This window comes from Pan paniscus, chromosome 2 (genome assembly GCF_029289425.2).
Source record: "Pan paniscus chromosome 2, NHGRI_mPanPan1-v2.0_pri, whole genome shotgun sequence".
In the NCBI taxonomy this organism is placed as follows: domain Eukaryota; kingdom Metazoa; phylum Chordata; class Mammalia; order Primates; family Hominidae; genus Pan; species Pan paniscus.
The window spans coordinates 25,791,135-25,863,223 of NC_085926.1; the positions used below are offsets into that span (position 1 = coordinate 25,791,135).

At 38.2% G+C, this 72,089-nt stretch overlaps 1 long non-coding RNA gene across 1 annotated transcript; it reads left to right on the forward strand.

Moving 5' to 3' along the window:
* The first annotated feature begins 754 nt into the window (after positions 1-754).
* On the forward strand, positions 755-18,062 carry LOC117979611 (uncharacterized). The gene is made up of 4 exons (XR_004670479.3): positions 755-2,567; positions 15,300-15,456; positions 16,065-16,235; positions 17,679-18,062. It is a non-coding gene; the product is annotated as an uncharacterized LOC117979611 (long non-coding RNA).
* The last annotated feature ends 54,027 nt before the right edge of the window (positions 18,063-72,089 follow it).

Genomic DNA, 72,089 nt, shown 5'->3' on the forward strand with positions numbered 1-72,089 from the left:
CGATTTTGTAAAAAACGTTAGTTTCCAAATATGTGTAATTTTATGATTCCCTTTTCCCTTTTCCCAGGTGTTTAGCAATAAAATTCCACTGAACTACAGTTGTATTTAACAGCTCTTCTCCAGGAATACCAAAGCAAACATAAAAAATAGAACGGGTAGGTACAGCTATCAAACTACTAGAAACAATAACATAATTTATTAAGGTGCCCAATTATAAGTTAATATACAAAATCAGAAGATTTCTTACATGAAGAGTAAGAGGTTTTATATAAGCTATACAGAAATTTATGTAGTGAATTTAATGGAAGAAAATCTTCCATTCATATTGGCATCACAAAATAAAATACCCAGAAACAAACTTGACCAAAAATGTAAAGGGCCTTTTGGAAGAAAACTGTAAACTCCACTGTGGGGGCCATTAAAGAAGTCTTGAATACATAGATTAAATCCCTTGGTTTGAGATAATAAAACTCTCAATATTTACCATGCTTTTGTCATTTAAATACAAATTGTGGACATTTTTACCAGGGCAACAGATGAGTTACAACCATCCTTTTATCAGTTGCACAGAATCTTATTGAATCGGTATATCCTACTTATGTCAGTTCTTAGTAGTGAATATTAGGTTGTTTCTAATTTTTCCATATTAGAAACAATGTTAAAAGAACTTGCTCTTATTTGTGTTTCTTATGTCCACACTAGTATTCAATACCTTTCTAGGAGTGGAAATTCCTGGCTCAAACAAACTGCCTTCCAAGAAGATTTACTAATATACATTCCTACTAATGCTGTTTTAGAATGCCTTTTTCTCCATATTCCTATGAACACTGAGTGTTCTCTTTTTAACACTTTTTTTCTCAATCTACTAGACTCCTTCTAAAACATATACTTTTCAAAACGCCTGCTTACCCTTCAATATATTGTCTTTTAAAAGATTATTTGTAGGTACTGTTTATGTGTTAGGTTGGTGGAAAATTAATTGTGATTTTGCAAAAACTGCAATTACTTTTGCACCAACCTAATATTATACATGTAGACCTTGTGTTACCCATATTGCAGATATTTCCTTCGAGTTTTCTTGTTATCTTTTTTTTTTATTATACTTTAAGTTTTAGGGTACATGTGCAGAGTGTGCAGGTTTGTTACATATGTATACATGTGCCATGTTGCTGTGCTGCACCCATTAGCTTGTTGTTTACATTAGGTATATCTCCTAATGCTATCCTTCCCCACTTCCCCCACCCCACAACAGGCCCTGGTGTGTGATGTTCCCCACCCTGTGTCCAAGTGTTCTCATTGTTCAATTCCCACCTATGAGTGAGAACATGCGGTGTTTGGTTTCTTGTCCTTGTGATAGTTTGCTGAGAATGATGGTTTCCAGCTTCATCCATGTCCCTACAAAGGACATGAACTCATCCTCTTTTATGACTGCATAGTATTCCATGGTGTATATGCAACACATTTTCTTAATCCAGTCTATCATTGTTGGACATTTGGGTCGGTTCCAAGTCTTTGCTATTGTGAATAGTGCCGCAATAAACATATGTGTGCATGTGTCTTTATAGCAGCATGATTTATAATCCTTTGGGTATATACCCAGTAATGGGACGGCTGGGTCAAATGGTATTTCTAGTTCTAGATCCTTGAGGAATCGCCACACTGTCTTCCACAATGGTTGAACTGGTTTACAGTCCCACCAACAGTGTAAAAGTGTTCCTATTTCTCCACATCCTCTCCAGCGCCTGTTGTTTCCTGACTTTTTAATGATCGCCATTCTAACTGGTGTGAGATGGTATCTCATTGTGGTTTTGATTTGCATTTCTCTGATGGCCAGTGATGATGAGCATTTTTTCATGTGTCTTTTGGCTGCATAAATGTCTTCTTTTGAGATGTGTCTATTCATATCCTTTGCCCACTTTTTGATGGGGTTGTTTTTTTTTTCTTGCAAATTTGTTTGAGTTCTTTGTAGTTTCTGGATATTAGCCCTTTGTCAGATGAGTAGATTGCAAACATTTTCTCCCATTCTGTAGGTTGCCTGTTTGAGACGGAGTCTCGCTCTGGGGCCCAGGCTGGAGTGCAGTGGCGTGATCTTGGCTCACTGCAACCCCCGTCTCCTGGGTTCAAGTGATTCTCCTGCCTCAGCCTCCTGGGTAGCTGGGACTACAGGCGCGTGCCACCACGCCCGGCTAATTTTTTATATTTTTAGTAGAGACAGAGTTTCACTGTGTTAGTCAGGATGGTCTCAATCTCCTGACCTTGTGATCCACCCGCCTCAGCCTCCCAAAGTGCTGGGATTACAGGCATGAGCCACCACACCTGGCCTCTTGTTATCTTTGAACATTTTCTTTTCTTTTGTTACACAGATGTTCTTCATTTTTATGTAGTCACAGTTTTTTTTTTTCTTCTTTAGGTTTCATGGCTTGTGTAAAATGTTTTACTTCTGGGTTTCATTTCTTAAAAAAGCCTTCCACATCTGCCAGGTGCTGACAAATCAAATCCTCCATCTAACTATAGCCACCATGTGGAACCTGTGGCTATGTTTATGACCCCAGCAGCTTCTGCTCCAGGTAAGCAGATCTTGGCTATGAGTCTCTGGATGTACTTGTCTCTCTAGATTTCAGGGCAGTTATTTGCCCTGCTACCTCAGCCTCTGAAGGGTCCAATTAAAGTCATGGATTTTCAGTTTGTTCAGCTTTTCTTATTGTAAGATGGGAGATAGGACTTCCAATCTTTCTATATAGCAGAGGTGAAACTAGAAGCTTTTTACTGTAAATTATTTTTATTTAGGTGCTGAATGGTTTTATATAAATGCAAACAGGTCATGAGGGGTGGCATATCAGTAATTAATTTTGGATATGTAAAGTTTGAAAAAGCTTTTGGATAAACTAAGGAAAGATATCAAGTAAGTGATTAAAGTGATTTAATATACATATGTGTGTGTGTGTGTCTGTGTGTATATATCTACACGTGGGTGCATGTGTGTGTGACAAAGAGTCAGGGAAGGGGTTTGGGCTGGAGATAAAATTTTCTTTTCTTGTTTTTGATGTATTTTTTTTTAACCTGGCAAGAATGAGAATTTGAAAAAATTTCTGAGTTCACATAAGTATGGTATTTATTATCTCGGGCAGTTTCCTAACATACTCAGCCAAAGTCCTTAGCACAGCCTGTAAGAGTCTAAATGATTTGGTAGATACTATTACCCTGACCTCCACTTCTACCCTTATCCCCTTGTTCACTGAGTTTAAGTCACACTGACCTCTTTGCACTTTCATCAGTAAACAAGGTTTGCTCCTGCCCTTATAGCTTTTGCCCTTACTTTTTCCTCTGTCTGTAACAGTTTCCCTCTGCCTGTAACAATTTTCCCATAACAATCTTTCTTTACTTTCTTTAGGACTCAAAAATCATCTACTCAATGATACCTTACTGAAAATCGATACCTAAAATGCAACCACCTGTCTTGACACCTCATATTCCTCTTCTCCTTAGCATGTGTCACTATGTTGCATTCTCTGTCTGAAATATATTGCTTATCTCCTATTTCTTCCATGAGATTGTAAGCTCCATAGGGAAGGAAACTTTTCCTGTTTGCTTCACCATATACTCAGTTTTAGGTCTATATTATAAAGGTAAAAAGAAATAAGCAAAAGTAATTTTAATCATATACTGTATTTAACCAATTATAATGTCATTATTTCAACATGTAATCACTACAAAATTATTAATGAGATAATTTACATTAATTTTTATGTCTTAAGTCTTCAAAGTCTGTGGTGCATTTACATTACCAGCACATCTTCATTTGGATAAGGCACATTTCAAGTGCTCAATAACACAAGTGGCTTGTATAGTAGAGGCTACTGTATTAGACAGGGCTATGTACCATGTTAGGATTGGGAAACTTTTCTTAGGAGAAGTGGGATATTACTGAAGGATTTTAATTGGAGTTTAGGAGTGACATGATTACTTTTGCACAAACACAAATCACTGTGGCAGTGGAGTGGAGAACGAATTGGAGGGAATGAAGAGTTTATTTTATTTAGAGAAATTAGGAGGTTAAGAGACAGATTTGCTGAAAGACAAATATAGGCACTTGAACTAGGGTGCTGGCAGTAGGGAAAGATAGAAAAGAGAAGTATCAGACATTTAGCCAGTAAATTCCAGGAGGCTTGACAATAATTGGATTCAAAATAGGCAAATCAACTTTATAAGTCAGCTAATAATTTGATTGTAATAATCATTTGTCCCTGAAAAGTCAGAGAACAGGTTTTATTGAAATATTATTTTGAAGAATGTCACCTTTATTTCCAGAGAGGTGGAAATTGTGGAGTTTTGGGAATATGTTGGCTATGGAGAACTTTAGTTTCTAACGGCCAAATGTAAATGGCTGCAGTTGCCAGCACATGCAGAATAAGAAGTCCCCACCTCATGTTCCCCAACACAAACAATGGTTTGGCAGCTGTTCATGAACAAAACTGCCTTTGTGGGAGCTTTGGGATCCAGATAAGAGGTCACAAAACCCTGGCAAAGCTCAAGACTGAGGAGAGGTGCTCTGAGAAGGCAGGTACATGCCCCAGTGGCAGGCTCACTGAGCATGATTCCAGCTATAGACCCAAAGCAGCCCCGTCCCCCCATGGATGTGCCTCTAGCCCTGCTTGGCTGCAGTGCTGTAACTAGCCCTATCCAGCAAGAGACCTGGGAGGAGCCACACCAATCTATGCCTCTGGTAACAGGCCTACTGGCCACAGACCGGACTGTGGACCCTGAAATGGCCCTGTGACTTGGCTTCAACCCTGCTCTACCACCAGTCTGGAGTCAGTGCTGCATTCAAAGGGATCTTGTGAAACACACATTGTCATGCCCCAGGTTATAGATCCACCAACCTTGGTCCCTACTGTGGCTCTTGAAGAGTCCCTGTGACCCAGCTCCTGTCCTGCTCTCAGTCCTGCCCACCCAAAGACCAAGTAATGTCTGTCCATGCCCCTGGTAGCAGGCCTGCTGCCCTCAGTCCCTGCTGTGGACCCTAAGTCAGTCCTGGCTATAGACCCTGAAGCAGCCATGAGACTCAGTTCCAGCCTCCTTCTGTCATGGTTTCAGAGTAATCTTGCCTGCTTGAAGAATTGGTGGCATACATGCCCCTCATGGTAGGCCCACTGACCTTGAGCCTGACTGTAAACCTTGTTGCAGTCCTGTGAGCTGGCTCCAGCACTGTTCTACCACAGTACTGGGGGAAGTCCTTCCTGCCTAGAGACCTAAACAGGGCCCTGACAGGAGTCTGTTCTGTTAGGGACCTGGTGGAGCCACACGCTTCGCAGGTATTCTCTGGCTGCAGACCCACTGTCTGCAGACTCAACTGCACAAACAGAAGCAGCCCCATGACCAGGCTCTAGCCTTGTTCAACTGTGGTTCTGGAGGTGGTTCCATCAATCTGGGGATCTGGCAGGAATCATGCTTGCCCACACCCCTGGTAACAGGACTCAACTGTGGAACCAACTACAGACCAGGCCACAGCCATGTGACCTAGCTCTAGCCCCACTTGACTCTGACCCAAGAAGCAGTTCTGTCAGTCTGAGAATGAGGCAGGAGAAGGTCTTTACCTGCTGAAAGCAGTCTATAAAAACAGGAAGAGGTGTTTGCTCCTCAAGTGAGCAGATACCAATACGAAGCTATATGAATCATGAAGAACCAGGCAAACATGACACTATTGAAGGAAATTAATAAAGCTCTAGTAACCAAGTACCAAAAAGTACAGATCTATGAATTTCTTGACAACAAATTGAAAATAATTGTCTTACGGAAGCACAGTGAGCTACAAGCTCAATAGACAGCTAAATCAATATCTCAGGAAAACAGTACATGAACAAAATGAGAGGTTTAACAAAGGTGTAGAAATCATACCTCTCATTTTGTTCATGTACAGGGCCCAGAGGCAGGCCATTTGAAATTATCCAGCCACAGGAGAAAAAAGACAAAAAATAAATAAATAAATAAATAAGAATGAGAAAGGCTACAGAATTGATGAGGCACCTTCAAGCTAGTCTGCATGTACATTACGTAAGTCTCCAAAGGAAAAGTGAAAGAGAAAGGAGCAAAAAGCTTATCTAAAGAAGAAATGACTGAAAACTCCCCAAATTTGGGGAAGAAAATAAACATCCCGATTTAAGAAATTATGAACTTCATATAGGTTGAAAATAAAAAGGCCTATGCTGAAACACATCATATTATAATTAAATTGTCATAAGTCAAAAATAGAGAATTTTGAGAGCAGCAAGAGCAAAATGACATGGCAGGAACCATGCTTGCCCATACTCCTGGTAACAGGACTGCAGACTGTGGAACCAACTGCAGACCAGGCCATAGCCATGTGACCCACTTCTAGCCCCACTTGACTATGATCCAAGAGGCAGTCCCATCAGTCTGAGAATGAGGCAAGAGAAGGTCTTTACCTGCTGAAAGCAGTCCATAAAAATAAGAAGAGGTTTTATACACATAAATAGAAACTTCTATAGGACTATCAGCAGATTTCTCAGCAAAAACCTTGCAGGCCAGGAGAAAGTGGGATAGATAACATATTGAAAATACCGGAAAAAAAAAACCCTGCTAATCAAGAATACTATACTCAGCAAAACTATCCTTTCAAAATGAAGGAGAAAGTCTTTTACAGACAAAGAAAAACTGAGGGAGTTCATCACCATCAGAACTGCCTTACAAGAAATGCTCAGGGGGTTCTTCAAATTGAAATAAAAACATACTAAAGAGCAATGTGAAAGCATAAATGTGACTAGTAAAGGTTAATATATATACAAATGCAGAACAATGCAACAATGTAATGGTGGAACATAAATTACTTTTAACATAAACATAAAAGTTACAAGACAAAAATATTAGGAATAACTATGGCCACAAAAATTTGTTAATGGATACACACTATATAAAGAGTCAAACTGACTTTAAGAACACCAAAAGTGTGGAGTAAAAATGTAAAGCCTTTTTTTTTTTTTTTGAGACTGAGTCTCGCTCTGTCGACCAGGCTGGAGTGCAGTGGCACGAACTTGGCTCACTGCAAGCTCCGCCTTCTGGGTTCACGCCATTCTCCTGCCTCAACCTCCCTAGCTGGGACTACAGGCACCTGCCACCATGCCCAGCTAATTTTTTATATTTTTTAGTAGAGATGGGATTTCACTGTGTTAGCCAGGATGGTCTTGATCTCCTGACCTCGTGATCCACCCGCCTCAGCCTCCCAAAAGTACTGGAATTACAGGCGTGAGCCACTGCGCCCTGCCAAAAATGTAAAGCCTTTGTATGCAATTCAAGTTAAATTACCAACTTAAGATAAAAAGTCATAATTACAAGATACTTTATACAAGTCTCATGGTAGCCACAAAAACCCTGATATGTATCTATATATATATCTGATATATATACCTGATATCTATCTATCTATATCTGATATATATATATATACCTGATATATATCTATCTATATATAGATATATATCAGGGTTTTTGTGGCTACCATGAGACTTGTATAAAGTATCTTGTAATTATTACTTTTTATCTTAAGTTGGTAATTTAATTTGTATTGCATACAAAGGCTTTACATATATGTAAATATATATGATATATAATCTCTATATGATATATATGATATATATATAATACAGAGACAAGAATCAAAGAAATTACTACAGATAGTCATCAAATAACAACAAAAGACAATGAGAGAGGAAGACAGGAACAAAACAATAGCAAAGGTGACAGAAAACAACAAAATGTCCATAGTAAGTCCTCATCTGTCAATAATTATCTTAAAGGTGAATGAATTAAATTCCCCAATCAAAAGACATAAAGTGTCCAAATGGATAAAGAAAAAAGAGCTAGTAATATGCTTTCCATAAGAGACTCACTTCAGCTTAAAGGACAGACACAGGCTGAAAGTTAGGGAACAGAAAAGATAATCCATACAAATGATAATCAAAAGAAAGCAGAAGTGGTTACACTTATATCAGAAAAAATAGACTTTAACTCAAAAACTGTCACAAATAATGTAATCGTGTAATGATAAAAGAGCCAATTCAACAGGAAAACATAAATATTGTAAATATACATGCACTTAATATTAGAGCACCTAAATACATAAAGCAAATATTGGCAGATCTGAAGGCAGAAATTGACATCAATACAATAATAGTAGAAGACTTCAATATCCCTCTCTCAGTAAATGGATAGAACACCAGACAGAATTAATAAAGAAATTGCTGACTTGAGTAATACTATAGACCAAATAGACCTGACAAACATACAGAACTTTCTACTCGACAGCATACATATACACATTCTTCTCAAGCACACAAGGAACATTCTCCATGATAGAGCGCATGTTAGATTACGAAGTAAGTCTTAACAAATTTAAGAAGATTGAAATCATACCAGGTATTTTTCTGACTACAATGGAATGAAACTACAAATTAATAACAGTAAGAAAATGAAAAATTCACAAATATATGGAAATTAAATAATACACTTGTGAGTAACCATTGAGTCAAAGAGGAAAACAAAAATAAATTTTTTAAAAATTCAAGAAAAATGAAAACACAATGTACCAAAACTTATGAGATGTAGTAAAGGCAGTACCAAGAGGGAAGTTTATAAACATAAAAGTTTATAAGAAATATTTTAGATAAACAAATGAATAAAGAAGGAATAGAAAGTCTGAACAGACCAGTAACAAATAAAGAGATTGAATTAGTAATCAAAAACCCTCCATAAAAATAAAAGCCCAGGACCAGGTGGCTTCATGAGTGAATTCTACCAAACATTCAAAGAAGAATTAATGCTAATCCATTCTAAGCCCTTTCAAATAATAGAAAAAGGAGAAATGGTTCTAAATTCACTCATGAGGTCAGCATTATCCTGATACCAAAGCCAGACAAAGACACCACAAGAAAACTACAAGTCAATATCCCTCATGAATACAGACACCAAAATCTTCAATAAAATACTAGCAAACTGAAAACAACAGCACATTAAAAGGATCATGCATCATGATCAGGTGGGATTTATTCCTAAGATGAAAGGATAGTTCAATATACACAAACCAATTGATGTGGTATACCACTTTAACAAAATAAAGGACAAAAATCTTATGATCATCTCAGTCTATGTAGAAAAAACTTTTGACAAAATTTAACATTCATTCACTATAAAAATCTCTCAATAAAATAGATATAGAAGGGACTTATTTCACCACAATAAAGACCAAATATGAAGAAAACCACAGCTAACATTATACTCAATGTTCAAAATTGAAAGCTTTTCCTCTAAGATCAGAAATAAGACAAGGATGCCCATTCTCTCCACTTCTATTTATCATAGTACTGGAAGTTCTAGCTAGGGTAATTTGACAAGGAAAAGAAATAAAAGTAATACAAATTCTAAAGGAAGTAGTTAAATTGCCTCTGTTTGAAGATGACATGATCTGACATATAGAAAACCATAAAGACTCCACCAAAAAACTGTCAGAACTGATAAACAAATTTAGTAAAGTTGCAGGATGCACAACAGACATACGAAAATCAGTTATGTTTCTATACACAAATAACAAACTATCCAAAAAGGTAATCTAGAAAACAATTCCATTTATCATAGCATAAAAAATACTTAGAAATAAAATTAACCAAGGAAGTGAAAGATCCGTATCCTAAATCTATATAATATTGATGGAAGTAATTGAAGAAGCCACAAATAAATGACAAGATATTCCATGTTCATGGATCAGAAAAATTAATACTGTCAAAATGTCCATACCACCTAAAATGATTTATAGATTCAGTGCAATCCCTATCAAAATTCCAATGCCATTCTTTAACAGAAATAGAAAAAATAGTGCTTAAATTCATATAGGACCACAAAAGACACTGAAGAGCTAAAGCAATCTTGAGAAAGAAGAACAAAGCTGGAGGCATTACACTTTCTGATTTCAAGTAATATTACAAAGATTACAGTAATTAAAGCAGTATGATAGTGCCATAAAACAGACACATAGACCGATGGAAAGCATAGAGGGCCCAGAAATAAACCCACACATGTATAGTCAATTAATCTTCAACAAAGGTGCCAAGAATACACAGTGATGAATGGATATTCTCTCCAATAAATAATGTTAGAGTAACTGAATATCCACATGCAAAGGAATGAAATTGGGCCCTTATCTTACACCATGAACAAAAATCTACTCAAAATGGATTATAGACATAAGACCTGAAACTATAAAACTACCAGAAGAAAACATAGAGGAAAAGTTCCTTGACATTGGCCTTGGTAATGATTTTTTTGCCAAAAGTACAGGCAACACATGGACTACATCAAACAGAAAAGCTTCTGTATGGTAAAAGAAACAACCAACAAAATGAAAAGACAACCTATACAATGGGCAAAAATATTTGCAAATCATATATCCTATAATGGATTATTATCTAAAATATATAAGGGACCTCAATAGCAAAAACACAAATAACCTAATTAAAACATTGGCAAAAAAACTGAATAGATATTTTCCCACGGAAGACATATAAATGGCCAACAGGTATATAAAAAGATACACAACATCACTAATCATCAGAGAAATACAAATAAACACCACAGTGAGATATAACCTCACAGTTGCGATGATTATTATCAACAAGTTGAAAGGTAACCAGTGTTGGCAAGGCTGTGGAGAAAAGGGAACCTTTGTACATAGTTGGAGGTACAGCCATTGTGGAAAATGGTATGGATGTACTTCGAAAATTAAAAATAAAACTACCATACAATCCATCAATCCCACTGCTGGGTATATATCCAAAGAAAATAAAATTATTGTCTCAAAGAGATATCTGCACTCCCACATTCATGCAGCATTTATTCAAGATATGGAAACCAATGTAAGTGTCCATTGACAAATGAATGTGTAAAGGAAATGCGACACACACAGGAATATTATTCAGCCTTACAGAAGAAGAAAATCCTGCCATTTGTGATAACATAAATGAACCCAGGAGACATTATGCTATGGGAAATAGGGCAGGAACAGAAAGATATACACATGTGATCTCACTTATATGTAAAACATAGATATGGAGAGTAGAAGACTGAAGTATAAGAGAAATGGGGAGATATTAGTCAAAGGGGATACAATTTCAGTTGTAAGATTAATGAGTTCTGGAGATCTAAAGTACAGCATGGTTAATAATTATGTATCACATACTTAAAATTTGTCTAGAGAGTAGATCTTAAGTGTTCTTGCCATGCACACTCATACACACAAAATGGTTACTATGTGAGGTAATGGGTATGTTAATTAGATTGATTATGATAATCATTTCACAATGTATACATATATCAAAACATCACAATGTATACCTTAAATATATACAATATTTATTTGTAAATCGTACTTCAACAATTCTGGAAAAAATAAAATAAAACAAATCTAAATGGCCACATGATGGTGCCAAAACCTTGGTTAGTTAATATGTCTTTTCTGTGGTGCTTGCACATTCCCTTTTCTACAGAAATGTTTCTACCTTGTCTTAGTTATTTTACTTAAAGAAGGAATCCATTAAGCATAAATGAATTTGTGTGTATGTTTGCACAGTAACCGTCTATTTCTAACAATGTTCTCAAGTCAACTGGTAGCCCTTACTTCACTCTCATTATTTTATACTTTTACTTGTAAAATTGTAGTTTTGTAAACCCAGTGTAGCACATTCTCGGAATGGTGCAGAAGGGGGATACAATTCTATATTAATTTGTCTAGGAATGAGACCAGTAGGACTTCAATATAATAGCATTCTCTTTTTGGGAGGCATGGAGAAATTTTTCTATAGCACTTTTGGAAAATATACCAAGCTTCAATAAGAGATATTTATAAAGCAGGTGAACCAGACACCCAGATATGACATTTAACATGACTAGGTAGAGGTAGTTCTGTACCCTATGTATTCTTAATTAATCCTATGTATCCCAGGATCCTTAACTAATCCTGAAGGTATGGATTAATGAAAATCCAAACCACATGGTCAGATTTGCTCATCTTTTTCCCCAAATTATCTTGCCAGTTATTGAATATACACCATGGAGTGGAGAAATTAGTAAATATTAGAGATGTAATTTTTAGCACCTCTTGGAGACTAAAGTAAGGATCATTTACTCACTTAACAAACATTCTCTGAGTGTTTACTATAGGATAAGGACTATGAATTTAAGATTGGCAAATTACTTTTAATGCCATAAACCACCACCTTCTAGAACTGTATATGCCATAAGTACTCAAAGTGACAAGGATCACCAAACATAAAAACTTAAGTGCTATCAGGGTCTAGAATCATAAGTCTCACCCAGTCTTAAGAAGCCTCTACCATGTGTTGGTTCTGCAAGGTGCCAGAAAACAGCAAAATCTGGAAACATGTGTGCCATTACATTGTTATTAAGTGCCACGAAATATCAAGATATGACTAGTGCCACTGACATCTAGAACAAGCTCTTCTAGTTTCTACACCAGATGTCAGCAAACTATATCTTGCAAGCATAATATCTTCTTTTTAAAATGAAGGTTTGGCCAGGCATGGTGGATCATGCTTGTAATCCCAGCACTTTGGAAGCCTGAGGGGGGAGGGTCACTTGAGGCCAGAAGTTTGACACTAGCCTGGATGGACAACATGGGGACACCCCATCTCTACAAAAATTAAAAAATTAGCCAGGCATTGTGGTGCATGCCAGTAGTCCCGGCAACTCAGGAGGCTGAGGCAGGAGAATCACTTAAGACTGGGAGGTTGAGGCTGCAAGCCATGATTGTGCCATTGCACTTCATAAGCCTGGGTGGCAAAGTGAGACTTCACCTAGAAAAAAAAAAGTTTTATTGGAACACAACTAGGACCTTTTCATTTACACATTGTCTATAGCAGAGTTAAGTAATTGCAACAGAGATCTTTTGCCTGCAAAGCCTGAAATCTTTCCTATCTAGTTCTTTTAAAAAAAGTTTGCTGACGCATGCTGTAGATTCTCAAATGCCACCCATCTATAAACACATGTCATTAATTCTTAGAACCAGATTTGCTTCACATGGTTTAAATCAAAACTATTACCGTGCAACCAACACCCAGAACACAACTGCTTCAATAAGCAGACAAGCAAAAAACCACCTTGGGAGCAGTAATTAAGCACTAGCAAAAGCTCCTAAGAAAGTTTGTAGACTATATCTTTGTGTTTCATTCAGAATAAGATGATAGAATATAGATTATAGGTTTCTCACATTAAAATTTCCATGTTAATTCTCAATTAAATTCTCATGTTAATTGTTACTGATCATAATTTTGACTTTTCTTAGGAATACTGTTTTTGAACGAGAAGAAACAAAGAGAAGGAAGCAATATTTTTTACATATATGAATTCTTCTTGGATATTAGTTCTCAGTTTCAGGAGTGCTGATTTCATTAACCTTGAAATATTGGAGTTTGTATAAAAGGTTATGAATATAAATGAACTCAGTGTTAAAACCTGTCAACATCTACTTTAAATAGCAATGTAAACGCTGTTAGAAATAAAAGGCTGTTGTGGCAAGCTTTGTGACTAGGTTGATGCGAGTGCTAGAAGGCACAAAGATTATGCCATATAATGCTATTCTGTTACTTGCTTAATTTTAAAAATGTGAAGGGAAAAGTTTTATGTCTGGCTTTGTGTAGCAGGTTAGAGCTGGACCATTGGGGTTCTCAGATACAGATGGAACAGATTGGCTGGTATCTAAGACTTAGAAGTCAGTCTGAAAACAACATGTTCTTGAGAGTAAGCAAGAAATCAAAATAATTCATATGTTAAATGTTCCACAAGATCCTTGGCTACCATCAAAGATAAACAACAAAAGACATGAACTGGAATGCAAATGCTATTCAACCGATTGTGTGACACTGGGCAAGATACTTAGCTAATCTAAATCCTGGTTGTTCATGAATAAACTGAAGCTCATCATCATCATCATTACCTTCATTATCACCACTATCATCATCATTATCATCATCATGATATAACCTTCACTAGTATTTGGAAGTTGTTTATTATAGGTCACTCTTAACATAGATCATCTCTTTTAATCCTAACATAAAACGTGTATTATTGTCCTTATTTGACAGATGAGGAAATCAAAGCTTAAGGTAGAAGTAACATTCCGAAGGTAACACAGGAGTCAATGACAGAGTTGGGCTGCTCCATGACCCAGTCTTTTAAACCCGTGCTAATGAAAACCCTTTTCTGGTATATCCATATATTACTGGTGGGTTTTTATAAACAAAATATTTTATTTTCTCCCGTGTATTTTTTCTGCATATTCCAAATTTTCTCCAATGATAGCATACATTATTTTCTCTTTTTTCAATTTTTATTGAATGTAAAATAATGTAAAAATTAATATAAATAAAATTAATAAAAAATAAATTAATAAAAATTAATAATGTAAAATTATTTACATTATTTTCTCTTTTTTCAATTTTTATTTACTTGACATATAATAATTGTACATATATATGGGGTAGATAGTGAGTTTCAATACATACCAGGTATAGCAATAAAATCAGGGTAACTAGCATAATCACTTCAAACATCAAACTTTTTTTTAATGTTGAGAACATTCAAAATCCTTTCTTTTAGCTATTTGAAAATATACAATAATTTATTGTTAACTCTAGTCAACCTATAGTGCTATAGAATAGTAGATCTTTCTCCTTGTATCAAGCTCATTACTGGTGGCTGGGCTTTCATGTAATTTTTTTGAAAGAAGTTTCTAAAGCATATCAAGAATCTAAAAGTGTTACTGTCCTTTTATCAGGTAATCTCACTTCTGGGAATATTGTTAGGAAATACTCATGTAAAAGTAAAGTAAAAAAGGACATTCATTGCAGTATTACTTATCATAGTAAACAACTGGAAACTTCTTAAATGTCAAACAAATGAGAAAAGATTAAGTAACTAATGATATATTACATAGTATCTTAAATATTCACCATGAGGCCTATTTAGTAATAAAGTATAATGCATGGATCAATTATATGAAAAACTGGAATATATAATTATATTCACATTATGATGCAATTCTGTAGAATTTTGCATGCATATGAAAAAGGCATGTGGGAATATAAAGAAAATATCAAATATTGTTTCTTGAGGTGGTGATATTTCCAGTGAACTTCTCTTCTATTATTGTTATTGTAATCTGTACAAGTAATGAACAAATTTGAAATACAACATATATACCTGCTCTATGTACCTCACAGGATAATTGTGAAGATCAGCCAAAAAGATGAGTAAATGATATAAAGTTGACAAACTGTAAGACAATTGAAATACCATAAAAAACACCAGGCTGGTCTGGCTAGAAGAAGAAATCTTGTATTCAGACTGAACAAAACCCTAGGATCCCAGGACAAGCAGGTTTGGCTCCTCCTCTTATCCACCCTCATGATCTGGGCCAGAGATTGGCAAACTATGGCCCATGGGCAAAATCCTGTCCATACTCAGTTTTCGTATGATCTATGAGCTAGAAATACTTTTTTGGTTTTTAAGTGGTTCAAAGAAAAAAAAATCAGAGAATGTTATTTCATGACCCATGAAAATGATATGAAATTCAATTTTCAGTGTACATAAATGAAGTTTTTTTTGGAACAGAGTAGCACCCATTTACTTACATATTATCCATGGATGCTTCATGCAATGGCAGCAAAGTTGAGTGGTTGCTATGAGACCATATTGCCCACAAAGCTTAAAATGCTTGCTATCCTGGCCCTTTACTAAAACAATTTTCTGACCCTTAACCTAGGCCAACTTCAGTTCTTCACATCTTGTCTTGGCCTTATGAGAACTTTATTCTAGAGAATTTTTTTCCTAGTTGCACTTACATGGTTAGAAATACTGCCTTTTCCTAGTATTTAGCCTTTAAAAAATGTTTTCAAAACATTAGGGGTTGGAGCCATTGAACGGCTCCAACACCAACCAGGTTTACATTGCAATGTTTGCTAACACACAAATACATGTTCTGGTAGGTGCTCAGTGGGAGATACAGGACCTTCTTGGGCATCAAGAGATTTAATCTTTGATCTGTTCAAAGTTTGACCCGTCTGGGCCTCTGTTTCCTCATTTATAATAATGAAGAAAACTGGATGATTTCTGAGGCCCCATTCTACGTTTCTACAATGGCTTGTGTTATTTTAAAGGTTGGTGGTTCTTCATGGTTATTATACGGGCGCTTTTGCTTCTTTGATGATCTCCCTGTCTCTGGGACAATTAACCAATCATGTTTAAGGTAAGAGATAAAAACTTAAATGCTGCAGGGACTAGACAGGTGAAATAAACGAGGGAACCCACCTGAGTTAATAGAGTCTGTGGTAAGCATTGTGGCATGCTGCAGAGTACAGCAGGTCCTGGAATAACATTGTTTTTCTTCGGTACCATTTCATTATAATGCTGATGAGAAAAAAAAAATTGATCCTAGGCTGGGGCCATTGTCTTCATTTGCACATTCTCCTCATGTCTGTATGGATTTTCTTCAGATACCCTGGTTTCCTCCCACATCCCAAAGATGTTAGGTTCATTGGCATGTCTGAATTGTCCCAGTTTGAGTGAGTGTGGATGTGTGTGGGAGTGTGTCCTGTGATGGAATGGCATCCTGTCTAAGGTGGGTTTGTTCCCGGACCAAACCAAGGGTCAGGCTGCTATTTCATGAAGCCCAATAATGAGACACAGATTAACTGGGGAGGAAGAGAGTTTTTATTTATGTAACTGGTTACAGGGAGAAGGCCTGGAAATTGTTGCCAGACCAATGCAAAATTACAAAGTTTTCCAGAGCTTATATACCTTCCAAGCTATATGTCTACGTGTAAGTGTGCATTCGTCTAAAGACATAAATGATAAACTTCTTTTAATCTATAACTAGGGTCTGAGTCCTGAAGACCTTCTTCTGAAGCCAAAGTAAATTTTCTTAATCTAAATGGGTCCAGGTGTGGCGGTGATGACCCTTATCTGGTCTCCCACCAAATCACAGAGGTTTGGGGAGTTCCTTTAGATCCAATAAACTTGTTTATGGAGGCTTGGGGTTTGTTCAGACCCCCAGTAAAACTTGTTTAATCCTAAATGGGTCATGTTAATTCCTTCATTATTTTGTCATGCTTTAAGGCCCAGGAAAGGCCTAGACAAAACTTTTGGTGGGCTTTTGTTACATTCCAGCCTTTGTGTAAGGGCAGTGGCTCAATCAGCTTTTAATGTTTAACCTCCCTACTCAGTCAGTGCTGGCACAGTTGTAACGGAGGCCTGCGTTAGTGAGACCCGGCCTGCCGCAGGTTCCCACTTTGTGACCCAGCTGCTAGGATACGCTATGGTCACCCATGACCCTGAACTGGAATAATTGGGTAAATAGTTATCTAATTTGTTTTTATTGCTTTTTCTCATTTGAATGTATACCTCACATTTATTTCGATGTTTAATATTAGAAGTATTTTGGCCTTTATTTAGATGTCTGATGATGTTTTTGTGACCAGAAATATGCCATAGACACTTAACTCTTGTTTATGTCAATTAGCCTATTATAAAATTGGTTTTCTCATGTAACCACTGAACCAGTTTTAACTCTATTGATAACAGGATATTAAATTATTTTACAGGCACAGAGTGAAGAAATTACGAGTCATTACAGCTGAAGTATGCACAGAAAAGATTTCAACCTCAAATAAAATCTGGAACTGAAGTTTCACTCCCCTCATGGAAAAAATGTATCAAGACTTGGTCAGAACTGAAGGCCAGAACACTATCAAAAGTGAAGGGGTACAAGCTCAGGAATGTTAGGTGTTAAGATCCCTTACCATACTTTACCATATATGGTCTTGTTTAAAGTTCTTCCAATCAAGACCTACCCACCAGCACTTCTGCATACCAGCCTGCTCTCTCTAACCCAGAAAACTCACCCCAGACTCCAGAATGGGGAGATGGAATTGAGCTTTGTCTCCTGCCTCCTCGCCAGCCAACCCCACAATAAAACCTTTTTTTTTTCTTAAAAACTGGTGTCACAGTATTTGCGTCTATGTTAACCAGGAAGCGAGCCCATTGCTCAGTAACAGTTACACATCATGTCATTTAAAGCTTCAGTTTTCAAGAACTTATCGGTGATATTAAGTGATACTTACTGCACTTGGCCCATCTAAAGGGAGCAGCTATAACTCAGCTCCAGCTGACTATTAATTTATGTTGCTAGATCTTTCACATTTTCAGAAGATGGATTTTATGTGAAATCTAATATATAAATGCAGGCAACTAATTCAAATTTTAAAAAATACTATGTAGCCCGTCTTCCCCAATTCCGGAATGCAGAATGGGCCTCTGAGTTACCATTTTAAGAACTCTTCCTCTATGTGTACGGTAATTTTTACGTAACTTTCCAATGGGGATGGACAACAAAGTTTCAAGGAACCCTTGGCCATCTGAAAATCCTATCTTCAGAGTATGACACTAAGCTGAGGTGGCAGAATATGTGTTTCCAAATGAACCTGGGTCTTGTGTTCACTTAGAACTTGCAAGATTTAAAAAAGCTTTTGGTATTATGACTCTGATTTTTAGTAATGGTATTCCTAAAACTTTATAAACAAGTAATACCCCCCACATTCACTTAGAAGCTGATCTTTTCTGTTTGGCTTCATGTTGTTAGCTAGAACAGATCATTTAGCTCAACTAGAATGGGAGTAAAGAACCTGGTCTTGCCATGTAAATTACTTCTGAACACACTATCCTTTCCTTTCTTCTTTTTTCTGGGTTAGGGGGATGTGATATATTTGTTTATTCTATGGATATTTATCAAGTGCCTACTAAGTGTAGGAATTGCTCCAGGTGCTGGGGACATAACAGTAAACTAAATAAAATCTTGCTCTCATAAAACTTACATTCTAGAAGGGAAGATAGACAATTAATAAATACATAATGTTAGACGGTGATAAGTGCTAGGAAGGAAAATAAAACCAATGAAATGTAAGGAGATAGAGAGTGATGGGGAGTATTATTTTAGATGGTATAGTCATGGAGGGCATCCTTGAGGAGGTGACATTTCCACAGAGATCCAAATAAGGTGAGTAAGCCATTAGAATATTTCTAGGCAAAGAGAACACCACATACAAACATTCCTGGGCAAATTTCTTGGTGTGCTTGAGGAATGTCAAGGGGGCCAGTGTAGATGGAACTGCTGTCAGCCAGGAGAAGAGTAACAGGAAATAAGAGTAATAGGAAATAAGATCCAAAGGGTAGCCAACTACCAGATCCTGTAGGGTTTTATAAACATAGTGAAGACTTTTATTTTAAGAATGTAGGAAAGCCATTAGAGGGGTGACATCATCTGATCACCTCTTAAGAAGCTCACTGTGGCTGCTGTAGGCACAGGGGTTTCCAGCAGAGGTACCTGTTAGGAGGCCATTGCAGTGATCCAGATAGATGAATGATGCACTAGGCTGGTAGCAGTGGATATTCTGAGAAGCAGTTGGATTTGGATAATATTTTCAGTGGTAGAGGTGAGAGATGACAGCGTGCTGGCAGCCGTCGCTGGCTCTCGGCGTCTCCTCTGCCTGGGCTCCTACTTTGGCGGCACTTGAGGAGCCCTTCAGCCCGCCACTGCACTGTGGGAGCCCCTTTCTGGGCTGGCCAAGGCCAGAGCTGGCTCTCTCAGCTTGCAGGGAGGTGTGGAGGGAGAGGCGCAGGTGGGAACCGGGGCTGCACACAGCGCTTGCGGGCCAGCATGAGTTCCGGGTGGGTGTGGGCTCGGAGGGCCTGGCACTCGGAGTGGACCCCAGCCCACAAGCCCCGGGCAGTGAGGGGCTTAGCACCTGGGCCAGCAGCTGCTGTGCTCGACTTCTTGCCGGGCCTTAGCTGCCTCCCCACTGGGCAGGGCTCTGGACCTGCAGCCTGCCATGCCTGAGCCTACCCTCCCTGCCGTGGGCTCCTGCGCAGCCCAAGCCTCCCCGACTATCGCCATCCCCTGCTCCATGCTGCCCAGTCCCATCCACCACCCAAGGGCTGAGGAGTGCAGGCACACAGCAGGCAGCTCCACCTGTGGCCCTGGTGTGGGATCCACTGGGTGAAGCCAGCTGGGCTGCTGAGTCTGGTGGGGACTTGGAGAACCTTTATGTCTAGCTAAGGGACTGTAAATACACCAATCGGTACTCTGTAACTAGCTCAAGGTTTGTAAACACACCAATCAGCACCCTGTGTCTAGCTCAGGGTTTGTGAATGCACCAGTCGACACTCTGTATCTAGCTACTCTGGTGGGGACTTGGAGAACTTTTGTGTGGACACTCTCTGTCTAGCTAATCTAGTGGGGACGTGGAGAACTTTTGTATCTAGCTCAGGGATTGTAAAGGCACCAATCAGCACCCTGTCAAAACGGACCAATCAGCGCTCTGTAAAATGGACCAATCAGCTCTCTGTAAAACAGACCAATTGGCTCTCTGTAAAATGGACCAATCAGCAGGATGTGGGTGGGGCCAGATAAGGGAATAAACGCAGGCTGCCTGAGCCAGTAGTGGCAACCTCTTGGGGTCTTCTTCTGCACTGTAGGATGTTTGTTCTTTAACTTCTTGCAGTAAATCTTGCTGCTGCTCACTTTTTGGGCCTACACTGCCTTTATGAGCTGTTAATACTCACTTCGAAGGTTTGCAGCTTCACTCCTGAAGCCAGGGAGACCACGAACCCACCGGGAGGAACAAACAACTCCAGACGCGGCGCTCAGCCTTAAGAGCCGTAACAGTCACCGCGAAGGTCCGCAGTTTCACTCCTGAGCCAGCGAGACCACGAACCCACCAGAAGGAAGAAACTCCGAACACATCCGAACATCAGAAGGAACAAACTCCAGACACGCCGCCTTTAAGAACTGTAACACTCACCACGAGGGTTCGCGGCTTCATTCTTTAAGTCAGTGAGACCAAGAACCCACCAATTCCGGACACGGAGGTAACTTCTGTTCGTTGTTTAAGATAATTCAAAGGCTGCTTTCTCAGAGATATTTCCTGAACTCTTCCTCCTTGCTGAGTTGAGTTTCTCTCTCCTGTGATCACCCAAGCAGCCCTCTTTTACTTCTTTTTGACATACTACATTTTATTAAGTGCTTTATTATGTATCTGCTGTATCTATCTGGCTGCGAATTCTTTTTTAAGGCCCAGGACCATGCCTTTTTTCTGTCTAGTGCCTGGCACTGTACTTGGACATAATTGGTGTTAAATGAATGATTGTTTAATAGACATATAAATCAAAAACATTAATAGGAAATAAAATTGGGAAGAAGAAAATGGATAGAGAGATAAGCTGAATCTAGTGTCACATCATCGGTGGTTTTAATTTTGGTGGAAAGCTTTTCTGAGACTCAAAAAGCCTGGATGTGTTTGGTGGTCAGCCTTATCCTTGTGGTCTTCTTGTATCTCTATCAAACAGATGGAAAAATTCCCTTCAAGTAAACAGGATCTGAAGACAACTTCTGTGTCCGGGAGTCTCAGAAGTTAATATAACAAATTTATGAATATGTAACTTCTGAAATTTCATAAAATCACTTTTAAATTTTCTCTGCCTTTGAGAGTAGATACTAATTTGAAGTTTATTGATGGTGGAGGGATAATTATAGGCATGCCATTTATCTCTCAGCTCCTCTGAAACTGAAGCATTTAAATAATATGTTATATGTTTATACAGCCTCATATCCCATGTGTCAAATTTTCTTTTAATTTGAATATAAAATATAGAAGATAAAAGTGTCAAAATGATCTTACCGGTTAAATCCTTTTTATTGTTGTTCATTTTCACGTGGTAATGCCCTAAAAGGAATAATACGAACATGCTTTTGAAATGCAAAAGGAAGAGTAGCATGAGCAGGTTTTGAGCCAAGTAGTGAGCTACCAGAGACCAAATTATTCTCCGGGCTTTATTATTAGCTGACTTTGTGGATTTGACCAGGGAATATGGAGTAAAATAAAAGCAAGCACTATCAATAATTCATTCAATCACAGTCGATAAATTAACAAACAACTGCCAAAGAATGGTATTTGCATCAGGCATACTAAGTACCAAGTGGGGGGATTCCATCAGCTGGAGATTATGTTCCATTGAGCTAACAGAAAACCCAAGAAGAGGCAGCTGGAGATTATGTTCCATTGAGCTAACAGAAAACCCAAGAAGAGGCTATTTTTCTCATACAATGAGAAGGCCAGAGATAGGCAATCTAGAGCAGTAATTGTGGCTTCATGTAAGCTCTTTCTGGCTCTGTTCTGCCATCCCTTAGAAGTATAGCTTTCATTTTCATGGTTATGAGATGTCTGTTCTACCTCTAGTACTGTGTTTGCATTCCAGATATTTTTCATGTATCTTCTAACCAGCATAGTGCCTAGCTCATAAGAGGTACTCAAATATTTATTTAATACATGAATAAATGGTGAGTCAGTGAAAAAAAATCTGAAGTTGTACAAAAGTGGAAGCTCAGTGTTCCAAATTATTTAATAGCCCGTCATTATCAGATGATCCGAGCAATTTATTTTTGCATTGTTACAGGCTGTGTTCTCCAGAAGTAGAGAGTAGACCCTCAGATGTAGTCTGGTGTTCAAGATGTTTGTTAAAGATCAGTATCTGTAAAAGGAAAAGAGTTAGAAGCAGTATCAACTAGAGGAAAAAGCTAACATGCAGTGCAAGCCCAATGAAGCCTCTGTAGGTAGCTTTAGAATAAGCATTGCCTGTTAGACTGGTCTTACATTGGGTTGAAATGACCGAGTTTCCATATCCCTACTATCTCCTATCCCCTGACACTCTGCTTAGTCACCTGATGCAGGCTGCTCTGGGAAGAATGTGAACTTGAGTGAGGTGGCTCTCTGCAGCTAAGACTATGAAGAAGCTGAGAGTAGGAGGCTGCCTGGTGACTGCACTCCCCACTGCTGGGCGGGAAGTCCTTTCTTGAAGTGATCTGAGTGGCAAACCTCCATATCTGCTATAGTATGATATTTCACATATCCAATAACCAATGTCACTTGTCATGACACAAAAATAAAATGACAAGATCATAAAACAAAAGGAAAGAAGAAAGACGGAGGAGGCATAATGAGAGCAGAAAGCTTAGCTCAAGGAAAGTGTCTTAATCAAGTTGGGCTGTTATAACAAAATAGTATAGACTGGGTGACTTAAACAACAAACATTTATTTCTCGCAGTTCTAGAGGCTGAGAAGTCCAAGATCCAAGATGCCCGCACATGTGGTTCTTGGTGAAGGCCCTTTCCCTAACTTGCAGACAGCACCCTTCTTGCTGTATTCTCACATGGTGGAGAGAGGTTTCCTTTCTTTTCTTGAGGAATAGCACATCTTCACGAGCTTCCTTCATTCTGTCCTTTTTGAATGTTTCCTTTAGTCTCAGCTGGCAGTGTTTCTGCTGATATAATCCCATCTATTTTCTGGCTTCTGTTGACATCACTGATTAGGTCTGTGGTTCACACCCACACTAATCTCCTTATCAAATGATTGGTCAGACACATGCTTGGTATTTTCTTCTGAACATGCTTTTTCTTTTTTTTGCAATATAGACAGGCTGGGCATTTTCCAAATCTTTAAGTTCTGGTTCCCTTTTGCTTAACAATTCTGTCTTGATGTCATTTCTCACTTTTTGCATTATACTCTGAGCAGTCAGGAGGAACCAAACCAGTTTTTCAACCCTTTGCTTAGAATTGTCAGCTAAATATCCAATTTCATTACTTGCAGGTTCTACCTTTCACAAAACTCTAGAATAAAAACACAATTCAGAATAATTCTCTGCCACGTTATAACAAATGTTGCCTTTTTAAAAATTGTTCAATAACGTGTTCCTCATTTCTGTCCGAAACCTTATCAGAATGACCTTTACCATCAATATGTGTACCAACAGTATGTTGATGATTAGTTACATATTCTCTGAGAAGATGGAGGGTTTTTTCTTTCACTCTCCTCTTTTCTTCCTGAGCTCTCACTAGAATCCCATTGAGCAGTACCTTAACAATGATCTCGAATTTTCTGGTATGCATCTGAAAACCCTTCTAGCCTGTATCCATTATTCAGTTCCAAAACTGCTTCTGTGTTTTTAGATATTTGTTACAGCAGCACCCCACTTCTAGGTACCAATTTCTGTCTTAGCTCTGGGTACTATAAAAATACCATAGACTGGCCCGGTGCGGTGGCTCACGCCTGTAATCCCAGCACTTTGGGAGGCCGAGGTGGGCGGATCACGAGGTCAGGAGATCGAGAGCATCCTGGCTAATACGGTGAAACCCCATCTCTACTAAAAATACAAAAAATTATCCGGGCGTGGTGGCAGGCGCCTGTAGTCCTAGCTGCTCGGGAGGCTGAGGCAGGAGAATGGCATGAACCTGGGAGGTGGAGCTTGCAGTGAGCTGAGATCGTGCCACTCAACTCCAGCCTGGGCAACAGAGTGAGACTCCGTATCAAAAAAAAAAAACCTATAGACTGGGTGGCTTAAACAGCCAAATATTTAATATATATATATCATTTATATATAATATATATATCTAGTGTCTCTATATACATATATATACACATATATATACAGCAAGGTGCTGTCAGTTTCCATTCTTGGTAAGCGCCTCTGCCTAGCTTGCAGACAGCCACCTGTATCCTGATCTGTCTGCTTGTAGTTGTAGCCTCACATGGTGGAGATGGGAGGACCTCTTTTTAAAAGGGCACTAATCCCATCATAGGGGTTCCATTCTTGCGATCTCATCTAAAACTAATTTTCTCCCAAGGACTTCACCTTCTAGTAGCACCACATTGGGGGTTAGGGCTTCAATGTATAAATTTTGAGGGGACGTAAACCCTTTGTTTCAGTCCATAACAGAAAATGATGGCTATTGATGTTGGAACTCAGCATTGACTTTGCCTATATAAATGCAACATCGTTAATGAACGGTTCTCAATGGACAGAAGTCTCTACTTGGGCAAAGTGGTATAACAGCAGCAAGCACTATTTAAAACTGATTTGACTGGAAGGAAATGGTTGATAAATGGGATTTCTAATGCAAGTTGCTGTTTTGGCTCTGAGTATGGAATCTAAGCATGGCAATCTCAAATAGAGCCCCACCTTGTGGTTAGTAGAGGAAGCTGCTCATCTCAGGAAATGAGTGGTTAGCTTTCTATTCTTTAATAGTGTGGGCTGAAGTAGATGTTTTCTTGATTTTTAAAAGCATATGTTTTTTGAATTTTATTATTATTATTAATTATCTTCACATGGATACATAGCTGATAAGCAGTGCTTGATTTTATGACCCTTTAGCTTTGCCATTTGTTTCCCATATGCCCTCTTAGAATGTCTTTGGTATACAGTCCCCTCACCTGTATGTTATTTCTGGTCACTTTTTTACTCTCAGATGACTCCAACTAATCAATTACTGAGCTGAATTTGGCTCGGGGAGTATTTGCCTTTCAATAATGATAGCCTCTTGATAAAGTAAATGCCTGTAGGACCCTAGGGAATGACTCAAAATAGTGTGTGCTGGACATTTTGGTGTAAGGTGGGAGAAATATTTTGGACGGAAAAAAAATCAGGAAGAGAGGTGCCAGACTTATTTAAATCTAACTCAATCTATACTATCTTTATAGGAAATTAAAAATATAATACAATTTAATTAATTATGAGCATAGTCTATTTTTTGTTTCCTTTAATTATTGCAACTAACACATTTTCTCTTTTGCCAATAAAGGAAAACAAAAATATTTCACTCCAAAATATACTTCAGTGACATATTTCAAGAGGGTTATTCAGAGGGCCTACGGACAGGAATAGCCCTGAAAAGCTGCCTTTTGTGGAAGAAATTTGCATCTGTAGAGAAAAATCCACGTTAGTGAAATAAATACCCAGACTTTCTCTGAGGCCCTCCCCCTTATCCAGATCTAGAAAAGATGTACTCAACCACAAACTACCATCTCTTTTTTTCTGAGAGCTGCTGTCTGTGAGGTTTCATGTACACAACAAGCCCACCTTTGCCCCATGCCTGCCTTTCTCCCTCCTATAACCGTCTTGCCACACTCCAAGCCCATGTTTTTTCTATAATCTCAAGATGGTGTAATGGCGTTAACCACCTGGCCCTTTCTTTGAGTTTTCACATTTTGTATTACTTCCATGCACATGTGTGTGCAATAATAAATTTTGTTTGGCTTTTCTCCTAATAATGGGCTGTTTGTCAGCTGATTTTCAGTGAGCCTTCAGAAGGCGAAGGGGAAGTTTCCCCTTGGCTTCTGCAGTTTTGTTGTACTGCAGGATACAGAAAGCTCTACAGTTTTGTTGTAGAGCAGGATAACCAAAACCACTCTGCTCCTCTGGATGTCACATCAAGGGAACCCAGGATCTGACACGCCAGCCGTAGGGTAAGAATATCTTCCCAGTCAGATTCCCAGGTGTCTTTCATGAATCCTGTTGAGAGGTTGGTAAAAATCACTATCTCTTTTTCCTTTTTCAAATTAAGATTAATGGGAGAAAAGCATTTACAGTAGTCTTAGATGAAGCAACTCTAGTTTATTTTTTAGTGTAAATATTCATATGTTTGGTCCTTGTGCTCTTAAAAGTAATGGTAAAACCTGCAATTACTCTTGCACCAACCTAATATCTCAAACTTCTCAAAGTTTAAGAGTGACTCTAGGACACCTTCTTCCATTTGCTATGCCTCTCCTTTTGCCACCTTCAGTCTCCCATCTAGTTTCCTTAAGTGATTGATACGTTCCCCTTCAAGACGATAATTCCTCCATTTGGTAGTCACTGGATGAAAAACTGAAGAAAGAAAATAAGAGAGTTTCAATTACCACATAAACAGATCTAAAAGATATGCTAGTGACTCTGGGACCCCTTGAGGAACAAAGCCAACGTGCCAGTTTTCATGTGCGTCTGTGTGAAGAGACCACCAAACAGGCTTTGTGTGAGCAACATGGCTGTTTATTTCACCTGCGTGCAGGTGGGCTGAGTCCGAAAAGAGAGTCAGCGAAGGGAGAATAAGGGTGGGGCCGTTTTATAGGATTTGGGTAGGTAAAGGAAAATTACAAAGGGGGTTTGTTCTCTGGCGGAAAGGAGTGGGGGTCGCAAGGTGCTCAGTGGGAGTGCTTTTTGAGCCAGGATGAGCTAGGAAAAGGACTTTCACAAGGTAGTGTCATCACTTAAGGCAAGGACCCACCATTTACACTTCTTTTGTGGTGGAATGTCATCAGTTAAGGTGGGGCAGGGCATATTCACTTCTTTTGTGATTCTTCAGTTACTTCAGGCCATCTGGGCTTATACGTGCAAGTCACAGGGGATGCAATGGCTTGGCTTCGGCTCAGAGTCCTGACACCAATGACCCCTTTTGGGCCGCCTTTCTTTCTCATGGAGTCCTGAGAGTTACGAGTTGATTTGGCCCTATTCGTTAATGGATGTTGCCCTGAAATCAATGACCCAGTTAAGAAATTGAAACTAATTTTAAAAGCCACCTATTCAACTAAATCCATCTCCAAAGTACATATTTATGGCATTTCACTGGCTCTTTAAAAGCTCTTTGTGAAAGAAATTTCTATCTGTAAAGAAAACCTCCATTTGCAAGGGCACCTTCCTCTCCGTATCTAAACCCTGAGAAACTTTTACAATGAGAAAGGCAAGTTTACATAACAAACCTTACTTTTATTTAATGTACTTTTCCTGGCTATCTTTCCTTTTCTGTGCATTTACCTAATTATATATATATATGAGAATATATATAATTAAAACTAATGAAATAAGAAATAATTCCATATGCAAAGTGTACGAGAAAAGTAAGGTATGTTTTTGGTGAGGAAAGTTACAGAGGCACGAAGATTGTGTTTATTGAGAATGAAATAATTTTGTCTAGTTTATGGGTTATTTAAAGATTCTAAAGGACAACATGATATTGATAAAACTAAATAACAGTTTCTGACAGCCCCAGGAACCTCAAGAGATTTTGGGGGTCTTCAGCTAAAGAGGAGTTCACCCATCTCTCTTCTTTCTCTTTTCTTTTTTTTTTTGAGTCAGGGTCTTGCTCTGTTATTCAAGCTGGAATGCAGTGGCACAATCACAACTCACTGAAGCCTTGGCTTGTTTGCTCAAGTGGTCCTCCCACCTCAACTTTCTGAGTAGCTGGGACTGCAGGTGTGTGTCACCACACCTTGCTATTTTAAAATTTTTCTGTAGAGACGAGGTCTTGCTATGTTGCCTAGACTGAGTTCACTCATTTCATAAAGGTGTTACAGACACAGTATTTGGCTTTGCTTGTAAGCCTCAAGAGATTTTTAAAAGTTAAATCCAAAATTCCTTAGTAAAAAATTCCAGCAAAGCCAGCTTAAAAACAGCCTATATAGCAATCACTGTTCTTTCTATACTTTATGCAAATAGGCCAAGTGTAATAAAACTAAACTTATTTTGTACATAAATTGGTCTTACTATGATTTCTCTTTGTTAGAAATGGGGTACTGGAGACAGGAAAACTGTTTCAGATCGATACCTATAGTTCATCTGTTATTAGGTTCTGGATCTTTTTTTTTTTGAGATTTTATTATTTACCTGCAATATAAACGAAATCCTAAATTTCTAGTTTCCTCAGATATATGACTGTGACTCTGTAGACTAACATTTCCAATTTTTCTTTCTCTCTTCTAACCTAGAATCACTAGAAATTAAAACTGTGCTTTCCTTAAAGCCCTGCAAATGGAAACTAGACAACTTGATAAAAACTTCAGAAGAAATCACTACAGCTATCTATCTTTTTCTTTTTTCTTTTCTTTTTTTTTTTTTTTTTTGAGATGGAGTTTTGCCCTTGTTGCTCAGTCTGGAGTGCAATAGTGCCATCTCAGCTCACCACAACCTCCGCCTCCCAGGTTCAAGTGATTCTCCTGCCTCAGCCTCCCGGATTAGCTGGGATTACAGGCATGCGCCATCACGCCTGGCTAATTTTGTATTTTTAGTAGAGACAGGGTTTCTCCACGTTGGTCAGGCTGGTCTCAAACTCCCAGCCTCGAGCTATCCGCATGCCTCAGCCTCCCAAAGTGCTGGGATTACAGGCATGAGCCACTGCGCCCGGACATGTCTGTCTGTCTGTCTGTCTGTCTGTCTATCTATCTATCTATCTATCTATCTATCTATCTATCTATCTATCTATCTATATTTAGCCTTCATGCCTGTTGATATATGGACTACTCAGAAGGTTCACTAGAACATATGATTTGAACTACAATCTACAAAAATCTGTCCGATTGCCATGCCTGCCCAATCCAACTGAAGGTGTTTTAGAGACTTGAGAAAAACTAGTTTATAGACTACTCTAGACATTAACCTTAGTTTTTCCTTTGTTTCCATAGACATACCTCTTACTAACAGACATCTTACTTACAAGCATTTTACTTACAAACATCTGTTTGCCTGTATCATATGTAGAGACTTGGCTTTGAGATCCCATCTGCAATGCCACCTCCTGGAATGGGGCACAACTATTTAACTGAACCGACTTAGACTGATTCAAGAAGGTATCAGCTGCTTGGTCTAATGTATGCTTTTTCCCCTTCCCTTTTGCCAGTCCCTTATCTCACAACCTCTGACCCAAACCTCTTCATAGCTACCAACCCCATTTTAATATGTGAAACTTTCTAAACACAAAGTTTCAAATGGGGGGACTAAAGAAAACCAAAAATGTTTTGTACCAAAATATACTTCTTGAACATGTTTTGAGATGGTTATTCAGAGGGCGTGCAGACAGGAATAGCCCTGAAAAGCTGCCTTTTGTGGAGATTTGCATCTGTAGAGAAAAAACCACATTAGTAAAATAATAAATCCAGGCTTTCTCTACGGCCCTCTCCCTTACCCGGATCTAGAAAAGATTAACTCAGCCACAGGATACCATTTATTCTTTCTGAGAGTTGCTAGTTGGGAGATTTTAACTATATAATAAGATTGCCTTTGCCCCATGCTTTTGTTTCTCTCTCCTTCCCATTACCAGTCTTGGCATGCGCCAGCCCCCTAACCTCATGGCATGAAAGCATCAACCAGCTGGCCTTTTCTTTGAGATTTTACATTTTTTATGACTCCCATGCACATGTGTGTGCATTAATAAATTTTGTTTGGCTTCTCTTCTGTTAGTCTGCCTTTTGCTAGTTGATTTTCAGTGAACCTGTAGGGGGCAAAGGGGAAGTTTTCCCTTGGTCCCTGTAGCAATCACACTCTTCTTAGCAGACAACTACGTGAGCACTCAGAGATATCCAAACATGATCATAAAAGCACCAGTAAGAGGGGAAAATAAAGTCATTTTGGCATTGGCATTTTCAAATAAAAATATTATTAAAGACAATAAAATTTTTTTCATGATAGCCTATATATTTTCAACAGTAATCCTTTGTTTTTAATGAGATGACTTTGTTTTGATTTTGTGTTTTATCATTTTTATTGTTTTATGTTGTTGTTACTGTTTGTATTATTGCTTTTGAAGATTCTGAATCTTGTATTATTTGGGTAGAATTTATCATCAAAAGCTAATTGCTCTTATTAGAAATGCACTGTTGTGTTTTGCTTTAGGAAGGAATACTTTAATAAGGCTCTGCAAATTTTTGAAGACAGTTTACTTCCAGCTACTCAAAATGTGTTGTCACATTTCTGACCTTCTCTGACAGGATTAAAACCTTTACACAGATAAAATAAATAGAAATATGCCTCTCTTATTGAATAATTTGCATTTTAATTAACAAATAATTGTTTTCTGATTATAAAAATAATGCAACTTAATTTGTTATAGAAACTGAAAAACAGAACAACACACACATACAAAGTAAAAATCCTCTATAATAGTACTACCCAGAAGGAATCACTGTTAATATTTTGGTATACATCTGGTGAGTGTCAAACACAATTATTTAGAACACTAATATTCTCTTAGTACATACTTTTTAGTGGTTGCAAATAATTTAAAAATATAAATGGATCAACTTTCTTTAGCAGTTTCTATTTTTGTACATTATCTTGTTTTAGTTTATTTTTTCAGACCTCAAGAATACACTTGTTTTAGCTTTTATAAATACTTTCATATAAAAATATGAATGTTTATGGCTTTTAAGCTCTAACTTTTTCTTAGAATACATTCTTAGAAGTGCAAATGTTGGGTCAAAGAGTACATGGATGTTTTTATTCTTTGATACATGTTGAGTAACGATGTTATAGAAAATGTGTTAACATTTTGCACACTCGCAATATTTAAGAAAGTACATTTTCTAACACCTTCCATAATCCTGGGTATTGTCATTAAAAAGAGAGTGAGAGAGAAAGAGAAGCTTGCAGTTAGATAGACAAATAATGAAGTTATTAGTAAGGATGGGCAGAGTTTTCATAAGTTTATTTGGCAAATGCATTTTTCTTCCAGTTCTTTGCCCCTTTTCTGTTGTGTTTAATCTTTTCTTATTGTTTGTTTGTTTTTTTTTTAGCTATTAAGAATAGTAATTCTTGTACACTGTTGGTGGGAATGCAGATTCCCAATAGGCATTATGAAAAACAGTATGGAGGTTTCTAGAGAAATGAAAAACAGAACTACTATATGACTTAGCAGTCCCTTTTGTAGGCATGTTCCCAAACAAAATGAAATCACCACCTCATAAAGATATCTGCCCTACCATATTGATTGCAACATTATTGGCAATAGCTAAAACATAAAAAAACCTAAGTGTATGTCAGTAGACAAATGGATAAAGAAATGATGGTATGTATATACGATGGAATATTATTCAGCTCTAAAAAGAATGAGATCTTGCCATTTGCCACAATGTGATGAACCTGAAGGACATTATGCTAAATGAAATAAGCCAGACTGAGGGATAAATATCACATGATCTCATTCATCTGTGGATCTAAAAAATAAAAATTCAAATATATAGAGACAGAGAACAAAAGAGTGATTACTTCGGATGGGGAAGAAATGGGGAGATGTAAGTCAGAGGATACAAAGTAGCAGATATACAGGATGAGCACATCTAGAGATCTAATATGCAACATGACTGTAGTTAATAAAATTCTACTGTATTTGGAATTTATGCTAAAAGAATAGATTTTAGCTGCCATTGCTATAAAAGCAAACAAACAAAAATAGGTAACTGTGTGCGATGATGAATATGTTAATTTGTTTCATTAATTTGCTTCATTAACATATTCGTCATCACACAGTTACCTATTTTTTTCCTGTGTATCCCATAGCGTCATGTTATATATCTTAAATATATTAATACAATTTATTTTAAAAAATAGTTACTGTCATATATATTACAAATACAGCTTCCAGTTTAACTTTATTTTTGCTTTATTTGCCTATATGTAGCATATATATATATATATATATATTTTTTTTTTTTTTTTTTTTTTTTTGAGACAAGAGTTTCACTCTGTCACCCAGGCTGGAGTGCAATGGCCCAATCTCGGCTCACTGCAATCTCTGCCTCCCAGGTTCAAGAGATTCTCCTGCTTCGGTCTCCTGAGTAGTTGGGACTACAGGCATGTGCCACCATGCCTGGCTAATTTTTTTGTATTTTTAGTAGAGACGAGGTTTCACCACATCAGTCGGGCTGGTCTCGACTTCCTGACCTCAAGTGATCTGCCTGCCTCAGCCTCCCAAAGTGTTGGGATTAGAGGAGTGAGCCACCGTGCCAGGCCTATTTTTTCTTTAACATGATGCATCCATTTTTTCTTATTTCTTCTTTGCCGTTGAGTTTGAATATTTTCATTCTACCTGAGGCCAGAGTTTTCTCTTGGAAATTCCGGGCCCGAGCCAGTAAATAGGGCAGCATTTTTGGCTTGTGAAAGTAGGTGAGTAGAGACACTGCACTGACCTTTCATGGTTCATAACCTGGATCCAAAGGGGTTATGTCTCATCTCCACACTTTGACATAGTGTTAAAAAAAATCAGTGCCTCATGGTTTTTCATTAAGCTATTTTAATAGTCCTTAATGTTTTTGCCAAGAATTTCATGCCAAGTCGAAAAAATGTAGGATAATCATGTGTTGGAGAGAACATATACTTTGGAGTCAGATAAACACACCTGAGCTGGAATTTTAGTTATTCTACTTACTAGTTGGTGATCTTGGGTAACTTATGGAAATTTGCAGTCACAATTTGTTTCTCTGAGAAAGGGGATTGATAATACTTGCCTCATCAGGTAATCATGATGTATTAGCATGCATTTTTCTCCTTCCTTTCTCTTTTCTTTCTTTCCTTCCTCCTCTCTGCCTTCCCTCTTGCCCTGCCTTCTCTCTGTATTTCTGTTGCATTAGTAAATGAGTGACTAATACTTTAGTCTTAGAAGTTATTCAGTAGATGAAAGTTTCTCACTAATCTTTTAGATAATAATAATATCTCAGGTTTCTATTTGAAATTCTTTTCAGTGCATCCAAGATTGTATTTCTTTGATTTTTCAGAACTAATGTATTACCTTTCTCTTACACTCATTGAAGTAAATAAGTTGGCATTTTATTCCTGTCACCTTGGCTTATTCATACTCCAAAGATCTTTGTTTATCTGCAAATGTGAGGCTTTTCGAGCATTCACTCTTCATGTAATTTATAAAAGCGTTAAATACAGAACCCATCAGTATCCTGGAGAGATGCTGCTCAGGTATTGTCTTTTGTCCAGGGCAATTATTATTTTTCTGAAACTAAGTAAGCAGAGAGTATTAGAGACTCTTTCTGGGGTATCTTCTCAACTCACAAATGATTTTTAAACTGCCTTTTTGCCCTGCAGGGAGGGACCCCCAGCAGCCATATTTGCACTGTGTGATTCCTTCCCTTCTGGCCATTGCCGATTGGACCAGAATAGGTTGATCAGATGGTATCTTCTGGAGTGAAAGAACTGGAACTAAGGATTTTTAACTTTCTTTAGTTTGGCCTTTCAAATGGAGGCAAAGTAAACCTAGGGTTGGGAAGTGGCCATCGTGCATATTTATGTAGCCTGAGAAACAGCAGGATGGGAATGCTAGGAGATGAAACATGCTAAAATAAGGGGCTCAGCCTTCTGGAGGCTTCTGAGGCCTTGATTCTTGTCTCTTTTGGAGGCCAGATTACATTTCTGCGTTTGGAGTTCATGAGCTATATCTTCATCATTGTGATACATTCTCATTTTTCTTAATGTAGCCTTAATTAGCTTCCCTCACATACAGTTGAAGCGAACTTTACCTTTTTTCTTTTAGCTCAAATATGTAATATTTGGTAAGTCTTTATCTGTCTCCTATTAGCTCTCCATATTTTACTTCTAGAAAATACTCCTAAATGGAATTTCTCTTTCTCCCATTTGCCACAAACCACTCTTTCCATTTACAATGATTCTATAAAACAAAACAGAACCGTTTGTACACAAGATAGAACATGTCCAATTTGGATTTGACTCCCAAGAACATTAATCTTAATATTAATCTTTTGATTAATGTCTAAAATTAATCTTTTGACATTCTATTGGTATATGGTTGAACCAAACTATTTTTATATCTGCTTTTAAAAAAGGGCATAGGAAGGAAGGCAAAATCTTGGAGATTGCTTATATTTGGTTCTCCTTGTATGGCTTCCTGTTCATGTTTTCTAAGCCCATTTTGCACACTTGTGCTTTTCATAACCATAGGAACTATACTTAGATTTACATTGTCTGATGCTTGCCAAGTCCAGGTTCAGTTCTTTGAGAATTGTTAGTCCTATTTTGAAGCATCCTATAACTTTGCTGCTCTGATCATAGCTTTTTAAACTAAGGGACTCTTGACTCAAACTGGATATATTTGGATTCTTTCTCCGAGGGATTTAATATGATACAATAGGGATGTTTGTTAGTTGGAGTTGGGTGTTAAAGCTGAAAGGTCATATCAAACTGGGGCTCTGTACCTAGGGCAGTTGTGATCCACTAGCATCTTGGAGCTAGGCATGCCTGTATTCATAGAAAGAATATTTTAAAAGACTGTACATAGAGAAGGTGAGATGAGCTATGCTGTATAATAAAGAATTTGGTCTCTGTCTCAGGTTCCTGGCACATATCTTCTAAAGCTCTTGGAATTTCCCAAGTGATAGAGTTGTTGAGTCCTTTGGTTCACACCTGAGTTTATGCTAATTAGATGACTCAAGATCAGTTCTCCAATCACTTTAGATGGGGGCTGGATACCAGAAAGACCAATAACATGATTAAAAGGTGACTCCTTTGAGGCAGTCTGACCTCTGGGGAGGGGAGAAAGACTGGAGATTGAGTTGAATCACATGGCCAATAATTTAATCAATCATGCCTACATAATGAAACCCCAATTAAAACTCTGGACACCAAGGCTCAGGAGAGGTTCCTGACAAATGAACACATCAATGTGATGGGAGGTTGACCTGTTCTGTCTATGGGAAGAGAACATGCATGCTCTGTGTTGGGGACCCTCCCAGGCCTTGCCCTATGTGTCTCTTCATTTGGCTGGTCCTGATCTGTATCCTTTATAATAATAAAACTTTAATCATAAGTAGAGCACTTTCCTAAGATCTGTGACTTGGTCTAGAAAATTATCAAACCTGAGGCATTTGTGAGAACCCCCAAATCTGTAGTCAGTCAAAGTGCAGGCGGCCTGGGGAACCCTGATGTTCAGCTGGAGTCTCAAGTGAGAGTAGTCTTGTGGAAGACTGAGCCCTTAACTTGTGGGGTCTTTGCTAATTCCAGGTAGTTAGTGCCAGAATAAAAACTGCAGCATACCAGTTGGTGCCGTAGAAACTATAATATAGGTCTAGAGAATCAGAAAGAGAAATTTCAAGTTCTAATGTTCCGACTTCAGTGTAGAAATTAACTTCTACAATAAAACTCTCCAAATAAAGATTTTTTGAGGAAAACATTATTTTCCTACTCTACTGTCTTATAAAGCTTCAATCATGGCAGAGTTTACAGGTCTCTAATTTTTCTCCAATTCATATTTCGACCTTAAAGTCTTAGTGGTTCTTTGTCTAAGCCCAAATTAATCACACTGTTAGAACATGAGGGCAGGAATGGACCCACAAGATCATTTGGCTAATTCCTTATGTTTTCACAAATGAGGAATCTAAGAAATAGAGAAGTGAGACATCTGGCATAGGATCATATTAATAATTACTGGTAAAATCTGGATTCAAATTATCTTATTTTCTAATTCAACAAATGTAATTTCACTTTTCAGCAACATCTATTGGCTAAAGCTTTATTTTTTTCAGTGTTATAAATGAAAGCGAACTTTGCTGTCATGAATTTTTTATAGAAAAGGATATGGCTGTGAGTTGACACTGAATCTCACCACGGAAGCTCCTTCCCATGTGAGGCTGCCTCACCAGTGTCTGCCTTTGGGGCCTGGTGTTTGGGTAATAACTGCTTTTAATAAATGAATTCTTAATATAAATTGAACTCACTTCTTTTCCATGACTTTGCTTTTTTGGTTGACTTTATTTCTTGGTGAATCTTTGCAAACATTCATTTTCTGTGAGTCAAAATATCTATTTTGCTATTTTTTTTCTGCTGTCTATGGATATCCTGAAAGAGGAGAGATTTTATTTTATTTTTTGGTATAAGGCACTGAGGTATACTTTACACAGTAAAATTCACTCTTTTAGGTGTATGGTTCATTGAGTTTTGACACACATATACAGTTTTGTAATGCCACATCAATCAAGTTACAGAATAGTTCCATTACCCACAAACGTTCCCTTGTGTCCTTTGTAGTGTATACTACCTTCCTACCCCAATTTTTAGATAAACAAAAATAGACTTTATTCCAAAATTACCAAAGGAATGTCTGAGGACATAATTCAGAAATCAAGAAATATCTAGGCTGTTCATTATTATTTCTATTTTTAATTTCTTTCATAACTTTAAACACATTTAGTTTATAAACTCAAATAGTTGTATCATGCCTAATCTTTAGGTTGTGAAGTTTTCCCTTTTTTTGGTATGCCGTCTCCTCCTCATGGTGATGCATTTCCCTGTGTAATTTGCAATTTTCTATTGTGAGTTCATCTTTTCCCTGTTGTTTCTATTGTGTTGCCAGTGTCTGAGTCACCAGTGATCTGAAAGCACCCCTTGAAAGTGGTATTATTTACTTCTGTCAGTGCTGTAGATGTTTCATCAGTTCCATAGATGTTTCATCAGTTCCAGATGAGTTTTCTTATGCTAGTTTCTTGGCTTAAAATTTCTGCCCCATGAAGGAAGTGTAACTTTGATTCTACATCCACATGTAGGGCAAACATGGGTTTCTAAATTGCTTTAAGACAACTTTCTATTTTCCCATCCTGAAGGCAAGTTTCCTTGACACTTTGCCTCCATGGGGACAGAATCTTTCTAGTTTCTCTAGTTTCATGAATTGGCTGCTTGGACCTAGTTTCTGGCTCTCTGCAAGAGTCCTGGTTCTAACATCACTCTCTCCACCCTGAGCCTGATTCAGCCAAGATACTAACATTCACGCTGTCATCCTCTAGATCCTACATTTGGGTCCAATATCACTCTGCACTGTCAGAGCATCAGATAAAGCTAACGCTTTTAAGCCATGTCTAGAACCTTTGTCTTAATAGTTGATAATGGGAAGTTGTCCCATATTGGCTCATTCTAACATGTATTTAGATGTGTCTTTGAGAGTTTTTCTTCAGGGAATCTTATTTTCTAAGTAGTTTTTGCCAATTTTTAAAACATTTTACTCCTTCTTTCATATATATTTGATTGCCAATATAAAATAATCTGCTGTTTTTACCTGTTTTTAACTTGTCTCTGTGGATTGACATACAATTCTGGCTGGTTAGTTATCAGTTACAGGCAGTTTTAATTTCTTCACATTTTCATGTAGATTAAAAGGGGTTAGGCCTAATATTGGGCTCCTTCATTTTCTCTTGCATTTTAGAAACTGCAGAATATCTATTTGCCAGAGATTCTCTTTTGATCTTTGCTTTTATTTGTTGCTTTCCCTCCTGCCTGCCTATGCAGGCAGTGAAATGTATTAATTTTAGATTAATATTACTGCAGTGAAATGTATTCCTCAAAGATTACTGCTGAAGTTAATTTGTGTGCAGTCATTACTTAATCTTCAGCATGGTCTATGTGCTCTCTGATTTAGAGCAGTCCACATTCTATTGTTGCATCTTACATGATGCCTGCAAATACTTTTATGCTTTCATTATATTAGAGATTGCAGACTTTTAAAAAATTTACCTCTAGTGTTCCCATAAGATGTTCACACTGTAGAACGGAATTCACTTTTTTGTTTAATTTTAGCTGTCAGTGGAGAACCAGGCAATTGACACACTACTGAAAAGAAAAGAGAATTAGAACAACCTGCCTGGAGTTAAAGTCCCTTAGTTAATGGATAAGTCACCAACACACAGTTTTTTAATAGGCAGAAATTTCAAGTCACACTGCAGACCATTTATATTTCTATCCTGTGTTGTATCCATATTTCATGTAAAATATGAAGCTAAGTTGGCAGAGATTCGTGTATCCACACTGAAGGTCCATGTTTGGCAAAAGACTATACCGATGGCATGCATGCTTTAATTGATGCCATGAAATAGCCCTTTACAATTGGTACTGTTATTCTAGGGCTGCTTTTTCTCTTTATACAAGGTGGGACCATGCTTTCCAAATAAAACTCAGCATTCACTGACTTACAGAATTGTAGTTTTGAGAACCACGCTCAAACATTGTCAAAAAATTCTAGGGCATGTACCTTTTAAAATGATCTGTTGTGTTCTTTTCACTTTCCATTCTCTTTTGGTGCATGCTGCTGCTACTGTTTGCTGTTAAATGGTTGCTGGTTTCACTTCAGATGGGTGCAAGTGTGAGTTAACGAAGGTAAAAGCTAGGTCATTTGAGAAAAATATGACTTTTCTGAAAGCTAAATCATAGAGAAACTGCCAGATATAAAAACAGATAAACTATACATTTAAAAACTCATTTTAATAAAAACATATTATGATAAAAAGATAATTCCAGTCTGTTTGATTCTAGAGTCTATTCTCTTAATTATATTGTTAAGCAACAAAATGGGGAAGGAAGCAAACTTAAGTTGAACTTTCTGAGCCTGAGTTTCATTTTCTATGAAATAAGGATAGTAATATCTCATCGAATTGCTGTGGGGACTAAATTAGATAATGTATGTAAAATGCAAAAGACAATCTATAAATGTTTACTTTTCTCCTGCCGTCCATCTAGCTCAAACTTGCACTAGAGGTGATTAGGTATTTAGAGTTCAAATAACTGAGTTGTGATGTCAGCAAAATAAAAATTAAGCAGACTGAATTTCCAGATGTGTCCAAATGTCAATGAAACCAATATTTAAGCAGAGATCTACTGGACTGTGCTGTAACTCCGTAAGCCTTGAATAATTGAGGATTGACTGTAAACTGAGGATCTACGTTCTGCATTATGACCTTGCATTAACAGAGACTAAACAATTGAAGGTTTGGAGGTAAGTGAAATAGCCTGGTGCCTGTAATATTTCAGGAGGAAATGCAACAATATAAAAAGCAACACAAGTACTGGTATTAATTGAGAGAGGTCTCATTTATCTTTCTGGAAAATTTCTCCCTTCAAATGCCACTTATCACTAGAGTGTGGATTCTCTGATGTATTTTAGTGATCACTCAGTTATCTTCAGTACTTGCTCTCCACCCTGGTCTTATAATACAGACTTTTCTGCGTTTTCAATTGTTCCAGGCTCTAGTCACATCTCAGTTATGTGCAATAATAGGCATTGTGGAGTTGCTGCAAATCAAAACTTCCCAGGTAATACCAAGTCTCATTTAACTTTCAGAGCCATCCATCACCAAACATTTTATTGGAGAACCAAAAAGGGTGGAGTAGGGGAGCTGAGTGAATTTCTGAGTCTGCTGGAGTTGATAACTGTAAGTGTCATGGCCCCAGTATTACCAGCCATAGATAGAGATAATTTAAAAAATCATGCCTGTAACCCTAGGTACTGATTATCTATTGCTACATAGCAAGCCACCTTGAAACACATGGCTTAAAATAACAATTTATTTTTATATCTCACAGTTCTGTGGCTTAACTGGTCTCAGCTTGGCATCTCTCTTGTAGTTGAAGTCAAATAGAGGCTAGGGCTACATTCGTTTAAAGGTTCAGTTGAGTTGGAATGTGGCATGGCTGGCAGTTGATGACGACTATTTCCTAGGAGTTCTGCTGGGGCTACATGCCTGAACACCAACCAATAACCTTTTCATGTGGCTGAGACCTTTCATATGGCCACAGTCCTCAGAGACAGCATCCCAAGAGTGATCCTTTTAAGAGGCTCAGGTAGAAATTGCAAGGTGTTTTTACAATCTTCTCAGAGGTTGGAGTGTCACTTCTGTCATATTCTGCTGGTTCAACAAGCCAGTAAAGCCAAGCCCAGAGTAAGGTAATAAGACTCCACTTCTTGATGAGGAAATGTCAAAGTCATATTGCAGAACAGCATATTAGATAGGAGATACTATGGTGATCATCTTTGGAAGGTGCAATCTGCCACATCCAGTTCTTCTGTTCCAGATGCCAACAGAGCTCACCTGTATCCAGAACACTCCTGGGCTCTGGCTGGTTTAAATACTTTCTGCATTTACTGGTCAACTCAGAATAATTTATAATTAGTAAGATGTATAGAAGAAATCAGAAAGTATCAATTTTCATAACATATCATGATTCTTTCACAAATCAGACATTCTTGCATTCTTATTCTTGGTGCCAGTGTTTTGCTCCATATGACATTCACAATTCTGTATTCATGTGTACTTTGGCCACTGAAATCCTGTTGTCCTCTTTACCTCTGCATTGACCTTTTTGTGTTTCAGATGCTTGACTTGCTCTTGATCCCTGGTACCCAAGACTTTCATCACCTCTGCTTTCAAAGTTTGGCCTCCAGGCCTTTGAACTACCTCTAATAACTGTTTTTTTTTGTTTGTTTTTTTTGTTTTTTTTTTTTGAGAGGAGTCTCGCTCTGTCTCCCAGGCTGGAGTGCAGTGGTGCAATCTCGGCTCACTGCAAACTCTGCTCCCGGGTTCACGTCATTCTCCCACCTCAGCCTCCTGAGTAGCTGGGACTACGGGTGCCCGCCACCACGCCTGGCTAATTCTTTTGTATTTTTAGTAGAGACGGAGTTTCACCATTCACAGGATGGTCTCGATCTCCTGACCTCATGATGTGCCCGCCTCGGCCTCCCAAAGTGCTGGGATTACAGGCATGAGCCACCGCGCCCGGCAATAACTGTTAGCTTAGCTTCCGTAGCTGCTGCCTTTACCACTTGACGTACAGATAATTGATGCGAATGCAGAGGAAACCTGAATGTTTGGCTTTCCTATCTTGACCCCACTTCTACCCAGTCCTTTTTAGGTTTTAATTTTATTAACTTGCTCCCATTGGTGTCTCCTTCCCATCAGGATGGAGGTATATTTATGCCTAAAATCTGAATTTTTCCCCTTCACGGTGAAAAACAAAGATTCCCTGCCACATGCCTTTCGTATAAGAGCCCTAAGACTTAGTGTTTTCGGTCTTCAACATCTCCTATATTATTAGGCTATTATTCTCTCTGAAGGCTATTTCTGTACTTTAATTCAGGAGGTATATTTGCTCTAGTCTCAGTCATTTAGTATGTTTTTGCAGGGATTCAGCAAAAGCCTCTTCTATTCATTTAACATATTGAAGGAAATACTTTTAAAAAGGAAGATAGGGGAAAACCCAAGAGTTTGATTAAGTGTTTTAATGGACTGAAAATAACTGATACAAATGGAACATAATTGGATTAAATGATAAGAATCCCTAACCTGTATCGATCACTCATGGGTCTCTAATTTTGGCAAGCGATGATAGTTAAAATGCATTGGTAATTGGTAATAGGAGACTAGATTATTTTTCCTAGGAACTGAAAATCGTATAGAATATATCTTTTCCAATTTTGGAAAATTGGAAACATTTCAAGTTGTGGGTAACAGTTTTCTTGATGTTATTTCAACTCCTAAATTCAATCTGAAAGTTTTTTATTAATCATTTATCATGTCTTAGGCCACTGTAGGTGTGTGTGACTATGTGGGTAAGGGACATCGTTAATAGATCGACAATCCTGCCCTCAATGATTTTCAGCTCAATAGAAGAGATAACACACTCACCCAAATAGCCAGCATACAATCCCTGTGTGATGTTTGTTATTGAGAAGTGTATTTTTTGTTATGTGCTCTTTGATTTGTGCCTTGAGAAATAGGCTTTAATGTGCCAGGGGGTACTGGGGAGTTAAAAGGGCATTCTAAGTGGAAAATCCAGCTGGGATAAAAGTAACAGAGGCAGGTCCTCACAGCTTTTTTAGGGAAATAATGATTAGATGAGTTTTAACAGGACATGTGATATATAGTGGGGGAAGTAATGGGCTGTAAGATTACAGAGATAAGTTTGAGCCATTTGGTGATGACTTTGAATGGCGTAAATGAGAGCATCTGTATTATTCAGTAGGCCATACGGGTACATTTCCCTACTAACTTATAGGGCATCTTTGCAATATACCATATGATAAATAGATATATCTGTTTCTGAGTTTTCTATTTCATTGGTACATTTTTTCCATTTGTGCATCAACATCACACTGTTTTAATTACTAAAGATTAGTAATGTCTTTATATGAACTTGTTTTTTCATATATGAGACATTATCTTATTTCTTGAATATGGGATAAAATGTACCTATAAAATTGTGGGAGGTTAGGGTTTTCTTTTGGTAGATATTGAAAAAAATTAGTTTTTCTAGGTTTATTTGGGAATTCCATTTTTATTGAGCCAATTTTTGTGTTTTTATGCTTTTCCAGAAAGTTATTCATTTTATCTAACTTTAAAAATTATTGGCATATTCTTATTCATATTCTTATCAATTATGGAATTGCTTGATTAGGGAAGTCACATCTTCAGTTTTACTAGATAGTGACTTTTGAAGTCTTTGTACTAATCTGAGTAGTTATCTTCAAGAATATTATTTCCCCATCATATCTTTGATTCTATTTATATGGCACTATTTTTGCTATTTGTTTGAGCCTCTCTATCTGTCTTTGTCTCTGTCTCTGTTTCTCTCTCTATATCCATATAGACACAGATATCTTAAAATCCCTTTATTTCTGTGCTACATTCTGAGTGAATTCCTTAGACTGCCTTCCAATTTATTAATTATTTTTCTCTTTGGGCTGGACTAGCACTTTATTTGGTCTATCTTTTTAAAAATTTTAATGTTTATAAGTTTAATTTTACTAATATGTATTTATCATTATCTGTTCTTTATTACTGACTGCTTTGGATTTAGACCTCTTATTTATTTTATGAGTGTTATTTCTTTATCTTCTTGAGGGTATTAAACACTTTTTTGGTGTAAGTCCATAATCTGATTCATAGACTGTCTTTCTTAACTGTAATTTCATTTATGTGTCTTGGTTTTAAGGGTTTTCTGGCTCATCGTATATTGAAGATTGTCTATTTCTCTGTATAATTTATCCCCGTTTAGCAGTTTTGAGGTTGCACCCACCTGCCTCCTGCCTGACCACCTGGCCTTTGATCCAGGACCATGTCTCATACTGGTGCTTTCTTGCTCTTGTCCCTCAGTGATGATTGGGCTATTGCAGAATCAGTCACAGAGTCAGGGGATGGCTTGGCTCAGTATCTTGTCACAAGGTGCTGTGTGTGTCCATCTGCCTCATTAGGCATGAGGTTCGTGTAAGTAGCAGCTACAGGCAATGGTTGGCAGCATATATTCTTCCTCCTCTTAGGAGCAGAGGAGTCCAACTCCAGCCTCTTCCCAACACAGCCAAATTCCCAGAATCCTCTGCGTACTTATGTATGCAAAGGACCACAGACCTTGCTGGGTCCTGCTCATTACTGAATATTTTGGTGCCCTTGCTTCTTGGAGTTGCTTATCTCAATTTTAAATGCAGTCATATGTTTTGATCTTCTTTTAAAAATGTTATTTATCATTGTTATATGTTCAAAACACACAAAGTCCTCAAAACATAAACTCAAGCATAACTAATTTTAAAAACTAAAATCTTTCCAAATAATTTAAGGTTAACTCACATTTATTTATTTATTTTTGTAGAGATGTGGTCTCACTGTGTTGCCCAGGGTGACCTTGAACTCCTGGGCTCAAGTGATCCTCCCATCTTGGCCTCCCAAAGTGCTGGGGACATGAGCCACTAACATTTATTTTGAATAGCAGATTTTCATCCTTCCGTTCTTATTTGTCTTTCTGTGGTGATTAAGATGTCTAGTATTATAGCTACTTATTCAGTTTTATCTTTGTGTTTTCTTTTTATGTTGATATTTGTGTTTGCTTCACTTGCCCACATAATGTAATGTTGAATGGCACAAACATGTGACTTAGGCCCAAGAATCATTTCAACACTATAGTTCTAGTCCCAAGGAAATTATTGCTGGTTTTATCAAGAAAAAAATGTGAAGATTTCTTTTGTAAATTTAAGGTAGCACTCAGTTCACTCAGAGCCATTGCTATTTGCATTATGTTTTTGTTTTAGATTTTATAATGGAAAACTTGAATATTCAGTCTACAGCCCACATCACAACATATTAATGAGAATTAGATAAGGAAATGTACACTACAACACTTTGTAAATTTTAAAGCCACATGAGTTAATTATTATCTGTTTTAAGCAAATTATTCTGTTTCGATTTATACATAAAGGCTATTTTAACAGATTTTGTTCTGTAGAACAAAAATTCTGTTTCCAAGTAATAGAAAAGTGTATGAATTATCCTGTTTTGTATTTTAATACTATCATTAAAGCTTAATTGACAATTGCTAATGTTTTATTAAACAATGAAGTAGGCAATCATAAACTAAAGACTAGGTACTCATCGTCTCAAAATTAATAGCCCTTAGGATGGAAGGGCTGCATATTTCAACAATTTTTGCAACAATACAATGGAAGTATGCTAGAACCATAAGGGACCTTAAGGTTGAGCATCGATCAACTAAATCAATTTTGCTTTGATTAGGCCAATCCAACCACTGGTAATTTTCATCAAAATTTAAATTGCTGAAATGGACCCAAAGGAGTTTTGACCTTGATCTTAATACTATGGTTATTTAGATTCAGTATAACTCAGGTAGAACTTTCCAGAACCTAGTTAGAATACTGCTGTTCTTGGAGTCAGTATACAGGCATGTCTTTGGGTATTAAACCTACCATGTAATGAACTTCTGGGCACTTTCTTAGCTAAAACGTTTTAGAAGGGGCCTGTGATAGACCAACTTAATGAAAATATCTGCTCCTTAGAGCTCTCATTGCAGCAAAATCATGGCTTGTTATTAGATTTACCTTTTTTGTATTGGACTTGAAGACAGATATGATTCCTATAAAATGCTTATGTTTTTATGAACTGTTGCATGATCTCAGCCATATATTAGAGGTTTGTTTATAGTGAGATAGAAAGCAGGCTTCAAATTTCTATGTGTTCTCTTATGGTCATGTTTTGTAGACTTTTGTAGAATGATTAAATAATGTCCTTTCCCACTTTTTAGACTTGTGAAATTTTGGATGTCTTTTACTAGTGAAAGGAATTCTACAGTTTTCCATGACTTGTCTTGTTATTTAAATCCTCAGTTCTCATACACTATAATGCCTGTGATGACATAATGTAATGACTGTGATGACAATTTTGCATGCTACTTCGTAGCTCAGAAAGTCTGCTAAATAGTATGTGTTCAGTGCCTCTTAGTTATTATCACTAATTGGGAGTGGAAGGGAAGCAGTGGTCTAGAGAAATCAAACAGCAATTAGTTTTTATTTTTATTGTGGTAAAATATACATAATGCAAAATGTATCACTGTAACCATTTTTATGTGTTCAGTTCACTGGCATTAAATACATTCATGATGTTGTGCCATCATAACCACTATTCATTTCTAAAGTTTTTCATCATCCTCAATAGAAACTCTGTGCCCATTAAATAATAACTACCAATTCCCTTTTCCCCTCAGCCACTGCTAACCTGTATTTTACATTCTGCCTCTATGAGTTTGACTATTCTAGATACCACACATAAGTGGAACCACACAATATTTGTTTTTTTGTGTGTGTGTCTGCTTGCACTTTGCATAATGTTTTCAAGGTTCACCCAAATTGTAGCATGTATTAGAATTTCATTCCTTTTTAAGACTGAATATTCTATTGTGTGTGTGTGTGTGTGTGTGTGTGTGTATATATATATAACATTTTTATATATATAAAAATATATAAATATATATAAATTATATATATACACACACACCACATTTTGTTTATTGATTCATTTGTTGAAGGACACTTGGGCTGTTTCCACCTTTTGACTGTTGTGAATAATGCTGTAGTGAACATTGTCTTACAAGTATCTGTTTGAGTCTCTACTTTCAATTCTTTTGGGTATATATACAGAAGTGACATTATTGGATTACATGGCAGTTCTTTTTTTCTTACTGAAGCTGGCCTAGAGAGATAATTCTACATTAACTTTTTGAGGAACCGACAAACTGTTTTCCACAGTGGCTGCACCATTTTACATTCTCACTATCAATGCACAAAGGTTCCACTTTCTCCATATCCTCATCAACACTTGTTATTTTCTGGTGTGTGTGTATTTTTTTGTTTTTGATGGTAGCCATCTTAATGGATAAGTGGTGTCTCATTGTGGTTATACTTTCCCTAATGACTAGTGATGTTGAGCATCTTTTCATGTGGCCATTGACCATTTGTATACCTTATTTGGAGAAATATCTATTCAAGTTCTTTGCCTTTTTTCTGAGTTGGACAATTCGTTTTTAATAAATTACCTTGAATTTGGACTGTATGTTGGGATCCTTTTGTCTGTAGAATTATCTTGTTGACAAAATGACATAATACATATAGAAATAATGATGTTGAATTTGATGAATAATGATGTTAAATTTCTTACCTAAAATTTGAAAAAAAAAATTTGTATTCAGTTCTGATAGAAAGCCTGGTTGTCAGATATGTTTCTGTTTTATTGATAATGGTTTAGAGACAATCAACTTAGATCAGACAGTATCACTGCTTAGTGCAATTGGTATGTCCACAAATAATTGCATATAATATTAATTTTTGTCAGTAGAATTATATCTTAAATATTGTAAAGAAAGTTGCCATGAAAAGAATTCTCTATTTAGACATAAAATTACTTACTAATTTATTTGTTGTAGATCTGGAATTTTATACATTAATTTTGTTCTCAATGGAACATGTCTATGATAAAATTTCCTTCTCTGATTCAATAAGAATAACAATAAGTATGCAGAGGCTTTGGACATAGAATCTCTGTTCCAGGCACTAATGAGATCTTCAAAAAAAGTATAAGATTTGATTTTAGGTCTCACAGAATTTAAGAATTTCAGTTTGTGTTAGATCCTATGATCAGAGACTGTGAAAGAACTTCAGAAGATAATGACAGTGATGAGATTGGGAGCCTGTGTCTTGAACCTACAGGACATCTGAATCCCCCTTGGGGGTCTTCTTGGTATCTGAGGAATGTGCCTCTTAGACATAATTGGTGAATATGGAAAGCTGGTCTGAGACTAATATAGATTGTGTTTAAATCTAGAGCAAGAGAACACTGTTTGCTCTGCTGGCAGGATACATCAACATCCTTGGCCCGCAGACTGCTTAAATGAAAATTTAAGCCAACATGTAAAATCTAGCATATTTCAGCATATATTTTTTTGTTTTTTTTTTTTGGTTTCTTTTGAAACATCAGAAGATCTGGACACACTAGGCCTTTATTTCTTCACCTTTTAGATCTGTGTTGTTCAACAAGGTAGCCACTAACCCCATGTGGATATTTTATATTTACATTTAAGTTAATGAACCTTAAATATAACTAAAAATTCAGCTACTTATTCACATTAGCAATAGTCACATGTAGCTATCCTATTGGACCGTGCAGATACAGAACATGACCATTTCTGCAGAAAGTTTTCTTGGATGCACTGCCTTGGATGGTGCATGTACTTCTCATTTGCCTCAGTCATCACTAATCCCCAGTTTCTTACATCCATCCATTTTCTCATTTATATTACTTGCTGTCCTTGTTATTTGAATACCTGACCCCCAATCTAAAGGAACTGTGTAGGATGGTATAAGCAGATAGAACCTGAGTTACTATGGCTGAAAAGGCAGCAGACGTTTCTTGTCATTTGTCAAAGCAAGGCCTTCTCAGTTGTTATAACTTTGGACGCCAGGGAGCTTGTATTAGTTTCCTATTGTTATTGTAACAAATTACCACAAACTTGTGGCTTAGCACAAATTCATTATCTTACAGTTCTGGAGGTCAGAAGTCTGAAAGGCATCTCACTAGGCAGAAACCAGAGTGATGGCAGAGGAGAGTTCCTTCTGGAGGTCTAGGAGAGCATCCATATCTTTTCCCTTTCCAGCTTCTAAGGCTGCCCACATTCAGTGCTCCTGACCCTTTTCCATCTTGAAAGCCAGCAATGACAGGTCAAGATATTCTCACACTGCATCACTTTGACACTGACTCTTCTTCTATATTCTTCTTTCACTTGTAAGGACCCTTGGATTTACGTTAGACCCACCCTGATAATCCAGGGAAATCTCCCGATCTCAAGATCCTTAATTTAATCATATCTGCAAAGTCCCATTTGCCATGTGAAATGACACAGTCCCAGATTCTAGGGGTTAGGACATGGGCATCTTTGGGGGCTCATTACTCTGCCTACCACAGAGCTCTTGGCCTTAATTGTTCTATCCAGTCCCACATCTGCTGGATGACTTGAACAAGATTTAAATTGAATGAGAAGTATACCCTATACTACATGCCTAATGCTGTCTCATTAAAACTTTTTTTCACTGCTTTTGTCGGAACTAGATAAATGGCATGTCTATCATCAGCATTTTAGAAGGATAACTTATTTTACAGACAGTGCATTACTTAGTATACAGATGCTAAAATATTTTGGGATTATTTTCTGTCTCAGAGAATGGTCATGCAAAACAACACCATTGCTGTAAAATGTGGCGTTAGAGCCATTGCAGCACACGGAATGGCAGAGGCACTTGAGGCAGGCACACTGAAGTCAGAAGATACAAAGTTCAAGGTTGAGGGGTGTCAACCTGTTTGGCTGTGTGAGTTTGCAAGTCATTTGTCTTATATTTATCTCCATGACAGAACTTTTTTTTCAGCATAGATTTATTAATTTTTTTTTTTTTTTTTTTTTTTTTGAGACGGAGTCTTATTCTGTCACTCAGGCTGGAAGGCAGTGGCATGATCTCGGCTCACTGCAACCTTTGCCTCCCGGGTTCGAGGGATTCTCCTGCCTCAGCCTCCAGAGTAGCTGGGATTACAGGCCTGCACCACCGTGCCTGGCTAATTTTTGTATTTTTAGTATTGACAGGGTTTCACCATGTTGGCCAGGCTGCTCTCGAATTCCTGACCTCAGGTGATCCACCCCGCCCTTGGCCTCCCAAGGTGCTGGGATTACAGGCATGAGCCACCAGTTTATTAATACATTTTATTGTGAAAGTTCTCTACATTTATCTTGGGAAATTTCCATTTACTGTATATTTGGCCTATGAATGACTTAGAAGGTTACGAGGGAGAGGAGTGAGAAAGGCTAAATCACTTGACTAATATAAACTGAGGCAAAAATAACCCATTCATAATAGCTGATGTCTTCTTAAATTTCTGCATGCACTTTTCTGAATTTATTGTGAGTTTGACTCAAATGTGTGTCAACTTTTAATAGTATTAATTCCTTCATATGACAGAAAATTTTTTAAAAACTGCTGTTACATTGTTATAAAGGGCAAACAATTGCTTCTAGAAGTGAAACGTTGATCCAGATGGCAGAAGGCAGAAAGAGAAGAGGTTTGGGGGAACGGGTGAGAAGAGAGGTGAGCCAATGCAGCCAAAGATTTTTGTAGAGTTTCAGGAGAGAGGGAAAATACATTTTTGAGCAGTTGCCATGATGGTTAGTTCTGTGTCAATTTGACTAGCCTACAGTGCCCAGTTATTTAACAAAACATTAATCTACCTGTCTCTGTGAAGGTATTTAGTAGATAAGTTTAACATCTACAACCAGTTGACTTTAAGTAAATATTACTCTTGATGATGTGGTTGGGCCTTATCCAATCAGTGGAAGGCCTTAGGAGCCTCCTCCAGCTGAAGTTTCCTGAAGAAGAAGAAATTCTGCCTTAAGACTGCAGCTTCTACTTCAAAACTGCCTGAGTTTCCAGACTGCTGGCTTGCCCTTGCCAGCCCCTACAATTGCGTGAGCTAATTCCTTAAATCTCTCTCTCCCTCTCTCACTACATTTTGTCTCTTCTATTGGTTCTGTGTTTCTGGAAAACCCTGGATAATACAGCTACCAAGAGGTCTTTAGGGAGAAATGGGAATGGAGTGGTTTTGAGGAAGTTTTTTTTCTGGGATTTGTGAAGGTTTGGACTTCCAAAGTCAGACTTGAGTTTTTCTTTTTAATATTATGGCTTCCATGCTTTAAATTTCAAGGAGAAAGGTCTGGGGTCTTAGTCTCTAAATTTCTGCTCCAGAGAGCCTCAGCTTTCTTCTCAAAATGAAATTGAGAACCAACATCATCTACTCCCACACTCAGCCTGGACGTTGAGAACTGAAACCACTCCTTAATGTCTATACTAACGTCACTTTGATATTCCACTGTTTCTATCAAAAGACTATTTTTCTAGGAATCTCTTTCCAGGCAAATGGCTTGATTATTTATTATGGGAACTGTTCTCACGCTTCTAATAAAGACATTCCCAGAGAGTGGGTAATTTATAAAGGAAAGAGGTTTAATGGACACGCAGTTCCACATGGCTGGGAAGGCTTCACAATCATGACAGAAGGCAAATGAGGAGCAAAGTCATGCCTTACCTGGCGGCAATCAAGAGGGCTTGTGTAGGGGAACTCCCTTTCATAAACCCATCAGATCTCATGAGATTTATTCACTATCATGAGAACAGCATGGGAAAGACCCGCCCCCATCATTCATTACCTCCCACTGGGTCCCTCTCATGACACATGGGAATTATGGCAGCTACAATGCAAGATGAGATTTGGGTGGGGACACAGCCAAACCATATCAGGAACTTTCCAAAAGTGCCATCAACTCTTCAGTGGAAAGCATCAGTAGATAGTTTGTAGCTTAAGATTCTTTTAAATCCCTCATATTTCATAGTTCTCCTTTGCTGTTTTTACCAATCCTGGACTATTTTATTGTGTTCCTTACCTAACCCTAATCAAGTTCCCACATTGAAAGACCTATTTGAAACCAAACTTCCAACTCTCAATAAATTCTGACATTGCTTCGCTCTGACCAGCCCCCTATCCTGACACTGTCAGAGCTCTATGGGGGGTGATTTTTTCCCTTACCATAGTGAGCAATGAGTTCAGGTTTATCCGTGCTGGTTTTATTGAGGGAGCCAGTATTCCTCAGATTGGATGAGATATTGAACCAGTTAATCCCAGACCTTTTGCCTGTAGCCATGATCACTTTCTCATTCATTCTGTGTTCCTACAGGCTCATAAATTGTAGATTTCTGCCCTTTAATAAGTAGCCTTTGTCCTATACTCTAGCGCCTTTGTTAGTACCCTCAGGGCAAAAAGGCTAGTGAGCATCTATAGCTCACTCTGTTTAAGAGATGCATATGTTCTCTTCATTTATCTTGCTCTTTGATGGGTATACAAGCCCTGGAAAGGCTTCTTAGCCCCAGTACTAGGTAAGTAAATTGATTTAACTCAGGGGTAGGCAATAGGAAATTTGATTTCATCCTCAGGTCTAAGCAGTAACCTCTAATCCAGTTTTGCCAGCAATAAAGCTGACATTTTGACTCCTGCCTGACTCCTGTAGCTTTTTCTTAATTATTTTATAATATATAGAGGGAAGATATGTGCTTGATAGTATTGTTATTTGTTATAGCACAGATCCAGCCTGTCAGTAATACTTGTCCCCCCGACTTAGCCCACCTTGCACCATCGAATCTGTGACATGAAGCTATAATTGTCAACACAGGTGCAGCTGTTAAGCTATTTACAGCTGGGATGGTCAGGAAAAATCTCATGGAAGAGGTGATTTAGTTAATGTTGAAGGAATTTATATTGGCAGGAGTGAGCTGATTGGCAGTTCAGGAGGGCTCCGATGGGAATGATGGTGAGGTCACTCGGGGCCCTGGGCCATGAGCACAGGAATGTTCAGTTAAAGGAATAGTCAAGTCTGAGTGCTGTGAAAAGGTTTTTGTTTTGGCATAGTGGAAATTAAGGCAGGAAAAGTAGCTGGAGGCCAGATTTAGCTGGTGTTAGCATTTTAATAATGGAAGGCATGATTTTGAAGGATAACATATTGATTAATCAAATTGGAAATAATTCCTCAATCCTGCAAGTAGGAGGCAATTTAAAAGTAATTATTTCCAGAATCTTTGATCATTTCATTTGTTTTTTTTGTCTTTAGTTAGTTGCCCACGGAAGGTAGGATGCACACACACACACACACACACCCTCGGTAGACTATTAGAAGTGCTTGGAGCTTTTCATCTAATGCTCATTGGCTTTCACACCCAGTAAAGCTGACTTGTGGTTGTCTCCAACAGATATTTGAGAAGAGGTAAAAAAAAATAATACAGTAATTAGACTGTGAAACCAAATACCATTGTATCAAATTCAGTGTTTCATTGTGGTTCTGAGTCATGGTCACACCAACAAAATGAATCAAAAGGATAGGATTATGATATACCATTAAAGGATTAACATTTCAACATTTCATAAAGTAGGCACAGAGTATTTTCTTAGTATGCCATCAACTTATTTTCTACAAACCTTGCATAACAAGATATCTATTTTTTAAACTTTGAAATAAATTATTGATTTGCCAAATTTGCAGTTTGCTAGGGCAGGGCTGGGTAAATTTGCCTAAGGATGCCAAGTACCTTCTGATAGGAAAAAGACTGAGATTCTGGTTAAAAGATAATTCTCAGAAAGAGTTAAAATCGTGACTCTTACAGATATAAAAATGAACACTCGTTAGGGCCGGGCGGTGTGGCTGACGCCTGTAATCCCAGCACTTTGGGAGGTCGAGGTGGGCAGATCATGAGGTCAGGAGATCGAGACCATCCTGCTAACAGGGTGAAACCCCGTCTCTGCTAAAAAATACAAAAAATTAGCTGGGTGTGGTGGCCGGTGCCTGTAGTCCCAGCTACTTGAGAGGCTGAGGCAGGAGAATGGCGTGAACCCAGGAGGCAGAGCTTACAGTGAGCCGAGATCATGCCACTGCACTCCAGCCCTGCGACAGAGCGAGACTCTCTCTCAAAAAAACAAAAAACAAAAAACTAACACATGTTAAAGATTTTATTTTACTCATATATGACAGAACCTGTCAGATTTTATATCCAATTCAAAGGGAAAGTCAAAAAGCACAAATTTATATGGATTAAGGGAATTGAATGGCAAGTCAAGGTAAAACTGGTTTTTCTACAGAAGGGAGGGAAGCTAATAGAAAATCTACTGTAATAGAATTTGCATTTCTACTAACTTACAGAGTTATAAAATAGCGTAAAGCAATGAAAGGCTAGACTCTGATAACCTGAAAGGATATGCAATATGTAGACAATGTTTGGTACTGCACCGAAACACAAACTTTTTCCTATATACTTGGGAGTAAAAACAGGGCCAGTGGGAAAGATGGTTCTGGATCTAGGAGTCGATAGGTTGTAGCCCAGCCTGCTGGGGCAGGCTTGTACCCTGTGAGATAGCTGTAATAGGGCTGGATATTTTCCATTTGCTTCTCCAGAGGCACTTGCTCTCCTCCTCTGCTCTGAGATGCTGACTTTTCTGTATTACATCACTGGGCATCCTTGCCTTCTTTTTTCCAGTTGGCTTCACCAATTGAACTCACCAGCAGGACATGGAAGGATGAAGTTGGGTACCCCTGTCCCTCTAGCTCCCTCTCTGTGGGCTTGGTGCAGGCTAGTTGTATTCTTCAACCAAAGATCACAGCTCTGGTCAATCAGTGTCCTGTCTCTGGTTTCCTGTATCCTCTTCCTTCCCCTAGACCTTCAGGCCTGGGGTGGTAACCACTCTCCACTGTCATTAGCTCTGGAGCATTGGGCTACTCCTTGGATTTCCCTGCATCATGCCCATACTTTTGAGAATAGTCCCTTTAAAAACATTTATTTGTTTTAAGATAACTATCTGTTGGGACTTTGACAAATATGGTCAGTAAATTTAGAGATATGAAACGGGAAGCAGTGGAAGCCCAAGCCAGTTTTGGCAAGGAGTATGTATGGCTCAGTGCAGCACTGACTAGGGTAGGGTGGGAGGGTGCTGGGGAAAGAACCATTGTATTAGTCTGTTCTCACACTGCTATTAAATATAAAGAACAACCCAAGACTGGGTAATTTGTAAAGAAAAGGGGTTTAATTGACTCACAGTTCCGCAGTCTTAACAGGAAGCATGACTGGGAGGCCTCAGGAAACTTACACTCATGGCAGAAGGCGAAGGGAAAGCAAACACTTTCTTCACGTGGTAAGAGAGAGAGTGAGCTAAGGGCAAGTGCTACACACTTTTAAACCATCAGATCTAGTGAGAACTCACTCACTATCATGAGAACAGCATGGGGAAAATCCATCCTCATGATTCAATCATTTCCCACCAGGTCCCTCCACCAACATTGGGAATTACAATTCAACGTGATATTTGGGTGGGGACACAGAGCCAAACCATATCAACCATCTTCTCTCATATCTAGATTACTGAGACCTGGCAGAGACCTCAGCTAGTGACAATGGCAGTGATTAGAATACAAGGTGGAGGCTTTCTCTGGGTGTCCTAGATGTCATGTTTCACAGTTTGGCAGATTTGCAGCTGTTAAAGCAACTTACTTCTGATAGCAGGTGTCCTATCTTCCAGTCTTAAGATGGCACACCTGAGTTCCAGCGCCTCCAAAACAGGTTGTGGAACACCTAATTAACGTGCTAGTTATGAGTAAGCATCTATTATTTAACATAAAGGGTGTTAGAAATACTTTGTGAATTGGTCAGATGGATGTCTTTAAAGATGTAAGTTTGGCTAAAATGATTGCACAGGTACCTTGCATGAATAGGTTAAATCTGGTGAGCCTAGTCACTTAATTTCAGAATGGTTCCCTAGACACAACATTTAGCTCATCATCAATTCCTGTCCTCCCTCACATTGAATATGGAGGATTCAATTTTCTATCTTTAGAAGATTAGCTGATCCTACTGTCATAATATTATTGCATATACTTCAGAATAAAATGTTCATTCAAGATACTTGTTGGAATTTAAATAAGGACAAAAGGGGGACTTCACTGAGCTTATAGTGACAACTATGTATTAGGAAAACTAGATCATGTTTGCTAACAAATAACCCCTAGAATCTCAGTAGTTAAAACAACACAGTCTTATTTTTTACTCATGCTAAATGCATGAGTAAACTCTGCATTACCATCTGCAGAGAGAGTCCACTCTGCATTACCATCACTCTAAACCCCTGTCCTAATGAGCAACCACTAGTTAGAACATTGGAAGATAGAAAAGAGGAAACACCCTCTGGAGGGTCTCATTTTGGCAAATACAAGGCTACTTTGTGACCAGAAGACAAAGGGTTGAGAGTATTTGGGTAACAGCACTATGACTATCACAAGGTGCTTGACTTTTGTTGTTACTACTTGTAACAAATGTTTATATGCATAGCAGACTGTAACCTGAGACTTACTTTCATTATAGCCTACCACCCAGCAGAGAGGCTGTGGGAGAAAAAAACAAAAAGTCCCCACCCATCTTTAATAAGTAGAAACTATTGGTATTTACCAACAAAGTGTTGAACAATTGTTGAATGGACAAATTGTTAGGTCAGTTTACATCCAGTGAAATACTAAAAGAAGAGAAGAATTCTAAGCAAGGAAGAAGGGCGATGGCTACTGTATTTCAGCTCATGTCATCTGCAGCTTAAATGCTTGTCAGTGATGGTCGGGCACTGAAGCACAAAGATAAAACTCTGAAGGCAATCTAGTAGATTCCTAAGAATATTTTAAGCCTATCTTCCTTCTCTCCCTCCCTTGCTCCCTCGCTCCCCTGCTCCCCACTGCCTGCCTGCCTTCCTTCCTTCCTGCCTTCTTTTCTTCCTTCTTCCCTGCTTCCCTCCCTCCCTTCCTTCCTTAGCAAGCTGTTTATGCTTAGTAAATATTTCAACATCTTGATTATTCTATAGGATCCCATGGCACCAAAGACAAACAGTGAAATTCCAACATTCTCTCACTTGGCTATACAAGCAGGTGGGATCTTTTAAACAATCCCCTTGACTGTTAAGGATTCTGAAGGCCTATTTGGAAGTTTCTGTCTTTAGTCCCAAAAGTAATGGAATATTCAGAGAAACATCTAAATGAGAGTTAATTTCCAGCAAACAATATCCTGGCATTTACTGCCAATTCACTCTAGCCTAGAGCTAACCATCTGACTTGGAGATGAAACTTTTTTGTGTAATACAATATACAAAAAGCGATCATAGTGTTTTTTCTTGTAGCCATTTAAGTGGTATAGGAAATAGGACTGTTACTTATTTTATAGTAATCATCACATTCTGCCCAGCTTTATCCATAATTTAATAGGCATAAGATTCATCTACTCAAATTATTAAATAATTTAGCAAATTTGTAATTTAGATAAATCACCTTACATTCCCCTATGTAAACAACTAGTTAAAATACACCACATCTAGAAAGAGCTTTTCTCAGAAATATTTTTACTCTATAATGAGTCTTCTGAATATAAAATAAGCGTATTTAAACTTAAAAACAGCTGGCCTTACCTCCATCATGACTAAATATAAGGACTTGTTGAATTACAGCAATTAGTAATTAGTAAAAAGAAATAGAGACCTATGTGTTACTTTGGTGTGAATTTAAAAAAAAGTTGCTTGAGAAGTGGAGATGGCATAATCTCTATGCATTGAATGTAAACAATAACCCTTTTTTCTTCCTGAATCTCAGAAGCAAAAGTTTAAAAACTTTAGTCATTAGACTTATCTAAAATGTTACTGATACACATGCAATATTTTCTGTTGTATTTTCACAAAGAAAAAATTTCCTAAACATACCATTAAAGCAGGTTATATACTTATATTTATGATTAAGTTGATTCCACTAAGAATCCATTCAATTTTCTTTCTTTTCTGTCCTTGTCATAAGTGGAAATCCTTGAGATATGAGAATGCTAATGGGGAGGCCATGGGTAGGGAAGGAGAGCGTGATTATGGGTTGAAAGGAGTTGGTCAACCTTGAAGTGCTGTTAGCCTTTTCAATTAGCACACTATCCAGTCAAGCTTCCCAAAGCTAGGGAATCTTGTAAATTTGACCAAGTTTGTTTTTAGCTTCCTTTCTGACACTTTATTTGCTCTTCCAAGGAGCTTAATACTCCTGATTTTTTTATGCTCTGTCATTTGTCCCTCTTTTGGAGTTTTTTATTTTTTAAGATGACACACAATAATTGTCCAAATTTATAAGGTACCTAGTGATGTTTTCATACATATAATGTACAGTAATCAGGCATCTGCCACCATGCCCAGCTAATTTTTGTATTTGTAGTAGAGACGGGGTTTCACCATGTTTGCCAGGCTAGTCTCGAACTCCTGACCTCAAGTGCTCCGCCCACCTCAGCCTCCCAAAGTGCTGGGATTACAGGCGTGAGCCACTGTGCCTGGCCCACATCTATTCTTTGTTTCATTTTATTACTTTTCAAGATGGCAATGATTCAAATAGATTTTGGATAAAATGTTAGACAACTGATGGGTTACCCTTTACAATGGCACAATGCGTCAAACCAGTGAAAATACCATAGGCCGTAAGCATGCCTCAATAAGTCAGATTCACTGACATTCACTTTTAGAGGCAATAAATGTGAAACTCTCTAGTATGCTTGGCGTATTGGAGGACATTCCACACTGTTAATTTAAAAAATATTTAAAAGTAAATACATCTGGTAACATGGATCCTTCCATTTTTGTTTATATAATATAAAGGTGGTTATCTACACATAGAAAAAAGTCGTTTTATTTCCATCTCTAGAGGTAACATATTTTTAGATAATACTTATAGGTAGGACATTAGAAGGATATTAGAAAATCTCTTATTTACCAAAGGTTCTTATTAAGAACGCAGGTTCCGAGGCTCCATCTCAAACCTATTGGAGCTAGTTTCTGGGTAGCATGGCCCAGGAATTTTCATTATATCAGGATTCTTATGTATTCTAGAGTTCAAAACCCTATACTGCTCAGTGGCATGAGGCCTTTGAGCCAATCATTAAACTTAGTTTGATTAACTGTTACCTTTAATAGTGAATATGAGCCCATAAGAAAACATGGGAAATCTGAATTTCTTTCAGAGGTACCATCTTTTTTCAAACTCTAATAGTTACAATTTGAATTCTTTTAAAAATACCTTCTGTTTTTCAGAGATATCTATAGATTTCTGCAAGAAGGAAGGTAACAGCTATCAAGAGAAGGACTAGGACAGTGAGGATTTATGCCTTTCTGTCTTTCCTCCATTTATTTGTCTCTTAAACACATCATTAATACAAAAACAATAAAGTAAATAATTCATCAAAATAAATACATATAAATATGTAAATATTAAAAAACCATCTTAGTTTAGGTCTAAGTCATGCCATAAACAGAATGTGTACCCTAGGGTTATTGTTCAAAATGGGGACTGAACTTGATCTCTGTTTAAAAATTATGATCCCTTGGATGGGTGTCCTCCAATGGCTGCCAAACATAGATAAGCAGAAAACCAAGTGTGCATGCTCCAGACTTCTACTCTTGCCTTAACTAAAGCAAGCTTACTTTTATGTTTGCCACGTTAGGGGTCCACAAGGAATACATTTGGAACAAGAAAATCAGTGTACTCTAAGAAGTCCAGGTGTCAGATTTTAATAGGGATTCAAGTTTAGAAAAGCACATCTAGGTTTTCTTTAAGTGCTTAAAAAGATTAAAGAGCCTGCCTTGTGCTAACAGCAGGGATACTTTTCATTTCTTTTGTTTTAGGGTTGGTAATTTCCACTGGAGTGGAGGGTGGAATTTCACTGTGTGTAACATAGTTAATAGGGAAATCCTATTTCATAAGCTACTCTGATGGGGGCATTTATCCACTTAGAAAAACCAGATTTACTCACTGAGAAACCCACTGAAGTCATCTGCTCTACACGTGTTCTTGGGCAAGTTCGTTATTCATCTTCTGCTGCAGGTTGCTAATTTTTTAAAAAAGCTATTAATTAGGGTCAGGCACGGTGGCTCACACCTGTAATCCCAGCACTTTGGGAGGCCAAGGTGGGCAGATCACAAGGTTGGGAGTTCAAGACCAGCCTGGCCAACACAGTGAAACCCCGTCTCTACTAAAAATACAAAAATTAGCCGGGCATGGCAGTGCGTGCCGGTAGTCTCAGCTAGTTGGGAGACTGAGGCAGGGGAATCATTTGAACCCGGGAGGTGGAGGTTGCAGTGAGCCGAGATTGTGCCACTGCGCTCCAGCCTGGTGACAGACTGAGACTCCATCTAAAAAAAAAGTTATTAATTTCTGCTTTCACCATTTGCACATGGTTTTTGTTATTAGTAATTGATCATAATGACCTGGCGGTCACTTGGTGTGCAAGAGATGGGCACTGGACTAGGACAGAGATGATGATTATGATTGGCTTGTGATAATGATGAAGTACAAAACTAACTATCTTTTAAAAATAAGTTGAGAAACCCCAGCAAATTTTCATGTGACTAAGTTAGATCTCAGTCTCTAAAGGCAACCTAGTCTAGACCCAAGTTCCAATCACAGGATTCAGTGTAAATTAGATGTCATCTCCTTAGTCTTGTCTCATATCCTCTCTCAGCTTCTCAACTACCCACTTTCATGGACATACCTTAGATATTGACATCAACTATAGTTAAAATCTTAATTTCAAGCATTCCACACTTATTTCAATTTTTCACCCCCATCAGGGCCTTCAATCTAAGGATGCTAAAATACTTTCACTTTACCTCAGCCCCATTATGTTTTTACTTCCTTTGTCACTTCATTTAGATTCCACTTTCCATCATGATAACACTCTTCTGTGTGCCTTCTTAACTGTCTTATTCCTCTCTACAGCTGTATGTTTGGCAAAATCCAACCCTGGTAAATCTCCTTGTTCCCTGTACTTGAGCAACCGAGAAAGACATAACCATGATGACCTAGCTCACTCTAAATATATGACCATGAAGCTCTAGTAGGCTTGGTAAACTTAGGTCATTTCTCCTTTCAACACTCTCCCGTACTTCCATGTGGCTATTTCACACAATACACAGTGGGGATTAGGTTCAGCTGAATGTAACAGAAATCCACTAATGAATCTTCTTACATAAAGCACAAGAAAGTATTTAATGGCTCTTTGAAAGTTCTACAAAGTTGTCAGGGACTCAAGAACCTTCCTTATTTTTTTCTTCTTCCTCTGCCATGCTTATACATGGCTTTTATCCTCAAGGTAACTAATATGGTTGCTGGAGTATCAGTCTTCATATCTGAGTTCCAAGGAGCAGAAAGAGGAAGGCACGAGACACACGAGGCACCTCTCAGCTAAGGTACTACCCTTTAAGGAGTCTCCTTGGTAGTATCATACAACTGCATACTTTTTGCCATAATCACACATTGTCAACTCATCACACTTAACTGAAAGGGAGGATAGAACATAAAATCTTTCTCTGTGTAACACAGGGCCAAGCTAAAAATAGGGGTTCTTTCACTAAGGAAGAGAGAGAAAATGGATATAGGACAAATCATTTTTGCTACATGCCTTTTCTTCTCTCCTCAAATTTCAGCATCTCTCCACTGCCTTGCTCTCCACCAAGACCTTGCTTGTTTCTCTGAGAAAATAGAAGCAGTTGGAAGACATTATTCACATACTTCCATCAACAAATTAACTAACTCATCTACTTTCAGCTCCACATTTCCCTTTAGCTATTGTTCCATTTCTCTGCTCCCTTTGAGAATAAACTTCTCAAAAGCATGTCAGTTGCCTCTTCTACTTCATTGTCCCCCATTCTCACTAGAATCTAGTATAACCAGGCTTATGTTTTCTGAAACTATATTATCAAGGTCACCAACGACCTTCATGTTGTCAAATCCAATGGTCCTCACTTTACTTGACATGGTTCTCTCATCTTATATGGTTCTCATTTTAGTTGACATAGTTCATCACCTCCTCCTTGAAACTCTTTCATCTATTGCCACTCAGTATACCCCAGTCTCTTTGTTCTCTGTCCACCTCTCTGGCTACTCAGTTCACATTCTCTTCGCTGAATCCTTTTTATCTTTAATGACCTCTTAACATCTCCACTTGAATGCCTATTAGGCATCTCAAATTTAACATGTGCCAAACTAAAACTCTTTATCTGAATATCCTCATCTTTCAGTCTTTCCCATTTCAGATGATGAGAATTCTATTATTACTGTTACTCTGACCGAAAGCTTTGAAGTCATCATTGTCTTTTCTCTGTTTCAGGTTCTACATCTTGTATGTAAATCCTATTGGCTCCACCTTCAAAACATAGCCACAGCCTGACCTCTTCTCACTATCTCTGCTGCTAAGGGCCTAGTTCAAGCCTCATCGTTAATCACTGGGAACAGTGTAATTGGACTCTGTGTTCCTGCCCTCTTTCTAGAATTTTCTTTTCAACATATCAGTCAGAGTAACCCTTTAAAAATGTAAATTAAATCCCACCACTCTTCTGGTACAAATTTTCCAATAAATTCTCATCTTAGAATAAACCCCAAACTTCTTAGCTTCTGACCACAACCTACAAGGTCCTACATGATCCAACCCCTGCTACTCCTCTAACCTAATCTTTTCTTCCTGTCCTTATACTTCATTATGCTCCCATCACACAGACCTACATGCTATTTTTCAAACATACCAAATACATTTTTTACTTCAGGGCCTATGCACTTGCAGAATCAGCTCTCGGGAATGCTTCTCCTGGAGTTACGCATAGGAATGTTACTCACTTTATTCAGCTGTCGGCTCATGCATCATCATCCCAGACAGCTTGTCCTTACTACTCTAGGTAAAATAGTACTTTCTTTTGCTTTTCAGCCAATTTATCCTGCTTCGCTTTTTGCATGGTCCTTAGTATTACCTGGCAGACTTATTTATATATTTGTTTATTTCTGGCTTCTCCTATTAGAATGCAAAATTCAGTAGAGTAGGGATCTTTTTTTTTTTTTTTTTTTTTTTTTTTTTTGAGACAGAGTCTTGCTCTGTCACCCAGGCTGGAGTGCAGTGGCACAATCTTGGCTCACTGCAAGCTCCGCCTCCCAGGTTCATGCCATTCTCCCACCTCAGCCCCCCAGTAGCTGGGACCACAGGCGCCGGCCACCATGCCTGGCCAATATTTTGTATTTTTAGTAGAGACGGGGTTTCACCGTGTTAGCCAGGATGCTCTCGATCTCCTGACCTTGTGACCGACCCTCCTCGGCTTCCCAAAGTGCTGGGATTACAGGCGTGAGCCACTGCACCCAGCATTTTTTTTTTTTTTAAGCTGGAGTTTCTTCCTTGTTGCCCAGGCTGGAGTGCAATGGCACAATCTTGGCTCACCGCAACCTTCACCTCCCAGGTTCAAGCAATTCTCCTGCCTCAGCATCCTGAGTAGCTGGGATTACAGGCATATGCCACCATACCCAGCTAATTTTGTATTTTTAGTAGAGATGGGGTTTCTCCATGTTGGTCAGGCTGGTCTCGAACTCCTGACCTCAGGTGATCTGCATGCCTCAGCCTCCCAAAGCGCTGGGATTACAGGCATGAGCCACCACATCCAGCCTTTCTTTTCTTTTCTTTCTTTTCAAAAAAACACAACTCTATATTTCTAACATGTAGAACAGTGCCTGGCATAAAATAGGTGTTAATAAATATCTGTTGAACACTTTACTTAGAGACCAACTTGTACATCCACAGATATGTTAGATACCTCCTGAGTTTCTTGTGAGATAATCTACAGACCAGTTATGTTTGATCACAAATTAGCTCTTTTAGGGTTGCTTCCCAAATCCTGCCCATACCCTTGGGTGGATTTTCTGGCCTCCCCACTGCCAAGATCCAGGGTAGGGATAAAGGAAGAGGAGTGAGAGTCAGACACTCTGGCTCACAGCCACCTGGTTGAAATCCCTTTGGAATCTCCATGCTCTTCTCAGAATTTTTACAGAAAAGAAAAGAACATGCATACAAATTGGGAATAGGCTATTTAAGCAGATTTGTCTTTTGACTTCAAGTATTGGATATATTTATTCTTTATTCTTTGAGTACAACAATCTGAACATTCTCATTTTGTGGGACACTACCATGGTGTGAGTCTTGTTGAATGCAGGGTATTACCTCACATCATTGAATCCAAAAAGTCCGATATTCTCTCTACTTGGAATGGAGGCTGGAGAACGGGCACGTGACTGAGGGCTGGGACTTGAGTCCAGTGTTTCTTAGTAACTTTCAATTTGTTAAATGGCACAAAGTTAATGGCACCAGTATTCCACTCTGGCAGCAGACGTGACAGTGCCTGGTGACGAGAAAGCAGCGACATCTAGTGGTGGTAGGTGCACTGTCTTACAGTAGCAGTGGTCTCCTGTGGTCTAACCTCTTCAAGTATTTCGATTCTTTTCCATTTTGCAGGCCTGGTCTTCCACATTTTTGTTGATCTGTGATCTCTTCATGTTTTTCCAGTATATTATCTTTGGATTAATATAACCAGAGTCAGTTTCTATTGCTTGTATTCAAGAACTCTAATTGATATGAAAGGTAAAAAAAAAATTCCAAACAAAACAAACTATGGTAAAAACATGATAACTTTTATATTAACTTTCTATCATATGATAATTAATGTACAAAGTATGAATGGTACTATTTTGTTTTTCTTATATTTTAATAGTTGTGATGGTTAATTTTATGTCAGTTTGGCTAGGCCATGGTACCCAGATTTTGGTCAAATTTTATTCTAGATATTTCTGTGTAGGTATTTTCTAACGATGAGATTAATATTTAAATCAGTCGACTCTGGGCAAAGCAGATTACCTTCCAAAATGTGGGTGGGCAATATCCAATCAGTTGAGGCCTTAAGAAAAAGATTGATCTGCTCTAAAGAAAGAGGAAATTCTGCTAGCAGATTGCCTTTGGACTCAAACTGCAACCCGTCTGTGGGTTGAGGGACTGTTAGCCTACCCTGTAGATTTTGGACTTTCCAGGCCTCCACAACCTTGTGAGCCTATTCCTTAAAATCTCTCTCTCTTCGTGTACACACACACACACACACACACACACACACACACACACACACACCCATTGATTCTGTTCTCTGGAGAATCCTAATACAATAGTGAAACAGATTACACTCTGATCGTGTTCCTCATACTAACTAGCTCTTGTAATACTTAACTCTTTGAGGCAATTATGCACCCCCACCCTCTTGCTGGATTCAGGCAAAGATTCTTTTGGGAGAAGGAGCTCCTGATACATCAGTGAGCAGACCCATTTCCACTTCCCAGAGGGTGTAAAGAAGGTCCAATTAGCGATTGGTCAGGGAATGTCAACTTATATGCAGCTACCAGTGATTTCTTAGACTAGCCCTTTCAAGGCTGCGGGGTGGGAGCTACACTCAGGAACAACAACCTCATAAACCAGAGATGTACCTCTGGGGACGCTGTTGCTGGTGGTAAGAGGTTCAGAGTGGTTCCAGTTGGACAAGATCTTGCCAATTCAAGCAATTCTTCTTCTTTTTTTTTTTTTTTTTTGAGACGGAGTCTCGCTGTGTCGCCCAGGCTGGAGTGCAGTGGCGCCATCTTGGCTCACTGCAAGCTCCACCTCCCGGGTTCACGCCGTTCTCCTACCTCAGCCTCCCGTAGCTGGGACTACAGGCGCCTGCTACCGCGCCCAGCTAATTTTTCGTATTTTTAGTAGAGACGGGGTTTCACTGTGGTCTCAAGCTCCTGACCTCATGATCTGCCCGCCTCGGCCTCCCAAAGTGTTGGGATTACACGCGTGAGCCACCGCGCCCGGCCCAATTCAAGCAATTCTAATAGGGTCATTGAATCTTTCTGGCTAGTATTGGAAATAAACTAGGGAGGAAACAAAAAAGAAATGGGACTTAAGGCAAGAAGAAACGGACCAGCCTACTTCTTTGCTTCAAACCTGCCTGATGCCATAGGAATTGGAAGTTGAAAGGAAGGAATAAGAGAAAAGCAAGTGAGGAATGATGGGGAACTGGGAGAAATGGTGCCTGGTGTAGAGGAGATGAGAAGAGGAACTAGTTTTTGAGGGCATGTGAGACTACTTTTAGGAACTGTGCATGTAAAGACTTGATGGTGCTTGGGGGTCCTACATCATGCAGATGGGAGCAGCAAGCTAATAATGTACTTTGACTAATATTTACTATAATGTAGTTATGTTGATTTGCTGTGAGGCTCAAACAAATGAGATGAGGTAGGTGATGGTGCTGGGTAAACCATAAAATAATGCAAATGCAATTTAATAAAAGATATGTGGGTGTGCAGGAGAAAAACTATTCAAATGAAAGTTGGCACATCATTTTTCCATCCTACCAGCCTGCTCCTTTGCCCAGTTTCCCCTGATTTTAGGTGCTAAAAAGTAAAACCAAAGAGAAAGAAAGAAGGAATAGCAAATCTTATCAGCTCTCACCTAGACTATTGCAATAGTCCTTTCCCCCAGTATTTCCTGGAGTAATCCTTCTAAGGCAAATATGCTCTTATCACTTTCCACTAGAAAGTGGAAAGACACTGAGATATGCCACCTAGATCCTCCTTTGAGGAAGAACTTTATGGAGCGTGGTCAGCAGACAGCCTCAGCTCTCTCCACTCCTTTCATATCTGCCTCAGCTAGAGTCTCTCCCCCTTCCCCCAGTCCAGTCCCAACTTCCCTTCTGACCACACAAGCCACATCCTGAGTGGAAGTAGGAGAACAAGGCCTAGAGATTTCTACTTGAAGAACTACAACTCTGAAGAGTCCTTCTTGCTTCAGAACTCCTTACTGGGTTGTAGTTCTGAGGCTTTGCTGGGACAGCATCTTAGCTTAACTTCTCTCTCCACCCACTCTTGCTTCCTCCTTTTGTCTTCTCTTCATAGATATTGATCCCTCATAAACATTTGGCACCCCAAACTCTGTCTCAGTACTTGGTTTCAGAGAACGCAGCTTGCATACCATCTTTAATCCTTTTAAGTGATTGCTTCTTGTCTCCACAGAGCTTCCTAAGTAGGAGGACGTGGTCATCTCCTAAATAGACCTGGCACCCAGCAGGGGCTCAGTAAATACTTGTTGCCCTTGGTATGCAAAGCCAGAGGATGAATAGGAGAACAATATTCTTTCCTCAGCCCTTCTTTCTTACAATTCCTGCAGTATTGTTTTCTCAATAGAAATAAAAAACATTAAATAGGAATATCTTGTAGACTAGATTATAAGTTACCATGAGTTTTAAAGTCAAAACTTGTGAATTTCAAATTATTTTGGCCCAAGCAGGAAGTTGCTTTAATCTCCGGCCTCAAACCCTGGAGATTAAACCCTGTTGATACTTCTGTGCTGTTAGAAGGACATTCATTAATAATCTGAGAAGTTCTGATTGTCTGCATCCTGACCTACATAGTATAGCATAAAGCATTCTCCACCATCTGCTGTCACCATCTTTGCAGCCAGATCTCCTGCCTTCCTTAATCTACATGCTTTACCCTAGCCATGTGGAACTGTTGTAGATTCCCTTGGAGTGGCCATGTGTTTTGAATATGCCCTAGATCCACCCGCTCATTTTTGTTCTGGTCATTGCATCTTGAATCTTTATTTTTGTTGAGGGTCCAGAACTTTCCTATGCCCTCTCCATGTGGTGTGGGTGAAGATGACTCTTCTTTTGGCTGGAGGAGTGGACTTGTGACCTAGGTCTGCCAGAGTGTCATATTCCCTTGAACATAGTAACAGGAGATTGTGTGATTCAATTGGACATAGTAAGGCTCAATTTCGGGGCTTTTGTAAAACTAGTAGGAAAGAAGAAACATTTCTTTCTACTAGGGTTAATGAGAGACTGCCATGCAAGCTTAGAGTTGTTGCCAGCCACCTTGCCCCCATGAAGGGGATGTCAGCCTCAGTATAGAGTCTACAGAGAGGAAAATGGAGCTGAGAGATAGAGATGCTAGTTTGTAATCTGTTAAATGCGTAGATTTAGACATATGTGAAGGCTGTATAACCCCAGATATTTTTACCTATTTGAGGCTGTACATTTCTATGCGTTTGTGTGTTTGAGTTTGTATATGTATATATGCCTTAAATGACACCTCACCTCTCACTCCTGGACCTGGCGAGCACCTTTGTTTTTTAAGCCTGAGGACAAATCACTTCCCTATTGAACAGGAATTCCTTGGTCAGAGGCTAAATTATTGCCTCCTTTGGTCTCTCATCGCATCTAGCCTATAGCTTCACTGGGGCATGTTTTACTTGCCGTGGCTTTCATCTGTTTACGTCTTCTGTTGCATAGTGATTCTCCTCCACTTCAGAGACTATACATTCTTTATTTTCTTATCTCCAGTGCATCATAGAGTACCTGGCACATGGTAGGTACTTTTTTATATTTGCGTAAATGAGTGAAACTAGAAATAAGGGGTGGTCTATTATCTAAGTATAGCTACCCCAAAATACTGGATAAGATGTTTTTTGACTCTACTAATGGGATTATATATGTTTTCACTTGCAAAGAAGCTTTATTTATTGGAAGTATTAGAAATATGATGGTACAAAGTGTAATTTCCAACTGAAATAGGTAGTTTCAAGAATAATGTCCTAGGATGACATGTGGAATGTACTATGGTATTCCCATTGCTGTGCTTTCTGTAGGCAACTTCGTTCCTTGTTTTTGCAATCATTAGAACTTAACCTTTGTTTTGTACTTTCGTTGTGAAAACCAATTGATTCTCAGCAACAATATTGGAAGCTTCTTTATCCCACCAGGATTTAAGGTAGACTAGAAGATCCAAATCTGCCTTCTTCAAGTGATGCTTGAAGTTTTCACGCATATGGTGGGAAAACAACTGCTTCTCATTAGTTTAGTCTAAAATAAAAGCTGTTTAGTCTTTTGAACATTTTAATGAGTTATTTGCTTGATCGCTTGGGTGAAACATTTCTCTGCAGTTAAGCAAATATATTAGAGGCACGTACAAATCTGTCAAACTTGATGTGTTGACTTTGCTCAGAACTTGGTTATTAATAATTTCTTAATAAGCAGCCCTTTAATCCTCCTGGTTTTGTAGACTGAACCTTTCTGATATCAAAGGATGAAGAGAGAGACATAGTAAACCTTTCTGTAAACATTGAGAGGAAGTTGGTAGGAGGCTCTCTGGCCCTGATGTGGTTTGCAAAATACATCAAAGCCGAGCAGTAAGAAATAATTATAATCAAGAAACTGAAAATGGTGACACAGATATATTTGTCTTTTGGTGGGAATGTTACTCCATCACACCATTTAACAGAATTGTTTGGGAATAGTAGTAAACAGATTTTATTATTAAGAAGAACTAGGAAAATTTTGTCTTTTCACTTTATGACAGGAAGGCAGATCTATAGAGTGGATATTTTCTCTTTTTTCAAAAATTTTACTGTGCTTTTACTGTTATTTGGAATAAACTCACATTCTATAGGTTAAATCACCTACTCTATTTTTAAGGACTGTGAGTTACATATGCATATTTGCTAGTAGGCAAAGTAAATGAAGTTATGATTGTATTACCAAAGTACAAAATTTGCTAAGTAAGATTTGGCTACAGAGAGGATAAGGGATAAAAATAAATATCATCTTGGAATATTTTTAAATGCACAGTGACATTTCAGGAGAAATGTACTTAGTTGCCTATTTTTTGAAAAAGCAAAGATCAGAGAAGTGAAATGTGGGAGTGATTCTATTAGTGTTTCTGGTAGATTTTCCTATATTCTTAAAAATCTCAAGTTTCTTTCAGATTCATACACTAATAATTATATAAAGAGGGCAGAGAAAACAGCAATTATTATGATGACTGGATTAAGTACCCTGGCATGAAACAGAGAAAAACAAGCGTATCTGCATATGGGAACATGGCCACATAATGTTTTCAGCAACAGATTTCTATGGAGGATTTTTGGCATGAGTAATAAACATTCATATTGTTGGAATTGCCACATGAGTTATACTGGGGACTATTTTAAGATAAACCGGAACCTGTTAATTATTTCTTGGACTCTATAGTTCTAATTTATGTATTGTAAGATAAGAAGAATGTAAGTTGTTGATGACTTTTCTCTAGAGCGTTATTAGTGCAGGTGTTTGTGGTTCTGAAACAATTTGAAAATTAAAAAATTCTGTGTAGCATTTTCAAGTCAGAAGGTGTAGGGTGTATTGATGATTCAAACTAATATATTCTGATTCAATCAATTATAATTGGCAGAAGCAGATTAGAACTCTAAGTAGGATGGGATATTCTTACCATTTTTGACTTCTCTTATCCTCAGAATGTCATGAGGAAAATGTGATGATAATAATAATGCCAATCTCATAGAATGACTACTGTGAGAATCAGATAAAATTATGTATGTGTAGGGCACTTTGTAAATTACAAGTTACTAAATTGTATGTATACTTATTACCATTTTAAAAACATCGACGTTACTTCTAGCAGACGCTTATGATGCACCGAGCTTCATCCTGTTAGCCCACCTGATTTTAGTGCAGCTTAGGTGGACAGCTCCATGTGAGTTAACAGCATCCCTCATCAAGCACAGGATGTGACGTCTCTCTGCTGCCTTGGAGTGCTTTTTGTGAAAGCGCAGAAGGCTGATCAGTCATATACAGACACAACCTGGAAGCTTGGGGAAGTGAATGCCCTATGAGATAGGCTTGCTCCAAAGGCTGGTGGGAATCAGTGCATAAATGTCTCAGGCTTCTTGTCCTCTGGTGAGACAAATCTGAGGTATGGCCCACGCCATTCCCCAGAGGAGCCTCAGTGAGAGTGAGCTGTAGTTGCCCACAGCAATAATCAGCAGATTAACACATGGATTGTACTGTCTTTTCCCTACTCCCTCACTTCTGCTTTCTGGGGCTGCCTCTCTTCAAACCATCTGCACCCAGTCTTTGTCTCAAGCTTTGCTCTCTGGAGGTATTACTCTAGCCTAACTCCCTCTAGACATATTAGCATAGTGCTAAAGAAACAAAAAAACATCAAACTACAGCAAAAATGAGATATTTCAGTAAGCACCCTATGGAGAAAATTCCTGGCAATGAGTTTTACTACCATACTGAAGGGATTAGGGAACTGCTGTGATAATAGGTACTGTACTCAGGACTTTCAAAACTTCAGAGCTGTTGTTTTCAGTATATTTCAGACCTTTAATTACAGAAGAAAGTCTTGAATGTGGGGAGTGGGAACTCAAATCAGTTCTGTTTGAGTCATTGAATAACACTGTATAAAGTCTGCTGTTATAAAGCACTGTGAAAGGGGCGACCTAAGGAATGAAGAACAAAACATCAAAGGAACAAGAAAGAAGGAAGAATTAAGAATCGTGTGGATAATTGAGTCCCCAAACTTTGCCTGTTTTAGGCTTCCTTCCAATCCAGCATTTATCTTGGGACTGCCGGGTCTTATGTTCCATGAGCGCTGGGAACTCTGTGTATTGTTCCCTCTGTGTCACCTCACACAGCACATGGGACACAGCAGCTGCAAATAAGCAAATTTGGAATAAATGAATAAATTAACTGATTGAATCTCCCTGCTTAGGAGTGTGATGTGAGGGAAAGCCTTAGACCAGAAGGTGGCAGAAGGGGTTCAAGCCTAGGATCTGTCATTAACCTGACACATCAGCTTGCCAGCTCAACAGTCCTGCTGGTGCTGGGTATCCCAACACCGAAACAAAGGCCTTTAATTGGTTTCAGAGTTTTAAGAAAACTTGTTAAGCAACCAGACTTTGAGAGCAAGCAGAAATGGGTGTGAATCTAAGACATCCCAAATGGGTGACCTTGTGAAAGTTAGTTTACATTTCTAATCCTAAAGTTTTGAGTTTGTCAAAGGGATACAATGATATCTTCTCTATGGATTGTTAGGATGCTAACATTTAACATAGATAAAACTTTTGATATATAGTAGTCAATAATGTCTATTATTCCCTGCTATCTTCTTTTATTATTGGATTTCTGTGAGTCTCCGTTTATCTGACAAAGAACCCTAGACTGGAGGAAATAGAAGAAAAAGAGTAGGACTGAGTAATTGATAGCTTGGGAATAAACCCTTCAAATATCAAAGAACTATTTATTTTTGTTGTTATATATCCAAATATTATAGATATATTATCAGGAAAGTTGGCATGCATACTAGTAATTTGTTTTCTAGAAAAACTAGTATTTTTAAACTTTCTTAAAACTCAGACGTTTTATTTTTGGTCTTCCAGATTTCTATTGCCTCTTTGTTTTTTCATCTTCTCTTTGTTTTCACGGGTATCCTGCTTCCTTCTGTCAGGGGCTTTCTTCTCCTCCTCTTTTTCCCTGAGGACTTGGAGTCTTGCTGCGAGTTGGTAGTACTGTCTTGAGGACTCTGTTCTTGCACTGACCTTTTCTGCCAGTTCCTGAGCTCTCCAGCCCCTTTCATTAGAAGGAGCCAAGCATTCATTTGTTCACTGAGCATTTTATTTTTGTAGCAACTTACTGAATCTTCCAGTTCAGTGGATGCATTCCAGGCCAGAGGCTGCCTAAAGTATTTTTCAACAAATACTGTCCTCCAAACTCTCCTTCCTGGGTGTGAACTTAAAGATTGTTTGATGGGAATGGGCATGCTTGGCAACAGAATGCAGAGGGGAAAACTGGTGAGTTTGGTGAGCTGGAAGCCTGGCTTTACCTGGCTAATATGCCTCAACTGGTGAAGACCCTTTGGTGTTAGAAATCATTCCTCCCCTCCTTCCAAATTAACCCCCAACAAAGAAACAACATTTTTGCTTAGAA